The sequence below is a fragment of the Myotis daubentonii genome, chromosome X (assembly GCF_963259705.1).
Source record: "Myotis daubentonii chromosome X, mMyoDau2.1, whole genome shotgun sequence".
Classification (NCBI taxonomy): domain Eukaryota; kingdom Metazoa; phylum Chordata; class Mammalia; order Chiroptera; family Vespertilionidae; genus Myotis; species Myotis daubentonii.
The window spans coordinates 57,608,099-57,678,573 of NC_081861.1; the positions used below are offsets into that span (position 1 = coordinate 57,608,099).

At 52.0% G+C, this 70,475-nt stretch overlaps 1 protein-coding gene across 1 annotated transcript; it reads left to right on the forward strand.

The window, feature by feature from the left end:
- Window positions 1–5,712: 5,712 nt before the first annotated feature.
- On the forward strand, window positions 5,713–13,372 carry LOC132223503 (nuclear RNA export factor 2-like). The gene is given in 18 exon segments (XM_059678655.1): window positions 5,713–5,750; window positions 5,979–6,132; window positions 6,716–6,799; window positions 6,909–7,013; window positions 7,120–7,200; window positions 7,314–7,383; window positions 7,519–7,607; window positions 7,954–8,061; window positions 8,234–8,343; window positions 10,446–10,482; window positions 11,101–11,160; window positions 11,241–11,296; window positions 11,376–11,483; window positions 11,602–11,660; window positions 11,765–11,880; window positions 11,983–12,025; window positions 12,597–12,669; window positions 13,201–13,372. Coding segments are annotated over 18 exon segments (1,563 nt in total).
- The last annotated feature ends 57,103 nt before the right edge of the window (window positions 13,373–70,475 follow it).

The following is a 70,475-nucleotide window of genomic DNA, read 5'->3' on the forward strand; positions in this document are numbered from 1 at the left end:
ACTATGAATTGGCAGAGTTGGCAAATATTTCAATACTCAAACTATATATATATATATATATATATATATATATATATATATATATATATATACATATATATATATATATTGATTTCAGAGAGGGCAGGAGAGAGAGAGAGAGAGAGAGAGAGAGAGAGAGAGAGAGAGAGAAACATCATGATAAGAGAGAATCATTGATCGGCTGCCTTCTGAACACCCTCAACTTGGGATCAGGCCCACACCTGGGCATATGCCTGTCCAGGAATTAAACCTTGACCTCCTGGTTCATTGGTCAGTGTTCAACCACCAGCTGGGCTGTAGACATTCTTATATGCTTTCCTGGTTTGAGCTATAGCAACCTTTGAAGATGGCTTATTGATAAACAGATCCCTTGGATCTTGAAATATCTGAAAATTCTCAAGTGTTGCATTTAGTCAATGTAAAGATAAAATCTACACTAATAAAAGAGAAAAATGGTAATTGGCATATGACGCTACCCTTTTCATTGGCTAATCAGGGCTATATGCAAATTAACTGCCAACTAAGATTGGCAGTTAACTGCCAACAGGATGGCGGTTAACTTGCATATGTAGGCACAATGCAGGGAGGCGAAAGGGAAAGCAGGAAGAAGCCCCCCTGCCACTGACAGTGATCGGAAACCCAGGGGGGAGCTAAGAGCTGGGGGGCAGGGCAAAGGTGGCCCTGGGGCCGCCTTTGCCCTGCCCCCCAGCCATGATCGGAGAATCAGGCGCCTTTGCCGCCCTGGCCAGTGATAGCAGGAAGTAGGGGTGGAGCCAGCGATGGGAGCTGGGCATGGTCGAAGCTGGCAGTCCCGGGAGCTAGGGGTCCCTTGCCTGGGCCTAAAGCGGAGCCCACGATCGCGGGCCGCTGCAGCTGCGGGTCCCCGCTGCCCGAGCCGGACGCCTAGGCCAGAGGCGTTAGGCCTGGGCAGGGGCGGAGCCTGCAACCGCAGGGAGCTGGGGGTCCCCTGCCCAGGCCTGACACCTCTGCAGGAGGCCTCAGGCCTGGTCAAGGGGCCGAACTGGTGATTGGTGATCAGAGGGTGATGAGGGTCAACTCCTCTGGCCGAGGCATCAGGCCTGGGCGGGGGGCGGAGCCGGGGATTGGGGGGATATGATGGTCCCCTTGCCCAGGCCTGAAGCCTGGGTCAGAGGTGTCAGGCTTGGGCGGGGGGTGGAGCAAGCGATCAGAGGGAGATGGGGGTCCCCTGCCTAGGCTTGATTCCTGGGCCAGAGGCCTCAGGCCTGGGCGGGGGTCAGAGCCAGTGATCAGGGGGAGATGGGGGTCCCCTGTCCAAGCCTGACACCTCTGGCAGAGGCGTCAGGCCTGGGCAAGGGGCTGATCAGGCGATCGGAGGGTGATGGGGGTCTACGCCTCTGGCCGAGGCATCAGGCCTGGGCAAGGGGCAGAGCCAGCAATCGGAGGGGTCTGGGGGTCCCCTGCCCAGCCCTGATGCCTGGGCCAGAGGCATCAGGCCTGGGCTGGGGGCAGAACCAGTGACGGGGGGAATGAGGGTCCCCTTCCCAGGCCTGACGCCTCTGTCAGAGGCGTTAGGCCTGGGCAAGGGGCCGATCCTGCGATTGGAGGGTGATGGGGGTCAACGCCTGAGGGCTCCCAGTATGTGAGAGGGAGCAGGCTGGGCTGAGGGACACCCCCCCCCACACACACACCCAGTGCACGAATTTCGTGCACCGGGCCCCTAGTATAATTATAATAAACTATAAGAGAACTGCACACGCACACACACACACACACGCACACTCTAGATCTGGGGACTTGAGCCATCTTGATGGCAAATGATGGTCCTTTACTCAATTCCCACACCTGACCCAGAAAACCATGAACAAATAGACTACTGAGAAAATACCCTACAATGAAGTCACAAGTAACATACATCTTCCTGAGCTACCAGAGTTACTGTGCACTTGCTCGAAGGACACTTGTTCTAAGATAGGGCTGAACAAACTCCTTCTGAAAAGGGCCAGATCATAAATGTTTGAGGGTCATTTGATCTCTGTTGTAACCATTCAACTCTGCTATTGTAGAGTGAAAACCACAATAGAAACAGTATGGCTGTGTTGTAGTAAAACTTGATGTATGAATGCTGACCTCAGAATTTCAAATAATTTTCTCTTCTCAGGAAATATTGAGTTTGCAAACATTCAAATATGTAAAAATTGTTATCTTAAAGGCTCCACAAAATTTTTCCACAAGCCAAGTTTGGCCCATGGGCTGTACTTTGCCAGCCCCTGATCTAAGCTTGTGGAATCACTAGCACCCCAAAACAACATTGAGAAGAAAATCAGTAAAATAAGATGGAAACCATTCCTAGGAACTTATGGCGAGCATACACCAAAAGCTGATATTTTAACACAGTGGTTTTCAACCTCAGTGGCACATTGCAGTCACATGGAGAGTTTAAAAATATATTTGTCTGGATTTCACCCCAATTGTACTTTAAGTGTTGTGGGTGTGGAGTGGTGCTAGCGATTATTTCAATCTCCTTATGCAGCTGAATTGTTTAAACAAGTTTGAGAACCACCTTAAAAATTTCAATGTTGAAGTTGACCTCAAGGGAAGGGAAGTATAGGCCAAAACAAATGAATGGGACTATATCAAACTAAATAGCCTCTGCACAGCAAAAGAAATCAACAACAAAACAAAAAGGCAACCAAAAGAATGGTAGATGATATTTGCAAATAACAACTCTGACAAGGAGTTGATATCTAACATATATAAAGAAATACAACTCAACAGTAAACAAACAAATGATCCTATTAAAAAATGAGCAGAGGAGCTGAATAGACACCTTTCCCCAGAATACAAATGGCCAACATATATATGAAAAGATGTTCAACCACACTATTAGGGAAATGCAAATCAAAACTGCAGTGAGATACCACCTCACACCTGTTAGAAACAGTTCCCATGGAGTGTGAGAAAAAAAGATGTAAGTACAGGGGAACTGTGTGCAATGATGGGTCTCTTCAACAGACAGCTGGAGTTCTAGGCATCTTAGTCTGGGACACTGGACCCATCACTGCCTAACAGCCTTTGAGTGAGTCCCATCCAGGCCTCACTTCAGCCTGAACACAGAGTCACACATTATTGGTTCTGTGCATAGGATTTGAGGTGGCTTGGTCAGGATTTGAATCCTAATAATAAATTATATTATCTGGGTCAAGTATCTTTGACCTCCTGGTGACTCACACAAATTTTTGTCCTTAAACTGAGGATAGTAATAGTCTCTATGTCATGAGGTAATTGCAGGCATTGTGTTAATATATGGAACTACACTGAAAATACCTGGAGAAATGCCTGTGACTTAAACTTCATAAGTGTCTCAGCTTTACTAGGTCAGGAACTTAGCATAATATCTGGTGTTTAGCAAGGGAAGAATGTGTGTTATTTATATTCATTGTTACAAGTCCCCTAAAAAATGAGAAAGAAAATAGATGGGTTTATGGAAGAAGATTCTGGTGTCAGCTGTTAACATTTCACATGAGTCAACAATATCCTTTCATAAGTTATAAAAACACATACCACAAACAAGTAATAGAAGGAAACATCACTAACCAACAGAGAAATGCAAATCAAAATCAAAATGTGTCAACAATAAAAAACATCACAATGTGTGTCCTAGCCAGGTGGCTCATTGGTTGCAGTGTCATACCATGCACCAAAAGTTTGTGTGTTCGATTCCCAGTCAGGTCACATACCTTGGTTGCAGATTTGATCCCAAGTTGGGGTGTGTGTGGAGGCAACAAATCAATGTTTCTCTTTCACATCCATGTTTCTCTTTTTCTCTCATCTTCCTCTTTAAAAAATCAATTAAACACACACACACACACACACACACACACACACACATTTTAAATCAGCAAGTATATAAGAGATCAGAATGTCATAATTTCACTATCAGTGCCACACATGGAAGGTCTAAAAAGGCTGTGAGTTACCGGATTGTACTGACAGTGGGCCACACAGTGACAGCAGTGATTTCCCAGAGGAGCTCATTTGAGGCCTGATTGTCATCAGTATGTCGTGAAATGATCAGCAGTGAATGATTTTTTACTCATAAATGGCCCTGAGGCAATATGGAGTAATGGGTGTACAACACACAAACCTAGAGAACATTAAATATGAGACCCCAAAGGAAGCTGGTTTCTAACAGTCTAATTCTCATAATCTTCCAGTCCCTCCAAACCACCAGTGTTGTCTGCTGGTACAGTTTCAGTTGAATGTGGTAAAAAAAAATTATCATTAATGAATCCACATAGAAGAGAGACAATTGAGAGTACCTTATTTCTGTAGATGCCAAAAAAATACTTCCATATCCTTCCACATGTTGAATTACATATGTTGGTGAGAGTGTTTGTGGGGGGAAGGATGAACAGCAACACAACTCCTAGGAGTGAATACAGAGTGCAATATAAACAACACATATTATGAGCATACCTATGGCTACATTCTACAATAAAATAGAAAATTTACAAGAGACTTAATGGATTGGTTCTTTGATTATTGTGTAATGCCTTCAATACCTCCTCTCAGTAAGTGATTGAATTACTAGAAGGAAAATCAGTACATAGCAGATCTGAATAACACAATAAATTAACAGGATTTACCTGACAAATAAAATACTCTGTCTAAAAGGAACAGTGTACGGTATTTTTCAAGTGTCTATGTAACATTTGCCAAGACAGGCCATCTCCTGTGCCATCAAAAAAAACCTCCACAAGTTTAAAAATGATTGAAATGACACAGAGTATGTTCTCTGACCATAGAGGGATCAAATTAGAAATCAATAATAGGAAGAGAAAAGAAGAATCCCTAGAGATTTGGAAATGGTAGTTGAAACATCATTCCAGTTTGTCATTCAGACTCTTGTTACAGAAGAGCTGAGGTTAGAAAGTACTGTCTCCTGAACTCAAAGGCATTTCAGACTGAGCAAAGAGAAAGCTCACTCTGGATATTTCAAGTAGAGTATTGTTGAGGGCAAGGCAGGATGGAGGAGGCCAGTTTAGAGGCTGGTACCTCCGCTCCATCTGATATGAAAGCTTGTACTACAATGGAAAAAGAAGCACAGCTTGCTGAGTGTTAGTGAAATCAGTGTGGTGGCTGATGGGGTTTGGGAAGCATGAGAGAGTGTGCTTCCCATGTACTGGATGGGTTGTCAGAGAGCTCTGAGAGAGGCAAGATTCACATGCCTTCCTGATGTATGGCTGGCATCTAATCTAACCCATGGACACACCTCTGTTCTTTATAAATCTTGCACCATATTAAAAGGTTCACACAGTTACCTCTTTCTCCTCCTATCTCCTCTCCTCCTGCTCTTGCTCCTCCTTCCTCATCCTGTACCATTTCTCCCCTGATAGCACCATCTGTCAGATATCAGGACAGGCAGAGGTGTTTCCTTTCTGGGATTTGTGGGATTGACCTCTTAGGGCAGGTTGGCATTTTGTTGCCCTGCCTTAGTGTTCGCCCAAGACATGGTACATGGTAATTGGGCACAGATGTGTCTCCACACTTGTATTTTTGTTCCTTGTTTCAGAAGACAATGATGGTGATAGCTCACTTCAAGGAAGAAAGAACCGTAGGGGTTCTTTTCGAGGTAATTTTAACAACAGGAACAGTCGTTGTCAACATGGTGGATATCAGCCTCCACACTTCCTGAAGGATTATGGATACATGGAGAAGAGGGCAGTCCAGAAGTACCAAGTCAGACAGTAAGTGACTGGGCAGCCTGGTTTGCATGTAGAAGCCCATGGGACTGTGCAACTCTCACTGCCTGCAATTTTGTTTTTCTTCTCTCACTGGGAAACTGAAGGATATTAGAAGTGAAACCATGGTTGAGCAATCCTAATTGTAGTCCTGGTGTCAGGGATGAAGGATGCATAGAAGACTTTCTTAGCATTCATGGCCACCCTTTTTCTCTCCATTTTCCCCCACTGCAGCACTCCGTATACCATGGGACATGAGAAGAGGAGAGTGCAATGGCATAATGGAGGCGATCTTCATGTTACTCTGTTGCATAATAGAAAATATTTCAGGAGAGAAATGCGGGAGAATACACAAGATCAAACCACGGGGAGTTGGTTCAAGGTCACAGTGAGTGTTCTGAAAAAAAAAAAAATCGAGTATGCAGGAGAGAAAGGTCAGGTGTACTATGGTGTTCTCATGTAGACACTCGATACTTTGCTGGGGACAGTTTACAATTTGTCCTTTTTATTACTCCATCTAAGGGCAAATTTAGAGAAGCAATATAAGGAAACAGACTGTATGGAAAACAGAGGGGGCTGTCTAAAAGGAAAGGTGGATCTATTGCCAAGGAAATGGAGCAAATCCACACTAGATATCCCAGTTTGGCTCAAGCTGGATGTGGGAAATGGTGGGTAGAGTCTCTGGAAAATGTCTGAGGGGCCAAGCAGTATCCTAGACAGGATCTCCTAGAACTTTATAAAAGGAAGAAAATGTCTAACACCTTAAGTTGACTATGGGGAGGAGAGCTTCAAATGGAGAGATAATGGATTTAAGAACTCCATATTTGTCACAAACAAGAAATCATGCAAGTGGTCTTTACTTTAGAAGCCCTAAAGCTCAGTAGAAGGTAGCAAAAGAACACTGTGTTGAGTCTGTTCTCCAGCCTTCTTTCAAGCCGTCCCTCCTGTCTCCATGCCCTTTTCGCCCTTAGGTTGCCTATGGAAGAAAGTATGACAGGACGTGGCTAATGGATTCAATCCAGAGCCATTGCAGTATCCCCTTCACTCCAGTGGACGTAAGAGGATGGTGAAGCCAGATGAGAGGGCACAGGGAAGGGGGAGAGACCTGACTCAGCTGGGGCCCTTGACTTCTGACACTATTGTTGTTGCCTTCACTCCCTGTAGTTTCACTACGTGAAAAACAAGGCCCAGTTCTTTGTTCAAGATGCTAGCACTGCCTCAGCATTGAAGGATGTCAGCTACAAGATTTGTGACCAGGAGAACCGGAAGGTATGTATTGAGGTCATTATGTGTACTTAGTCCTGGGGCAGGCAGCGCTGGTCATTTTCTGTAGGACTAGAGTTCCTGGTGCTAACCCCACCTCTTCTTCCTGCAGATAGTTATCTTTGTCAATATGTCGGCTGCACCTTACTCAGTGCGGGATAAGTTGGAGCCAGAAGAAATGGAACAACTAAAGGTAATGCAGACTCAAAGGTTCATGTTTGTCCCCAGACCAAGCTCTTTCTCCTCCACCCTGATTTCCCTGTCACCACCACAGCCTCAGACCTCTCTCTCCATCTCACTCGGCAGCTGGCCATGTGCAAACGATATGATGTCTCTCAGAAAGCTCTTGATCTCCAGTTGCTCCGCTTTGACCCAGGTACAGCTGACAGCAGTAATCCTAGGCAGAAGTTTCTGCCCCGGGGGGAGATTTAGGTATGGTTACAAGGGAAGGTTTGGTGCTGGTCCTGGACCTCTCTCAGCCTTTTGATTTCCTACTCTTGGCTTCCTGAAGACTTGGTGGACCATGATGTTGCTATAATCCTGAATAGAAGAAACTGCATGGCTGCCACCCTGCAGATCATCAAAAAGAATTTCCCTGAGGTGAGGCCCTAGACCAGGGGTGGGCAAACTTTTTGACTCAAGGGCCACAATGGGTTCTTAAACTGGACCGGAGGGCCGGAACAAAAGCATGGATGGAGTGTTTGTGTGAACTAATATAAATTCAAAGTAAACATCATTACATAAAAGGGTACGGTCTTTTTTTTTTTTTTTTTTAGTTTTATTCATTTCAAACGGGCCGGATCCGGCCCGCGGGCCGTAGTTTGCCCACGGCTGCCCTAGACCCAGTGCTGGTGTTATGGTAGGGGGTGGAACAGATGGGACAGAGGGCAGATTTGTCTCTGAGGTCCTATATAGTAAGCATCACTCTACCTCTTCTTCCCCAAAGCTGTTGTCCTTGAACTTACACAACAACAGACTGTGTCAGCTGGATGGCCTGTCTGATATTGCACAGATAGCACCCACAGTCAAGATTTTGGACCTTTCCAAAAATGAGGTGAGAAGAGGGACAGATCAAAGATGGGTTGAGAGTGGATGGTAGTGTTCATTAAAGTGATGACAGGAAGTAAGCGAAGGTACCTGTGGGAAAAGGAGTGGGCTGTGGGTTCAGGAGCTGGGATGTCCCTTTTCCCTCAGACTATTTTCAGTTTTTCCCCTATATTTCTCAGCTTAACTCTACCTGGGAGTTGTGCAAGATTAAAAGCCTGAAACTGGAAGAGCTATGGCTGGAAGATAACCCTCTGTGCCACACCTTCTCAGAGAAATGCACTTACATAAGGTCTGTGTGAGCCCCTCTCACCATTCCTAGGGTCCTTTGACTTCTTCAAGCCTGAACTACCCCTGACAGTACCATATCGCAGATGGTGGCAGCCCTGGTCCTCTGGGAGGGCTAGAGGCCCCACCTTCTCTTCTCTATGTCCCTCGTCTGTGCTCAGAGGTCTTATATACTTCCTCTGACCTGTTTACCTGTGCTCATTGTCTCCAGTGTGGTTCTTTACTCTGCATTAGTTTTCTCTGGCATGTCCACCAAAGACATGCTCCAGGATGCAGGGCTCCCTTCCTCCTACCACCAGGACTATGAGTGTTGAGCCTTGAGGTAGATACTGCTGATCTGGACTGAGAAACTTCCTCCACCCAGACTCATGCTGAGACAGTCCTTCCTGCTTCTGAGATGATAGAGTATCCCCAATCTATTCTGGGAGGAACCTTTTTCCCCCTTGCTTCGAAAGGGTCTCCCCTCAAATCCCAGGTTGACACAGGGACTTTCCCACCCCATGCCGAGGACTCAGGCCCAGTTCGTTTCTTCAGTGCAATACTAGGAATGAGCCATCCTTGGTAGAATCCAGAGTTCCCTAGTTAAGGAGCTAGAAGTGAGCTACCACAGCCCTGGCGGGTTTGACTCGGTGGTTGAAGTGTTGGCCAGCGGACCTAAGGGTTTCAATTTTTAGCATGTACCTTGGATGCAAGTTAGATCCCTGGCCCCTGTTGGGGTACATGGTTAGAAGCAACCAGTGGATGTGTTTCTCTCTCCTCCCTCTCCCTCCCTTCCACTCTCTTTCTAATCATCAACTACATTACATTGACAACCTCCACACCTGCCCTCAAAAAATATCCTTGGGTGAGGATTGTAAAAAAAAAAAAAAAAAAGAAGTGAGCCACCAGCAATGAGCAGGGGGCCTCTTGCGGCAGCAGTGGAAGGCAGACAGCAGAGGGGTTTGAAGAGACAGAAGGGCCACTGACCCTTCCTTCACACAACACATCACCTGCCTGATCCTTCAGAGGAGCCCTGGGTAGCCTGACATGGTAGGATTCCTCAGAAAAGAAACCAACTAAGACAGACAAAGATGCACAGGGGCCATGAGGAGAGAAGGTGGTTTTTATATGAGTGGGCCACAGATCCCCAAGGCTAAGCTGAGCTGGGGCCTGGCCCTTTACTCCTTCTGGGAAGGTGTCCTGATGCCGTGGGTGGTATGTTTCCCATGCCCAGATCGCATTGAGCTCCCACAGCTGACAAAGGCTCAACCAACATTCTAACAGGCCAACAGACTCATGCTTTCCATTCCTGCTTGGAGACCCAGGGCCAGCCAGGGGCAGATGAAGGAAAGAGCTGCTGCAGGGGAGCCATATCCCTTTCCCCTTTTCTTCTTCTCTGACCCAACCCCCACTGCCAGGGCAGAACTTTTTTCCCTTCCCTTTAAGTTTCTTTCTGTTTTTCCTTTGTCTCTACACTTCGATGTCTTCCAATCTCGGCTCCTATCTTTACTCTCTTTCTGTCTTCATCCCTCTCCCTTCCGCTCCCTGTCTCCTAATCCCTCTCTCCATCACCCCCTTGCCCCAGAGTACTGAGCCATCCTTGGGGCATGTGCTGTTCATGGCAGGATGCTGGACCCCCAGGGAAGTAGCAGAGCCCTGGGCGCCCACCCCATTCCCTCTTCTCTCTGGAGCCATCAGTGGTGGCCTGGAAGGAGGAAAGGGAGGCAGGGAGGGAGAAGAAGCTCTGGAGTCTGGGATCCAAATGCTGTGGTTTGTGGCACTGGGGAAGGAGTCAGGGCCCTCTAGGCAGGAGTTAACCAGGAGGATGGAGAGGGAGAGAGAGGCAAGGAGGGAAAAGGTGAGGGACGCAGGAAGGAAAGGAGGCAATATGAATGTGAAGGTGTGAAGAGGGGTGAGGAGACTGTGTTTCAGAGATTCCATATGGCAGATGGTCAGTGCTCAGCAGAGAAATGGACCCAGAAGCCTTGAAATCTGAGGCTGAGGAGGGCAAAGGGGATTCTGGGTGGGCAGAACACCTGTTTCTGTTCATTCCATCAATGTTTTAAGTAAATGGAAGCATTGTAACCCAAACTATCAACCACTTTTTCTACTTTTGCATTTGGACAGCGCCATCAGGAAATATTTCCCCAACTTGTTACGCTTGGTAAGTGCTTACAGTTATCATCTCTTACATTGACGACCTCCACACCTGCCCTCAAGCCCTTTATGTCTTGCCTGGATTACATGTTAACATCAAACTCTTATCCATTTGGGGGACGAAATGGATAAGGCTTTCCTCCCTCTCCCTCAAAAAAGGGAGATCTCTGAAAAAGACATGAAGATGATCTTTATGAAAATGAACTCCCCCCCCCCCACACACACACATAGAGATAGAAAGACAGGGAGAGAAGGTGGGAGGGAGGAAGGGAGAGAGAGAAACAGACAGATACACAAAAGTTGCATAAAGTAGTATGCATAGTCTCATGGACACAGACATTTATGTGGCGAAGGAGTGGGTGGGGGTGGAGGGTACTGTTGCAGGGCAGAGAGAGACAAAGGTGGGGGTGGGGGAACACCTGTAATAGAATCAGCCATAAAAATAAACAGTAGAGACTTCCAGGATCTCATGATTCAGATGCCCACTAGAAACTTGCCCATGGAATTTCCTGGGGCTTTTCACTCCTGACCCCTCACCTTCACCATCTTCTGGGCACATCTTTCCCATAGTCATCCAGGACTACTTCCCTGGTCTATACTACTAATTTACCCCTCCCTTCTCCAGGATGGCCAGGATTTACTCCCACGGATTGCTGTTGATATTGATAGACACTACTTAATAAAGGTGAGGAAGAAAGATCAACACTTGGGCTATTGTAAAGGAGGCTTTATCAGCCACATGGTCTCATATGTCTTTGATTCCAGGAAAAATATAAAGGATCTGATGAGATGAAGACTCAAGTCGTGCAATTCCTGCAGCAGTAAGTACTCCTGAAAGTTTTAAAGTCCATTTTGAGACCCAGTCCCTAGAGGTACACTGTCTTCATTGTCCCCTCACAGATATTACTTGACCTATGACACTGGAGACAGACAGAGTCTCCTCAGTGCTTATCATGATGAGGCTTGCTTCTCTTTGACCGTTCCCTTCATACAAGAAAACCCAACCACGTGAGTATCAGTTCAGACTCTCATTTGGGGCATGTGTCTCCCCAGCAGAAATCTGCCAGCTCCTGGAAACACCCCCACTGGCCAGACCACCACACCCTGTTTTGTTTTTTTCTCCTAGAAGCAGCTTGTTTGAGTACTTCAAGGATACCAGGAATATGAAGAACCTCCAGGACTCCAGTGCGTGTGGGATGGGGAAGATTGGGCAGAGAAAGGGGGCATGAAGGGTCAGTCATAGGCCCCAGGATGTGGCAACCCTGACCTTTTCTGTCCTTCCTCCATAGATCTGTGTTTTCAGCTGCTGAAACGTACAAAACATGACATTGTGAGCTCTCTCTGTGTGTTTCCCAAAACACAGCATGATCTCAACTCCTTCCTAGTGGACATGTGGTTGGAGTCGGTGAGCACCCTCTTCTTCCCTGGGACAGGCCCAGAAAGATGCAGCTGGGAGTGAAGTGTATGTGGAGACTGAGCACATGTGGTCTTTCTTTTTGTTGTTCAGGAAAGCCTGCTTGTCTTCTGTGTGAACGGAGTGTTCAAGGAAGGTGAGTGTATGTAGGTCCCCTCCCCAGGTCCCCCACTGCTCCCTCCTCCTGGCTGGGCTCCCTCTCAGAACTCTCACAGCTTCCCTCATTCCTTCCCTTTTCTTACTATTCCCTCCATGTTCTCCTGCCTCCAGACACTGCCCCCAAACTAGCCTGGTCTGACCTGCATCCATGCCTATCAGCCCTGCATAGCTGGGGTGATGGGTACACAGATGTGGGGTTTGATGGCTGTCATCCCAGATCCTGACTGTGCAAACATAGGTCCATTATCTAACCTTTCATGTTCCTCATTTGCAAAATGGGGATAATAAAACACACCCCTTGGGTAGCTTCCAAAAATGAATCAAATGAACTAGTGAAGTGGTTGTCCTAGGGCCCAGGACATGGTAGGTTCCTTCTCAGTGGAAGCAGATTGCTCCTAATGTTGCCCTCCCTATTCCTCGCACCCTGACTCCCAGAAAATAGTTGTCCCCTTGGGCATGAGTATGCAGTCCCACCCTGACTTGGGAATGCTGAGTGAGTGTGCGAAGCATGTGTGACCCTAAGGAGGTATTGTTGTTTGTTGTTGAAGTGGAAGGAAGGTCTCAGGGTTCTGTGCGTGCCTTCACCCGGACCTTCATCACTACCCCTGCCAGCGATTCCAGGTGAGTGCTGTGCTCTGGGTGGGAACACGCAGCCCAACCTGGGCTCAGGGCTGTGGGGTGAGGCAGTGCATGTTCTCAGGGTTTTCTCCGTGTTGTGGGAAGCCAGCATGTTGATCCAAGGAACAGTCCTGCAAAGGGTCTAAGAGCTTGGGCTCTGGAGTTAGAACACTGAAAGTGTTTCAGGTTTCTTTCAGGTTCTCTTCATGATGCCAACACTCACTAGATTTGTACCTGAGTGAAATCACATGACCCTCTCTGTGACCTATGTCTTCCTCTGAAAATGGGATTAGATTGTCTTCTCCCGTGGGCTGTTTCACTGAGTAAATGCAATGGGGTTAGGGGTATAAATCTATTGAAGCTGGTAGACAATTTCTCCAAGGCTGAGGATGTGAAAAGGGAAAAGGAATCTCAGGAGCAGATACAGGTAGGTATGGGAGGAATCTGGTTGCTGAGTGGCAGTGGAAGCAGGATCATTGTTGAGGGTGTGGGGTTGTCCATCCATCAGTTATCTGACATATCATTTTTTTTTAGTATGTTCATCGTGAGTGATGAGTTGTTTGTGAGGGATGCCACCCCAACTGAGACTCAAAGTGCGTTTTCTACCCAAGTGCCCACACCTTCCACCCTCTCTCAGGAACAGCAGGAAATTGCGCAGATTTCCTTCAACCTTTCTCAGATGAGCCTCTAGTGGTCTCAGAAGTGAGTGATGGGTGTGCATGGGATAAGAGGGAGCTGGGAGGATTGAATAGTGGGAACTTGCAGGTAATTATTTTAGATCTTTTTTTTTTTTACAAGAGTTCATGTGAAAAATACCTTAATTTTATGCTAATACATCAAAATATAACATCTAGTTTTCCTACTGGACATGCTGTTTTGAAACTTGTTTATTAATTATTAGCACCATCATAGTTTGCTGTAAGTATATATTAGGCTACCTATTCCTTCTAAGAACTGTACATTAAGCAGTTGAAATCCAGTAGGCCATAAGCTATTATTGATAGACATTTGTCCTTCCACTGCTTTTTCAACATTACATGGAGTGCCACTTGGTCATTCTGGTGCATACATCTTGGTAAATTTGGAGGCTTCGTTCTGTGGCAAGATTTAGCAGTGACATTGTGAGGTCAAAGTGTCTCCACTTTGGTCCTAAGAGAGGTCATCTGTCCTCCCCCACCATAAGTGCTTTTAGTACAGTGAATAGATGATAGCAGCGCATTAAAAAGTGAAGTCTGAGAATTCAGAGATAAAAGGAAACAGGTCCCAGGCTTTTAGCAAGGCCAAGTGGACAGAAGTCAGGTGGCCTGGGGATGAATCTTAGTGCCCCTTGCTCTGCTGTCTTCCCAATGCTCTCTCTTGACTTTCTCTAGATGAAGAGTAAGATCCCAGAGGAGGCCTTCATGCAGTGACCTAGGATCTTGTAAACAAAGCCCAGGAAATGAGCCCTTGGGTGCTCTCATTTTCATCCTTATCGTATTTCTTATATCTCTCTTGCAACCTGAGGCCACATCGATGACTAAGGCTGAAGCTGGACTACCCAGGAATCCATAGTTCACCTTGAAGCCTGCCAGTTGTTCTATACTTTTCCCACTCAAGATCCTTTTTATTTTCATATTAAAGAGTTACATTGCAAATTGTATGTTTTGTGTCTCGGGTTGCTCTTCCCCTGTCCCAGCCATGAGCCAACAGGGCCAAGACCAGAAGGTCCAGTCTTCCCCTTCATTCATGGCAGTCTCTAGCATTTATTTATTTTTTATTTATATTAATTGAATGTATTGGGGTGACATTGGTTAACAAAACTATACAGATTTAAAGTGTATAACTCAACAAAGCATCATCTGCACACTGCATCGTGTGCCCAAAGTAAAGGGACTTTCTGTCTCCATTTATTCCCCCTTTGACCTCTTCCATCTCTCCCTGCCCCCCAACTTTCCTTCTGGCTATCACCATATTTTTGTCTGTGTCTATGTGTGATATATATCTATAGTTACATAGATATAGATATAGATATAGATATAGATATAGATATAGATATAGATATAGATATAGATATATAGATATATAGATATATAGAGATGTATATATATAGTCCCAAAAATGTATACAAACTTTAACAGCTGATAGCTCAACTTTGAAAATGAAGTGTATTTTATTTTATTTTTAATGTATCTTTATTGTTGACAGTATTACAGATGTGCCCTTTATTTCCCCATTGGCCCCTTCTAGCCCACACCCCCCACTTCCCCAGGCCTTCACCACACCATTGTCTGCATCCATGGTCATGCATATAAGTTATTTGGTTAATCTCTTCCCACACACCTACACACTCCCACCTTCCCTCTGAGATTCAACAATCTGTTCCATGCTTCTGTGTCTCTGGATTAATTTTTTTCAGTTCATTTTGTTCTTTAGATTCCACATATGAGTGAGATCATGTGATACTTGTCTTTCTCTGACTGGCTTATTTTGTTTAGCACAATATTCTCCAGTCCCTCAAGGCTGTCTCAAAGAGTAAGAGATCCTTCTTCTGTATTGCTGCATAGTATTCAGTGGTGTAAATGTATCATAGCTTTTTTTCCCCTGAGGCATAGAAGTGTTTTATTGGAGAGGTGATATCTGGTATTGTAATCCCTCCAACTTTGTTCTTCTTTCTCAGGATTGCTGTGGCTATTCGGGTGTTTGTTTGTTTTTATTCCAGATGGTTATTTACTAGTAGAGTATTCTGATTCCCAACCAGTATCCAGGCTGAGTAGTAGCAGTGCAAAATTTTAAGTCCAATGCCTGGGACTTATTTTCCCTCAGAGACTCTTATGAACTGGAGAAGCTGGAGGCTAATAGAAGCCTAACAAACCACACTCTTTCCTGCTGTGTCATTGTTTCTGTCTCTGCTCTCTAGTCTCTTATGATAATGTCATTTTAAATCAGGCATTGCTATTGATTGAATTGTGTCCCTCAAACTTCATATGTTGAAGTCCTAACTCCCAGTGCCTCAGAACATGTCTGTATTTGGTGATAGGGCCCTTAAAGAGGTGATGAATTTAGAGGCTTAATTGTGGTGTACCTTAACCCAATCCAACTATTGTCTTTATAAGAAGAGTTTAGGGACACACAGAGAGGCACCAGGGTTATGCATACACAGAGGAATGACCATATAAAGAATCAATACGAAGGTGGCCATCTTCAAGCCAAGGAGAGAGGCCTCAGAAGAATCCAAACCAGCCAACACCTTGATGTTGGACTTTCAGCTTCCAGAACTATGAGAAATAAAATTCTGTTATTAATACACATAGCCTGTGGTAAGATTGCTTGTTATGGCAGCCCATACAGTCTAATGCAGGCATTATAAACATGCTTCAGCCCTTTGCAGGTCATAAAGCGGATACAGTAGCATGTCACATAATGGATGAAAGTTAAGTGATGGTAAAAAATAGCAGAGTAGTAAAACTAAGATAAAGATAGTTTATTTGTAATATTATCAGGCAAAATAGACATCAAATAAAGAAGGCCACTCCTTAATCATAAAAGAAAATTTATTAAAAATAAAATTTCTGAACTTACATTCACCTGTTGACAACTTCAAAAACATATAAAGCAAGAAGTAACAAGCTTACAAGCAACAGAAAGTAAATGTCACTTTTGTTTTCAAAAGAGGACATACAGAAAGCCAAGAGACATATGAAAACATACTCAAAGTCACTAATCATCTGAGCTATGCAAATCAAAACAACAATGAGGTACCATCATCTCACACCTGCCAGAATGGCTATCATCAACAAATCAACAAACGGTAAGTGCTGGAGAGGATACGGAGAAAAAGGAACCCTCGTGCACTGCTGAAGGAAATGCAGACTGGTGCAGCCTCTGTGGAAAACAGTATAGTGTTTCCTCAAAATAAAATAAAAATAGAACTTCCATTTGACCCAGTAATACCACTTCTAGGACTATATCCCAAGAAACTAGAAACACCAATCAGAAAGGATATATGCACCCATATGTTCATACCAGCACAACTTACAATAGCTAAGATTTGGAAACAGCCTAAATGCCCATCGTCAGATGAATGGATTGGAAAACTGGTACACCTACACAGTGGGATACTAGACTACTATATAAAGAAGGAATTCTTACCATTTGCAACAGCACGAATGTAACTGGAGACCATTATGCTAAGTGAAACAAGCCAGTCAGTGAAAGATAAATATCACATGATCTCACTCATTTGTGGAATATAATGAACATTATAAACTGATGAACAAAAATAGATACAGAGGCGAAGAAGCATCAAACAGACTGTCAAACTACAGCGGGAAGACGGAAGGGTTGAGGGGGTGGTAAGAAACCAATTGAAGGACTTGTATGCATATATATAAGCATAACCAATGGACATAAGACACTGGAGGGGGGGTGAAGGCATGTGCCGGGGGGTAGGGGAGGCCAGGGGGAGGTCAATGGCGGAAAAAAGGAGACATATGTACTACTATTTGTAATACTTTAAACAATAAAAAAAATGTATAAATGTCAAGATAAAAAACATTCAAACCTGTGAAGAATTTTTGTGAGTTTATTTGAGCCAAACTGTCGACAATTGCCAGGAAGCAAAATTTTAATGGATTGAGATAATGCTCTGGAGAATGGCAGTTTTGTGTCTTATTTTATGCATTACAATCAAAAGAGGAGGCATATGTGGGGTACACAAAATCCATTGGTGACAGGTTAGGGAGGCAGGAGAAAGCAAAGTGGGGGAAACCTCTGGGATTGGATATAAAGTAAGTGATAAATACATACTTTTTTTACATAGGTGGGTATAGGATAATTAACAGTCAACAATTAACTCAGTAATTAGAAGGGGATTTTTGGTCTATACAGAATGCTGTGCTTTGAGGGGTCCAAAAAGAGGAAAATTACTTGGACATTCCAAAAATATGTTATCTTAGATGCAAAAAGACAACAGACAGGCTCAGTTCGGATAAAGATGGACCTTTGTCAGAGAAGATGTGGGCCCTGGACATGACTACCCACTATAAACTGCTTTTAGTTAAAAAGTTTTAATTTCAGCCCTAGCCGGTTTGGCTCAGTGGATAGAGCGTCAGCCTGTGGACCAAAGGGTCCCAGGTTTGATTCCGGTCAAGAATATGTACCTTGGTTGCAGGCTACTCCCTGGCCCAGGCCCTGGTCGGGGCTTGTGCAGGAGGCAACCAATGATGTATTTCTCTCACATTGATGTTTCTCTCTGTCTTTCCCTCTCTCTTCCACTCTTCCTAAAAATCAATGGAAAAATATCCTCGGGTGAGGATAAACAAACAAAAAAAACCCACACACACACAAAAAAAGTTTTAATTTCAGACCATTCTTTGTGGTTACTTTAGGTCTCTGAGTTTGCAAGGCCACTGTGCAGGCCTTTCCTGAGGTAGTCAGGTTAGCATGTGGCACCTTTTCCTCCACACATCCCCCTTTTGGTCACAAATCAATCCAAAGGCTGCATTAATGACCAAACTTTTGATTGGATAACAGGGTCCCATTCTGCTAGGAAGCTTATTCCTAGGAGATTTCAGCATTAGTGTTTGTCTTGCTGAATAATGGACCATTGAGGATGGGGAAAGGCCACAACCTTAGATGGCACTCAAGGTCAAATTATTATCTATACTAATAAAAGGGTAATATGCTAATTAGCGTGGACGTCTTCTGGATGTCCATCTGGACATCCATCCAGACAAAGCCACAGTGGCTGTGAGGCCTGGGGCTCAAGCAGCTGTGGGCTCATGGCAGCCGTGGGCTCAGGCAGCTGTGGGCTCATTCAGCTTTAAGGCCTGGGGCTCATAGCGACTGTGAGGCCCGGCAGCTGTGAGACCCAGAGCTCATGGCAGCTGTGGGCTCAGGCAGCTGTGAGCACCAGCAGCTGCGAGCACCAGCAGCTGCAAGGCCAGGCCTCAGGCCTCACAGCCTTCATGGCTGGCAGTGGCAACAGCAATGGTGTGATGGGGCATCACCTTCCCCTGATCAGCCTTCAGAGGGAGGCCAGACTTCGGCTTAAGTCTGCTCCCCATGGACTGTGAGGGGGGCAGACTGGGTTGAGGGACCCCCCTTCCCCCAGTGCATGAATGTTCATGCACCAGGCCTCTAGTCCTATATAATAAAAGGCTAACATGCAAATCGACCAAACAGTGGAACAACAGGTCACTATGATGCGCACTGACCACCAGGGGGCAGACACTCAATGCAGGAGCTTCCCCCTGGTGGTCAGTGCGCTCCCACAGGGGGAGCACCGCTCAGCCAGAAGCCGGGCTCATGGCTGGCAAGTGCAGCGGCGGTGGAGGGAGCCTCTCCCGCCTCCTCAGCAGCACTAAGGATGTCCATGGGCTCCAGAACCCGAGAGGGTGCAGGCCAGGCTAAGGGACCCCTTCTCCAAGTGCACAAATCTCGTGCACCAGGCCTCTAGTTTAAAATAAAAAGGCATGTGAATGGGAGGCAGTCAGATCCTGTATGTCCTTGTTAAAAAATATTCTGGATAATGTCTAATTTTTGAGCTACCATGATCTAAGTCTTTTTACTGCTTGTCTTAAGTTTGTTTTTTTGCATCTACTATAACATTTATATACCAGAAATAAAAACAATAGTATTAAACCAGTAACCAATTAGGAACAGAATATGTCTATTATTAGTTAAGGAAGGGTCTGAGGGGAATAAGCATCCCAGCCAAACAAAAAACCCTTTATATGTATTATAATTTTTATTGAGCTAACTGTATATTCTTTAATTCACTGACACTTGTATTTTATATTTGGCCAGATGAATTAAGACTTTTTATTATTTTATTGTTATAACTGATAATTAGAATATCATTGTCTAGTAGGTATTCAAGTTAAATTTTTCATATTTAATAAGGGAGGGGATCTGGGGAGATAGATATTGTTTCCAATAGGAAACCATAAGGAGGATTATAACAATATAAAAATTATTTTATGGACATTTAATTAATAACAATTAATATAAGAATGAGGTTTGAGTACCAGTAATTTGTGAGCATGCAGACCTAGCTGTTGTCTTGGGTTACCTGTCTGCCTCCGTGGTTGGTGGCTTTTTATCCTTGAAAAGTCTTTGATTTCCTTTGTAGATTAGGTGAGTGTCAGAGACAGGGGCAGATGTCCATTTGCGGTTAGGCATCTGATAAGGTAATGTCCCTTTTAATATGGTTGGAGAGAGTCTTAATTAATGTCTTTTTCAGTGGACAAAAATCTTCTACTTGTAAGTTGTGGTTTTTTAATTCTTTGTTTCCTGGGAGTACTATGAAATGAATGTTTTTAATTTATTAGTTCTTATAACCTTATTAATGAGTCATTGATAATAATGTGGAGTGTCTGTTTTTAGTTTTCCTTATATTTGGAAAACAAAAAGATTTAAAAAACAACAATATTTTAAACAGAGACATAAGAATAATAATTATTTTCAGTTCATTTAGTTCAATTTTTGTTTATTATTTGTCAGTATTTTTATGAATTCAGTTATTTGTTAGAGTTTTATAAATTTTCATCCAGTTTTAAGATATGATTTGCTTAGAAACCTGTAATTTAGAGTAAGTCAGAGTCCTTTTCATGGGTTTTTAAAACGATGTAATCTATAATAATAAATGCATAATATGCAAATCGACCAAATGGCCAAACAGCTGAACAACTGTCCGGACAACCATGCTATGACACCCACTGGCGCCAGGCCAATCAAGGCAGGTATGATGTGATTGGTCAGGGGCCCGGCCATTGCTGCATGATCGTCCCAAAGAGGGAGGCCCAGGCCACCGACCAGGGCTGCGGCAGGTGGATGGGACCTCCCTCTGCGGGGGAGGGGCGATCCATTGCAAAGCCCCAGCTGGGTGGGCAGGGCCTACCTCTTTGGGGCAATGGAGCTCAGAGCCCCATGATTGATCGCCCCAAAGAGGGAGGCCCTGGCTACCCTGCGGTGGTGCTGCAGTGGGTGGGTGGGTGGGTCCTCCTTCTGTGGGGCAATGGATTGGGGAGAAGCTCCCAGACTGTGAGAGGGTGCAGGCCGGGCTGAAGGATAGCCCCCACATCCATGCACGAATTTCGTGCACCGGGCCTCTAGTCTATATAATAAAGAGGGAATATGCTAATTTGTCTTTGACAGAGTCCCGGTCATGACCAGTATGTGGGCAGGGCCAGGGGCGGGAACTTCTGCCCCCAGCACTAAGGTCACACTGCCTGCCTGCGTCCCTGTTTAGCACTGGTATGACGCTGCAGGAAAGTGAGGGGCTGGGCTTGATGGGGGACCTAAAGCTGAGGCCCCCTGCCCCAGTTCTGGGACAGGAAACCTCAGGCCAAGCCCCCGGCCCAGCAGGTCTTGACAGGGGACCTCAGGCCACACCCCCTGCCCAGTAGGTCTTGACCGGGGACCTCAGACTGTGCCCCTCGTCTGGTGGGGCTTGACGGGGGACCTCAGGCCACACACCCCGCCCTGGCACCAGGCTGGGGGACCTGAGGCTGTGCCCCCTGCCCAGAGGGGCTTGATGGGGGTGGGGCTGGCTGGGTCTAGGTTTCACCCAATGGGGGTGGGGCTGGCCAGGTCTGGGTCTCCTGCGTTTTCGAAGCGCTTGAGGGTGGTGGGCAGGGACTTGACTCTAGGTCCCACGGCGCACCCCCAGACTCTGACAGGAGGGAGATTTTATATACATTTTACTAATTTTCTTTCATCTCTGACACTTCTATTATAGAGAAAGGGCAAATAGCAATATTAAAATATTTCTTCTCATTAATTCTCTTTTAATGTGCACGAATTTCATGCACTGGGCCACTAGTATATTTATAAATGTATTAGAGTAAAACAATAACTATCTATAAATAACAAAAATTAAAGTGGTATGTTATAGATTTTATTATAATGTAATTGATTAAAAAACACTTTGCTTTTTTTGTAAGATAAAACATTCCAAGACAAGAATTTTTGGTAAATAATAATTATTGTAAATTATATAAAGAATAATATAAAGTATATGTATATATACACACACACATACTTAGATTCAATACACAATATTAATATATAGAGAACAAATAATATGTAAGATTTTAAAATGTTGAAAATGGTTTATTGGAAATGTGTACTGAGCATTGAAAATAATTCATAAACTTTCAATGTATGGATTACAAATATCCAGAGTAGCATTGCTGGCTGCCCCCAAAGGAACCATCACTTTTGGCTTGCTTGGTGTCACTGACAGGACACCTGTTATCCCTGAGAGTTTCCTGTTTGAACTTGGCTTTGAATCTTTATAAGTTCCTTCCTAGGGCAGGTTGAAATTTGTGCAACATTAATTTTAATAAAAATATATGTATACAAATAGAACAGCTATTGTTTTTTTCTATTTGGCAAGATTTTCATGTAAATTCAAGCATATTAAATAGGCCTAATTTAGTTTTTAAAAATTTTTATAAGGCAAGAAAATAAATTCTTGAGGTATTCCAGGGCCCATTGGAATAGCTCAAAGTCATTTTTTGGTTAAAAAGTCTCTTAAAATTTAAACTTTGGGAAGGTTGTAAAATATACTTAACCAAAAGATAACATCATAAACTCTTTGTAAATCAAGGTAACAACATATTTTATAATAACTCTAAAAGAAAGACATTAATCAAACTTAAAAACAGTTTTATTTCGTCCAGACTACAGAATTCTGCTTAATTTATATATGTATTTAATCTTTTTAGGGCAATAAAAGATTATATCCTAGTAACGCCATTTGGAGGTTGAAAATTCACCACACACAATACACAGACAAATGCGTATTATATAAATACCATACACATAAAGACCATATAAATAATTTCAATTATTAATTTTTGCAAAGAGAACACAAGAATTTTTTTGCCCTCGTTAATTCTTATGAAGACTGGAAAAGGGGAGGGAAGGTCCTAATTACCAAGCAGGAAGACCTGCTGAGACTTTCAAAAGCCTCAAGGGTCCTGAATGAGCAGCGGAAATAAACAAAGTCTTAGCTCTAGTCTAAGGAATTAAGTTAACAGTTGAGAGCTGGGGTGGATTTTTTAAAATAAACTTAAAACTTTTACAAACTTTTATAGCCTTCACAATCTTTCACCAATCTTTTTATAACTTTCACAAACTTTCTTATCCATTCAGAAATAACTACCCTTAGAATAACTTACTTTTTTCTTTTCCCTCAAAAATGAATTTTCATACCTCATGCCTTTTTTTATCATAACCATATAATTTCTTCTAACTGAACTTGAGCTTTTAATTCTTAGAAGACTCAATTTCTAATAATAACCCAAAAGTAAACAACCAGCATTCCTTAGATTGATATCTATAAACACATTTTAAACACACTCCCACCTTCAAGAAACATACCTTCAACAAAGCACAAGGCATTATATCAACAGCTCCAAATCTGCTTTACTTAAGCAGAAGAACTTAAGACTTGTCTAGCAATTAAAGTGTCAGTATTTCATGTTATTTCAAAATATCTAGATATTCAATAACTTTAATTAAAATTCACTAATTTAGAAGTAATAGTTGAAATAAGTTAGAGTAATTTGCTTAGTTGGCTAAGCTTTTTTTCTCTATTTTAAAATAAGATTTACCTTCCAGAGACTTTTTAAAAATTTTATTTTATTTGTATTTCTTATTGATTTCAGAGAGGAAGAGAGAGGGAGAGAGAGATAGAAACAGCAGTGATGAGAGAGAATCATTGATTGACTGCCTCCTGCATGCCCCACACTGGGGATGGAGCCCACAACCCAGGCATGTGCCCTGACCGGGAATTGAACCATGACCTCTTGGTTCATAGGTCAACACTCAACCACTGAGCCACGCCAGCCAGGCTCCCGAGACTTTTAATTGCTGCTTTGTATAAAAGTATCCCATATTTAGTCAGTTTCCAAATATCTTTAATTGTCTCCAGTTTCTTTGTTTCCTGATTGTACATTTCATTTGATTCAAGATCTTTATAAAATTTATAATTTTTAACTGCAAAAGTATTCCATATTAAAAAAAGACACCCTAGACTAGACTAAATTCACATTTCAGGATCTAGTTCTCATCAACTATTGCAATAGTTGTCAGTTTTTAGATAGCATAGGGCATGAAGTGTTTTTCTAAATTTTATGAAAAAATGGCAGAGCATCTTGTACAATTTAGATTAAAATTGGGCCCATATCTATATGAACTAGTTAATTAAGAAATCATCTGGTGAGTGGATTAAAAAACTGTGGTACACCTACACAATGGAATACTATGCTGCTGTAAAAAAGAAAGGACTCTTACCATTTGCAACAGCATGGATGCACCTGGAGAACATTATGCTAAGCAAAATAAGCCAGTCAGAGAAAGATAAATATCACATGATCTCACTCATTTGTGGAATATAATGAACAACATAAACTGATGAACAAAAATAGAACCAGAGTTATAGAAGCAGCTGTCAAACCTCAAAGGGAAGGCAGGGGAGTGGGGTAAGAGATCAACCAAAGGACTTGTATGCATGCATATAAGCATAACCAATGGACACAAACACTGGGAGGATGAGGGCATGTGCTGGAGGGTGGGAGTGGCTGGGGAGAGGTCAATGGGGGGAAAAGGAGACATATGTAATACTTTAAACAATAAAGAGTTTTTATAAAGAAAGAAATCATTTGGTGACTATATGGACATACAAAGTCCATCGATATCACTTAGTCCTGAAAACCTTTTATTTTTCTAAAGGAAATTGACTAAGCTCAGTCATTTATGTCATATGCAAAAGTTTCCACCATCAGTAGATTGAAGTGTAATATTGCAACAAGACTACTTATCTAAAATTTATCTCACAACATTTTTTTCACAATATTTTTAAGGAGAGTAGGTAAAATTATTTTTGGAGTGGCAAATATATTTTTATTGAGTGGAAAACAAGAGCCAAGCTGGGGCCATTTAAATTCTCCCCTTCAAATAATTTTTAAAGTCTTGAACAACACATATTTATTTTATTTTATTATTTAATAATAATCCTCACCCAAGGATTTTCAGAGAGAGAGTGAAAGAGAGAGGAAAAGACAGAGAGAAACACAATGCTTGGGAGTAGCCTGCAACCTAGATATGTGCCCTTAACCGGAATCGAACCCGGGACCCTTTGGTCCACAGGCCGAAGCTCTATCCACTGAGCCAAATCAGCTAGGGCCACTTATTTATTTATTTATTTAATATATTTTATTGATTTTTTACAGAGAGGAAGGGAGAGAGATAGTTAGAACCATCGATGAGAGAGAAACATCGATCAGCTGCCTCCTGCACACTCCCCACTGGGGATGTGCCCGCAACCAAGGTACATGCCCTTGACCAGAATCGAACCTGGTACCCTTGAGTCTGCAGGCTGACGCTCTATCCACTGAGCCAAACCGGCTAGGGCCATATTTATTTTTTAATGATTTTCATATGGATAGGTTTTTCAAATGGTATCAATGAATCATACCATCACAAATGGCACAGCTCATGGTCAAAAACCCTGTAAGGAATCTCTAGCTTCTCACTTCTATCTGTCCTTTGGCTTCAAAGAAATTTTCATTGTGAATGTAATTTTATATTTTTATGCTGTGGCAGTCCTCAAGAATGAGCTCATTAGCTAGAGCTGTGAAGTTTACATTGTGTTGGGGTAGGGGAGCATACTGAGTACTTTGTCAGGGAGCAATCTCTCCAACTGGTTCTCTTCTTTCTTGTTACTTGACACTGACAGTAGTTACTTCTAGTTAATAAATGATTTCTTAAAGGAACAAAGAAAAACATATTTTGATTGTAACTTCTATGAAGACGCAGCCCCATCTGATGAATTCTGAGTATAATGTTGCCAGGTAAGTCAATTCTGCTTTCTGAAAGTAAATCCACATTGGACATATTTGTGTTTGAACAATAGCATTTGGGCTTTTATGCTTAATTTAACAGTATCACAACTGTCTGTTATTAATTCCTCTTTTCCATTTCCCTGTGTTAGGCAAATCCACTCTTCTGAAAGCCACTAGCATTGACCTACAAAACATCCTCCACAAAACAAAAATTGTTCCCAGTATATCATGCCAAATAACATTAAAGAATTGCTTACTGAAAAAGTATTCATAAAACTGCAATCAAGAAAAACTACATGTATATTCTCTTTGCCTCTTCTCTGTCCTTTCCAGGAAGGTGAAGATAAAGTATACAATAATATCTCGTTCAGATTCCACTCACTTCTAATTTTGTAATTCAGGCAAGAGCTGGGTATGTTTAAAGTGTCTAATATTTTCTTTTTGGTGTTTTTGAAAAGAAAAAGATGTTTTCAAATAGCATGCAGCATTTGCTACCACTTTTATATACACAAATATTTCACATATTAATAAGTTTATATTTATACATTAAAATAAATCTGAGGGCCTTAATTATTCCCAACTCTGATTGGTTCTAATTACTGCAAGTACTTGAAGTTATTTAAATGACATTACGAAGGTCCTCCACGATCTCATTTTTTCAGTAGCTGAGGACAGCTTTCCAGTTAGTCTTAATAAGGAAGGCTAAATTAATATTAATTTTCTTTGGATAATCTGGTGGGTGATCAGAACACAAAACCTGGAGCCAGAGTGCCTGGGGACAAATCCTGGCCTACCACCTATAAGTTCTGTGACATTTTAGGCAAGTGAATTAACACATCTGTGCTTCAACTTATTCATATGTAAACACTGGAATAAGAAGAATACCTATGCCATAGAATTGCCACTATTAAATGAGTTAACTTTTTTTAAATTCTATTTTTTAAATTTATCTTTATTGTTGAAAGTATTACAGATGCTCCCTCTTTTGCCCCCTTTGGCCCCTTCACCTCACATCCCCAGGCCTTCACCACACTATTGTTTGTATCCCTGAGTTAACATTTTAAAGTGTTTGTCACATAATAATCATCATACACATTTTTTCCCATCAAATTAACAATTTAAATTCCTTTACTGTGTTTGCTTTAATTTCCTTTAGACTTGCATGAAATTAAGTCAACCCACTGTTTAGGCTTTTAAAATAGTCCCTACCATGTAGTAAATATTATGGTTTTAGGAAGGACCTATTTCATTGCCATATCTTAATTTATGTATAAAATTGCATGTGTTATTAGAAAAAAACCCCATAAAATTAGTACATTAGAAAAATACGTTTATATACGCAAATAATGTACATTAGTACATTATAAAAAAGGGCAGGTGAAGCCCAGCTTGTGTGTTGAGGAAGGGCACCCAGGGGCACCACCATCACTGGGGAGCCCAGGAATGTGGGCAATCTCAGATCCCCAGGTCTCCTGAAGAGAAGTTTCCTGCCCTGACCGGTTTGGCTCAGCGGATAGAGCATCGGCCTGCGGACTCAAGGGTCCCAGGTTCGATTCAGGTCAAGGGCATGTACCTTGGTTGAGGGCACATTCCCAGTAGGGGGCGTGCAAGAGGCAGCTGATCGCTGTTTCTCTCTCATTGATGTTTCTAACTCTATCCCTCTCCCCTCCTCTCAGTAAAAAATCAATAAAATATATTAAAAAAAAGAGAGAAGTTTCCTGAAACAAGCAGGTCAGGGAACCCTACTGTCATGAAGCTGACCCAGCTTGTGAGCACTGTGGGCTCCTAAAGCTGTGGTCACGTGGATGCTGCCATCATGTGGACACTAGTTATGTGGCAGGCCCAGAAGTACTGATCCTGTCAGTACCTGAGCTCACCTGGCCTCTCTAGACCTGGTGCCACTGTGGTCATGAGGTAGATCCAGCTCTTCAAGTCACTAGCAGGGGTGGGCAAACTTTTTGACTCGAGGGCCACAATGGGTTCTTAAACTGGACCGGAGGGCCGGAACAAAAGCATGGATGGAGTGTTTGTGTGAACTAATATAAATTCAAAGTAAACATCATTACATAAAAGGGTACGGTCTTTTTTTTTTTTCTTTTTTTTTTTTTTTAGTTTTATTCATTTCAAACGGGCCGGATCCCGCCCGCAGGCCGTAGTTTGCCCACGGCTGCTAGAGCATCGTGGACTCCTAAAAACCCCACCCACCATGTGGATTCTTCCTGTCATGTGACCCTTACTAGTTAGTGGCATGCGAAGGCGTCAGCTCTCAAAATCACATCAATGAACGGCTTCTTAGGGTCACGTGGATGGTATGGACATGTATGCCCGTATGGTCACATGTCAGCCTCAGCCATCTCTACCATGTGAAGATTGTGGGCTACCACTCTGCAGACTGATGAGTCAGCAGCCACATGGCTTCTACTATCACGTAGCTCCTGATATCACAGGCAGGCAAAGACTGTGCAGTCATGCAAGCACTACTGTTAACTGAATCGCTATTGGCCACATGCATCCTATGATCACGTTCTAGGCTATGATCACGCGACACTGAGAGCTCTCAGCCACACGGGATTTAGAGCTGACCTTGGGTCGTTCCGCCATTTGCTCCGGGCCACGCAAGACACTGGAAGTCAGGTAGGTCCCATAGCTATCGGTTTACGTGGATCCTGCAGTCTTGTGATGTTCCTCCCCCCAATCCCGCGCTATGGTCCATTTCGAGGGTATGCCCTTTAAGTGTGTGGAAACTCTTGAACTGTAGCTCAGTTTAGCTTTCTGAGGCGTCAGACCTGTAGGTTCAGAAAACTTGGAATTGTGGTTGGTGCCTCCGCTCTGGCTGAGGGGGAATTATGAGGAGGCTGGTTCAGATACCACCTATTCGCTTCCTGATGCAGTGAGCTGGGGGCGGCAGTCCGTAGGAGGCGCCACTTCTGAGGAGGGGCGCCACCCACCGGGTAGGAGGGTCCCGAGTGAGTCGGTACTAGAAGTTTTCGCAGAGAACTGGCGGGAGAGGGCGCGGCAGAGGTTTACGGACTTCTCTCAGTGTCCAGGCTCAGGAAAAAGGGTAAGACCCTCTTCTCATTGCCCTTCCCGCTACCACACCAAAGCCCTGCTCTTCGGACAGACAGTTCTGGTGGTGGTAGTTGTGAGGGAGGCGGGTAGTGGTGTTGGAGGTGGGGACGGAGGGATTGAGCAAAAAATAAAAAATGGGAGCGAACTCTTGGACAACCACGTGGTGATTGTGGGGGCGGGGGTGATAGGTGAAGATGGAAGAGGACATAAAGAGGATAAATGGTGATGGAAAAATAGGATTAAGTTTTAAAAAATAAAATAAAATGGGCAGGATGTTCTAGCTGTGTCATGGGTAGCTGCGTCATGGCTCATTATCATTAGCTACTGCCATGGCCCCGTGTATCAATTTGTCAAATTTCTTGAGGGGAGGCCAGTAAACCAGCCGTGTTGCCCCTTTGCCGCTTTTTCTCAGTGGTCGTCCTACACCCTTTTCCTCCTTTCCCCACAGTGACGGGAAGCATTTGGGTAACAAAAAGTAACCGGTTTGGCTCAGTGGATAGAGCGTCGGCCTGCGGACTGAAGGGTCCCAGGTTCGATTCCGGTCAAGGGCATGTACCTGGGTAGCGGGCACATCCCCAGTGGGAGGTGCAGGAGGCAGCTGGTCGATGTTTCTCTCTCATCGATGTTTCCAACTCTCTATCTCTCTCCCTTCCTCTCTGTAAAAAATCAATAAAACATATTTTTAAAAAAAGTAACTGCCCACTGAAGGGAAAAAAATGCTGGGGATACTCTGCGTGGGAGTGCGTATAAAACCGAGAAATGAGGGTTTTTAGAAGTGGAAGGTGGCCATTTTCTCCACCTCCCGTATTTATACAGAAGAAACATGTTCTTGGTGAGGAAGCGTCAGCCGGACCTCGCTCCAGTTGGTTTGGCTCAGGGGATAGAGCGCCAGCCTGCGGACCGAAGGGTCCCGCTTCTACTCCAGCGAGGGCACAGGCCTCGGTTTCCGCTCGATCCCCAGGAGGGGGCGTGTTAAGAGGCAGCCAATCAATGATCCTCTCTCGTTATTGACGTTTCTCTCTCTCTTTCCTTCTCCTTTCCTCTCTGAAATATATATATATAAAATTAGCCAGACCCGAGTTTCAGTTTCCTTGACTCTGCGCCTTACCAGATGTGCAACTTCAGGCAAATGATTTACCTCTTTGTACTCAGTACTCAGTTTCTCATCTGCAAAATGGTACCTACCTTATAAGGTTTTTTTTGTCAAGCTTAAATGAGATAATCTCTGGTTCAAATAAAACTTTTGATTTAAAAAAACAACCTGCTCTTGATTACCATCCTGCCATATTCACTGTCTGTACAGTGTAGTGTGATGGCTTAATCTGTCTCCCTCTGACTATGTGTTATTAAGGACATCAGAGACTTGTCAGATGCCAATTTGTATAGCCATTTCCAAATCTGATTTTCATTTCTGTCCCTTATTTGTCTCTATATATAGAGAAAAAGATAAATATTTTTTAAAAGGAATTTGATTTTTTCAATAAAACTATGAAAGTATCATCATGTGAAGATTCAGGATTTATTTCTTATATTTACTTTGCTGCTTAGTAGTTTCCTTAAAATCCATAAAGGCCCTGGCTGGGTGGCTCAGTTAGTTGAGTGTGGTCCTGTACACCAAAAGGTTCTGTGTTCGATTCCAGGTCAGGGCACATACCTAAGCTGCAGGCCGGATCCCCAATCAGGATGCATATGGGAGGCAACTGATCTATGTTTCTCTCTCTTCCTTCCTCTCTCTCTCAAATCAATTTATTTTTAAAAATAGGGCATATCCTCAGGTGAGGATAAAAAATAAACAAACAGCCCTAGCCAGTTTGGCTCAGTGTACAGAGGGTAGTTTCGATTCCGGTCAAGGGCAGATGCCTGAGGGCCTGGTGGAGGCAGCCTCTCAATGATTCTCTCTCATCATTGGTGTTTCTATCTCTCTCTCCCTCTACCTTCCTCTCTGAAATCAATACAAATATTTAAAAAAATAAATGAAAAATTAATAAGTAAAATGCATGTGGGGTGGGATGCCATAATCTCTTTGTGTTTGGGATCCCTAAATTGTTTAAAATAGTCCAACCAAACACTATTAGCTTTTGCTTTTCTATCTATTGCTTCTTAGACTTCTTGAAGACTCTCTGCTTTTCTTCATGTGGAAAACAATAGTGAATTTATTTATTTTTTAAAAAAACATGTTAAGTAAAATTATAAGGGATATAATTTATAAAAATCATGTAGATGGTACGGAGTACAATTCAGCAAATAAAGGGTTGTGTTTACATCCATGGGTGATTTAAATATAGAGTGTCCAAAAAATGTATACACACACTTTGGACAATTATAAAGGTAGTGTTTATTAAAAATACATTTCATTTTCAAAAATGAAATATCAGCTGTTAAAGTGTGTATAAATTTTGGGGATACTCTGTATTATTTGATAACTGGTTAAAGAGTGTTATCACTTGTGCTGTTTTTATTATAATATATCCACTTCATTTTTCTCTCATTTCAGCACTTGCAAGTTTTTTTCTACAAGACACTATGTCTGAGAGACAGCAACAACGAAAATTTGTTCCTCCATTAGTGAAATATGGGACATACAAAAATGAAGGTAAAAATGATTTCCGTATTATAGTATTTTAAGATAAAATTCTAACATGCAACTTGAATTTCAAAGAGAGTGGCAGGGTCTTAGTTCCTTCAGGCTGCTGTAACAGAACACCAAGGACTGGGTGATATATAGACAACAGATTTATTTCTCACAGTTTTGGGGTCTGTGAAGTCGAAAATCAAGGCATGAGCAGGTTCTTTGCCTGTAAAGATGAACAGATGCAGAATCTCTCATTTTATAATAATATTCCACACTTTTTCAAAATCAGCCTTTTACCATTATTTAATTATTATAGCTGCCATTTTCAGTTCCTATTATATGTCAATCACTGTGATAACCTCATCATATAAGTTATTTCTTAGAAAAAATGTTAAGAAGGTATTATTTTTAATTTATAAGTGAGGTATATGAGACAGAAAAGGCTAGGTTATGCCCTGGTAACAGACAATCCCCAATTGTCAATGGCTTAGTCTTCACTCCTACTACATGAGCATGGCAGGTGCACGTCCATCACAGGATGATAGATATTGGGGGTCTTAGCAATTCTTATTGGAACAACTTGAAGACCCAAAATGACAAAGGAGCCACCACTTAGAAAATTGTCAGTGACTGTGCCTAAGGGGAAGAGGGCCCTTGAGTAGGGGGATCTCAAACCAACAACCATATGTTCTTGCCCCCAAGTAACACATGTTAGTCCCATCTCTTAGAGGCAGAACTAGTCACATAAGCATCCCCACCCATACACACGGGGTCAAACAAGAAGTGAAGTTCTACCAGGTGTCTACAACTGGGGAGAAATGGAAACACTTGGCAAATAGCACCACTGAATACCATATGGTGGAATTGAAGCTTAGGGACAGTAAGTACTCCCTAAAATCACATAGGCAGTAAGTGACAGACCACGTTCCATATATATATGTAAATATTTTCCAAGTCCATGCTTTTTCTACTGCTACTTTCTTCTACATTTACACTATCTTCTTAAATGAAGTTCATATCCTATATAATATCCTATATAATATCCTATATAAGGGGAATATGCAAATAGACTGAATGGCAGAATGAGTGGAACACCTGTGGCCCCTTGCCCCGCCTGGCCCTGCCGCCTCCAGTGGGCACCCTACCCCTACCAGGGGTGGGGCCGACCGGCAAACTGCCGGTGTTGCCGGTCGTCCCCCTTGCTCTGGCCGGCCCCACCCCCGATTGGCCCCCTGCCCCAGTCAGCCTGCCCCCAATGGACCCCACCCATGCACAAATTTGTGCACTGGGCCTCTAGTATATTTATAATAAAACCTAGGGGCCCAGTGCATGAATTTGTGCACTTTGAAAGGAACTGTGGGCCATGAGGCTGCGATGGGCACAGAGGTGGGTCTCGGCCCATTCTCCATGCCCCCGCCTGGCCCATCCCACCACAGCCCCAGTCCACTGTCTGCCAGAAGCCCCACTCCCACTGCCACCTCTCCCACGTGCTGATGGCACCAGCCCTGCATGCACTCACGACTGGGGCCAGCACCAGCCATGGGTGCAAGTGGGGATGGTACCATCAGTGGGTGCGAGTGGTGGCTGCTGCCCCAATTGCCCTTCAGGAGCAGGGGGAGGTGGAGAAGCCGTCAGGGGCGATTGGGGCTGGCAGCTGCCGCTCACACCTACTGACGGTGCCTAGTGATCGGGGCTGGTGCTGGGTGCCGGCAGCAGGTGTGAGCGGGGCTGGTGCTGGCAGCAGGTGCAAGCACTGGATGGGACCGCGGCACGCAGGAGCAAAGAATTTTTGGTAACCATCAGAGGCTTGCCCCAATAACTGTGACTGGTGCCCCACCTTGGTCTGATGCCCCTGCTCACCTGCTACACCATTCTGCCACGGCTGATGCTGATGCTTGCCATGTTCCGTGCTTTGCTTCCTGCTGCCAATGCCCACCACGTTCCATGCGTGCCCCCTGGTGGTCAGCGCACATCATAGTAGCTGGTTGTTCAGTTGTTCCACCGTTCAGTCTATTTGCACATTAGGATTTTATATATATAGATTCCTTTACTTCAGTGCTATAATTCTATCTCCCTTAATCATCCAATCTTCCAATAATGGAATTGAATAGACATGATTGATGGACTTGGTTCAAATTCCCAGGGCTATAAGCCACATGTCTTTTCCAAGTAAATACTAGTAAGTATATTGCATATTTGGATATCCATGTATTCAAGGACAAAAGTTATAAAAGAAAACACAGTGGTAGATGAATGATTGTTCACTTGTCATATACTTAATAAAAATAATTTCATGCCATCCTATATGGTGAAAAGAAATTAACAAAAATATGGGCAAAATTTAATGAAATTAATCACAGATATGAAAAGTTAAATAAAAGTGCTAGATGCTAGTGCTTTCAAATTATAAGAAAATTAACTTCTGGCAAGATGGGTCAAGAAAATTAGAAGAGCCCTAGTCAGTTTTGCTCAGTGGATAGAGCATTGGCCTGCGGACTGAAGGGTCTTGAGTTCGATTCTGGTCAAGGGCACATGTCTGGGCTGTGGGCTCAATCCCCAGTAGGGGCGCATGCAGGAGGCAGCCAGTGAATGATTCTCTCTCTCATCATTGATGAACTGCCTCTCCCTTCCTCTCTGAAATCAATAAGAAAATATGTAAGTATATATATAAAAGAAAATTAGAAGGTACAGATAAGCCACTTTTGAATGGAGAAGGCATCTTGCTTGCACTTACACTAAAAATGTAAAAGAAAAGACAGTAGGCACACCCCCTCCCCCGCAGGACCGAGGGCGGGGCGGGGCGGGGCGGGGCGGGCGGAGCGGGCGGGGCGCGGGGCGGCACGGTACCATGGCGACGCGCGCGGGGGTGACTGCGCGGCGCACTGGGCCCTGGTAGGCTCCCGGGCGGGTAGCGCGGGCCGGCGGGCGGGGGCTGAGGCCACGAGTCGTGGCTTCCACACCGCCGCGGGGAAGATGGACCCGAAGGGGACTCCCGCCCACGGCTCGGCCTCCCAGCGCCTCCGTTGTTCCCAGGCGCTTGCCTTTTGGCGGTTCGCAGATGCCTCTGGTCCCCATGGTGCCTCCGAAAAGAAGGTAAAGGAAACGGACAGCATCTCCCTTTGTGGGGTGAGCGTTCTCCACCGCACTGACTGCGCTCGTTCTGAAAACGCATTTCTGCCTTTCCAGGTCTGCAAGGGAAGCCCATTTGGAGGGGAACTCGGACACAAAAACTTCCATTTGTATTACCGTAGAGAGAGTTTCTGATTTGGCTTCTTGCAAAGCGTGTTCCAAAGTGACGGTAGTATAAATGCGTGATGCAGCGGAATAGGGAAACTAAGTTAAAGAGCCGTCTGCAGCCACCTAGTAAATCCTGTCTTCCCTAAGTCAAGGGCACTGCGCGTCTCCCCAACCAGAGGGTAAATAGCTTAAATCATCCTACTCAGGGGGCACAGATAACAGAATCCAACTAAGTGGCATTTGCCAATTACACCCAAGGACGGACACATTAAGGAGAATCTCATTTTGGAACATCAGCGTAAAGCTGACCCTCCCCTAAGATCTCCCCCAAACACGGAGCCTTTAAAACCCCTGAAAATGAAGGTCCCAGGGCGCTCTCCCTCTAGGCAGCATGCTGGTAACATTCCCTCCCCCCTTAAAAAAAGAAAAAAAAGAAAAAAAGAAAGAAAGACAGTATTGCGAAAAAGATATTCTGACAGTTTGAAAATTTATATTAAATGGATAAATTCTAGGAGAGACATTACTTTTTTATATTGCAGAAATAAAAATATGAATATTAAGTGCATTTTTGAGAAACAATGCATGAGAAGGCAAAATTATTGGTCAATCTTAGTTATTGAAAGGCAAAATAAATAGAAATAAGATAATAGCAAGGTAAATGGAGCAATGGCTAAAACAGAAAATACAGCATGACAAAGTTGTGTTCATCCAGAACTTGTAATGTCTGTTAGGAGATTCATAATGGAATACTGCACATCAATAAGATAAATTAATACTTTAAATAAGAAATAAAATAAGAAAAGGTTGATTATCACAAAGATTCTGGAGCAAAAAAACATACAGTAAAATTCAACAACCAATGAAGATTAAACAAGGGCATCAATAACTCAGTTAACTGGGAATACAAAAATACTTCTTTAAACTGATACCAGGTATTTAAAAAAACAGTACAATGAACACCATACATAGCAGTAAGACATTAAAAACATTCCATTTAACTCAGGAGCAGCAAAGATGACTCATAAATAATCACTTTTGTTCAAGCTCTTACTGTTTCCTATGAATTGAATTAAACTAAAATAAATACATATATACATAAATTAATAAATGTATAAAGTGAAAAGAAAGAAAAGTGTATAATTGTCTTCATATAAAACTCCAAATATACAAAAATTATAAAATAGTGATTAACAAATTTATTGGATGTAAGACTAATATATACAAAAATAATTGCAACAAATAGAAAATAACACTTTCATTATGAATATACCATTAGCAATAGGGGAAAAAAATTGATTCTGTGAACAGTACTCTGCATTGGATAACTTGGCAAGTAGTCCAACACTGGTAAAGACTCATATGATTTCAAATGTTATAGAGATTGTAAAGCTTAAAATGAGAATAGAGACTGTGTGTGTGTGTGTGTGTGTGTGTGTGCACTAAAGCCCCTTGCATGTAGGGTCCCAGTCAGATCTCTGTGTATGAAGCATATGCACCATAGTGAGACTTGGACATCAAACTGAATAATGTAGGAGCCACATGCAGGCTTAGCTATGTATAATGGGAGAGGCCACTGGTATTTATGGGACAGCCATAGCGGGATTTCTAGAATTCAGTGTCTGTCATACATGTCAAGTATCAGAAAAACACCAGTGGTGTTTAAGCTATTAGAGTCCCATAGTGTATGTGTGGGCCTCCCCTAACTGTACGGCATCCAAACATTCTTCTCTGGCCCTCAAAGAGTTTTTGTATACTATCTATATTAATAATCTATACCAATAAAACGGTAATATGCTAATTGGACCAGGAGACCTTCCAGGAAACCGGCCAGGGAGGGCAGTTGGGGGCAAGCAGGCCAGCAAGGGGGGCAGTTGTGAGCAATCAGGCTGGCAGGGGGGCAGGTGGGGGTAAGAAGGCTGGCAGTTGGGGGTGATTAGGCCGACAGGGGGTGCAATTGGGGGCGATCAGGCCAACAGGGGGAGTGCAGTTGGGGGCGATCAGGCCAACAGGGGGGGCAGTTGGGGATGAGCAGGCCAGGAGGGGAGGTAGTTGGAGCCATAAGGCCCGCAAGGGAGGGCAGTTGGGGGCCATGAGGCCGGCAGGGGATGGCAATTGGGGTGAGCAGGCTGGCAGGGGGGACAATTGGGGGCAAGAAGGCTGGCAGTGGGGGCAATTGGAGGCAATCAGGCTGGCAGGGGGGACAGTTGGGGTCAAGAAGGCTGGCAGTGGGGGGCAGTTGGGGGCCATGAGGCTGACAGGGGAGGGCAGTTGGGGACCATGAGGCCAGCTGGGGATGGCAATTGGGGGTGAGAAGGCTGGCAGTGGGGGGCAGTTGGGGGCGATAAGGCCAACAGGGGAGTGCAGTTGGGGGCGCTTAGGCCAACAGGGGGAGTGCAGTTTGGGGCGATTATGCCAGCAACGTGGGCAGTTGGGGACGAGCAGGCCAGCAGGGGAGGTAGTAGGGTGCCATGAGGCTGGCCGGGGAGGGCAGCTGGGGGCGAGCAGGCCGGCAGTGGAGGGCAGTTCGTGGTGATCAGGCGGAGGAGGGGGCAGTTGGGGACGAGCAGGCCAGCAGGGCGGGGCAGTGGGGGGCGTTCAGGCTGGAAGGGAGGCAGTTGGGGGCAAGCAGGCCAGCAGGGGTCGCAGTAGGGGGCAAGCAGGCCGGAAGGGGGGACAGTGAGGGCCATGAGGACTACAGGGGAGGGCAGTTGGAGGCCATGAGGCTGGCAGGGTGTTATGGAGCGCGAGTGACAGAATGACCAGAACTCCAGACTGATTAAAATTTAGAGAGCCTTTATTGACTGGCCAGTGTCCACTCCTCCACTCGGGAAGCCCAAGAGAGAAGCGGCCCCGACCATCTGCAGAGTCCAATATTTAAAGGGGACAACTACATCCGTGTTCAGGTTCCCATAGCAAGCAAAGCCAAGTTACAAAAGCTATTGCGTAGTTTTAGCCAAGCTATTCATCCTCCTCCTGTCACTCATTTCTGGGTAACGTAAAGGCCACGACTGTTCTTAATTGTGACCTGTCTGTGCTTGGTAGGCTGTTGCTCACGAGTGTTGATCTGTTTGTTCATTGTGGGCTGTTGCTCAGGTGTGGGAGCTCAGTTCCTAGAAACTTTGCAGAGGCTATCAAGCTGCTGAGGTGGCTAGGGAATTAAGCAGGCCTAAAAGTTTTCCTACTCTGTAACACAGGGGAGGGCAGTTAGGGGCCATGACCCTGGCCAGGGAGGGCGTTTGTGGTGAGCAGGCTAGCAGGTGAGGGCAGTTGTGGGCGAGCAGGCCAGCAGGGGGACACAGTTGAGGGCATGAAGCCCGGAAGGGGGGACAGTTGGGGGCCATGAGGCCGAAAGGGGAGGGCAGTTAGGGACCGTGAGGCCAGCGGGGGATGGCAATTGGGGGTAAGCATGCTGGCAGGAGGGGCAGTTGGGGTGAGCAGGCCAGCAGGGGGCCTGTTGGAGGTGAGCAGTCTGGCAGGGGAGGCAGTTGGGGGCAAGAAGGATGGCAGTGCGGGGCAGTTGGGGGTGAGCAGGCTGGCAAGGGGGGGAAGTGGTGTCAAGAAGGCTGGCACTGGGGGGCAGTTGGGGGTGATTAGGCCCAGGGAGGGGTGCAATTAAGGGTGATCAGGCCAACAGGGGGACATTTGGGGGTGAGCAGGCCAGCAAAGGGGCAGTTGGTGGCGAGCAGGCCAGCGGGGGGGCGGGGGCAGTTAGGGGCGATCATGTTGGCTGGGGGGGCAGTTTGGGGCCATCAGGCTGGTAGGGGGGTCAGTTGGGGGCCCTATGGCCGGCAGGGGGGGCAGTTGGGGGCCTTGAGGCCAAAAGTGGAGGGCAGTTAAGGGCCATGAGGTCAGCTGGGGATGGCAATTGGGGGTGAGCAGGCTGGTTGGCGGAACAGTTGGAGGTGAGCAGGCCGGCAGGGGATGCAATTAAGGGCAATCAGACCAAAGGGGGGCATGTAGTTGGGGGCAATCATGCCAACAGGGGGACATTTGGGGAAGAGCAGGTCTGCAGGGGAGGTATTTGGGGGCCATGATGCCGGCTGGGGAGGGCAGTTGGGGGTGAGCAGGCAGGAATTGGGGGGCAGTTGGGGGCGAGCAGGCCAGCATGGTGGCAGTTGTTGGTGATCAGGACGAAAGGGGGTGCAATTGGGTGCTAGAAGGCTGGCAGTGGGGGACATTTGGGCGTGATTAGGCCGACAGAATGGGTGCAATTGGGGGCAATCAGGCCAACAGGGGGAGTGCAGTTTTGGGCGATCAGGCTGGCAGTGGGCTCAGTTGGGGGCTCTAAGGCTGGCATGGGAGGGCAGTTGGGGTCCATGAGGCCAGTCGGGAAGGGCAGTTGGGGCCATGAGGCCGGTCTGGAAGGGCAGTTGGGAGCCATGAGACTGGCCGGGGAGTGTAGTTTGGGGCTTGCAGGCCAGCAGGGGAGGGCAGTTGTGGGTGATCAGGTTGCAAGGGGGGCAGTTGGGAGCTAGCAGGCTATCAGGCGGGTGCCACTGGGGGCAAGAAGGCTGGGAGGGGGGACATTTGGGGGCCATAAGGCCAAAATGGGAGGGCAGTTAGGGTCACGAGGCTTGCTGTGGATGGCAATTGGGGGTGAGCAGGCTTGCAGGGTGGGCAGTTGGGGGTGAGCAGGGGGGCAGTTGGGGGCAAGCAGTCTGGCAGGGGGGGTGAAATGTGGGCAAGAGGGCTGGCAGTGGGGGGCAGTTGGGGGTGATTAGGCCGATAGTGGGGGTGCAATTGGGGGTGATCAAGCCAACAGTTGGAGTGTAGTTGTGAGCAATCAGGCCATTAGGGGGCACAGTTGGGGATGAACAGGCCATCAGGAGAGGGCAGTTGTGGTCATGAGGCCGGCAGAGGAGGGCAGTTCGTGGTGATCAGGCGGAGGAGGGGGCAGTTGGGGACGAGCAGGCCAGCAGGGCGGGGCAGTGGGGGGCGTTCAGGCTGGAAGGGAGGCAGTTGGGGGCAAGCAGGCCAGCAGGGGTCGCAGTAGGGGGCAAGCAGGCCGGAAGGGGGGACAGTGAGGGCCATGAGGACTACAGGGGAGGGCATTTGGAGGCCATGAGGCTGGCAGGGTGTTATGGAGCGCGAGTGACAGAATGACCAGAATTCCAGACTGATTAAAATTTAGAGAGCCTTTATTGACTGGCCAGTGTCCACTCCTCCACTCGGGAAGCCCAAGAGAGAAGCGGCCCCGACCATCTGCAGAGTCCAATATTTAAAGGGGACAACTACATCCGTGTTCAGGTTCCCATAGCAAGCAAAGCCAAGTTACAAAAGCTCATTGCGTAGTTTTAGCCAAGCTATTCATCCTCCTCCTGTCACTCATTTCTGGGTAACGTAAAGGCCACGACTGTTCTTAATTGTGACCTGTCTGTGCTTGGTAGGCTGTTGCTCACGAGTGTTGATCCTTTTGTTCTTTGTGGGCCGTTGCTCAGGTGTGGGAGCTCAGTTCCTAGAAACTTTGCAGAGGCTGTCAAGCTGCTGAGGTGGCTAGGGAATTAAGCAGGCCTAAAAGTTTTCCTACTCTGTAACACAGGGGAGGGCAGTTAGGGGCCATGACCCTGGCCAGGGAGGGCGTTTGTGGTGAGCAGGCTAGCAGGTGAGGGCAGTTGTGGGCGAGCAGGCCAGCAGGGGGACACAGTTGAAACGGGCATGAAGCCCGGAAGGGGGGACAGTTGGGGGCCATGAGGCCGAAAGGGGAGGGCAGTTAGGGACCGTGAGGCCAGCGGGGGATGGCAATTGGGGGTAAGCATGCTGGCAGGAGGGGCAGTTGGGGTGAGCAGGCCAGCAGGGGGCCTGTTGGAGGTGAGCAGTCTGGCAGGGGAGGCAGTTGGGGGCAAGAAGGATGGCAGTGGGGGGCAGTTGGGGGTGAGCAGGCTGGCAAGGGGGGGAAGTGGGGTCAAGAAGGCTGGCACTGGGGGGCAGTTGGGGGTGATTAGGCCCAGGGAGGGGTGCAATTAAGGGTGATCAGGCCAACAGGGGGACATTTGGGGGTGAGCAGGCCAGCAAAGGGGCAGTTGGTGGTGAGCAGGCCAGCGGGGGGGCGGGGGCAGTTAGGGGCGATCATGTTGGCTGGGGGGGGGCAGTTTGGGGCCATCAGGCTGGTAGGGGGGTCAGTTGGGGGCCCTAAGGCCGGCAGGGGGGGCAGTTGGGGGCCTTGAGGCCAAAAGTGGAGGGCAGTTAAGGGCCATGAGGTCAGCTGGGGATGGCAATTGGGGGTGAGCAGGCTGGTTGGCGGAACAGTTGGAGGTGAGCAGGCCGGCAGGGGATGCAATTAAGGGCAATCAGACCAAAGGGGGGCATGTAGTTGGGGGCAATCATGCCAACAGGGGGACATTTGGGGAAGAGCAGGTCTGCAGGGGAGGTATTTGGGGGCCATGATGCCGGCTGGGGAGGGCAGTTGGGGGTGAGCAGGCAGGAATTGGGGGGCAGTTGGGGGCGAGCAGGCCAGCATGGTGGCAGTTGTTGGTGATCAGGACGAAAGGGGGTGCAATTGGGTGCTAGAAGGCTGGCAGTGGGGGACATTTGGGCGTGATTAGGCCGACAGAATGGGTGCAATTGGGGGCAATCAGGCCAACAGGGGGAGTGCAGTTTTGGGCGATCAGGCTGGCAGTGGGCTCAGTTGGGGGCTCTAAGGCTGGCATGGGAGGGCAGTTGGGGTCCATGAGGCCAGTCGGGAAGGGCAGTTGGGGCCATGAGGCCGGTCTGGAAGGGCAGTTGGGAGCCATGAGACTGGCCGGGGAGGGTAGTTTGGGGCTTGCAGGCCAGCAGGGGAGGGCAGTTGTGGGTGATCAGGTTGCAAGGGGGGCAGTTGGGAGCTAGCAGGCTATCAGGCGGGTGCCACTGGGGGCAAGAAGGCTGGGAGGGGGGACATTTGGGGGCCATAAGGCCAAAATGGGAGGGCAGTTAGGGTCACGAGGCTTGCTGTGGATGGCAATTGGGGGTGAGCAGGCTTGCAGGGTGGGCAGTTGGGGGTGAGCAGGGGGGCAGTTGGGGGCAAGCAGTCTGGCAGGGGGGGTGAAATGTGGGCAAGAGGGCTGGCAGTGGGGGGCAGTTGGGGGTGATTAGGCCGATAGTGGGGGTGCAATTGGGGGTGATCAAGCCAACAGTTGGAGTGTAGTTGTGAGCAATCAGGCCATTAGGGGGCACAGTTGGGGATGAACAGGCCATCAGGAGAGGGCAGTTGTGGTCATGAGGCCGGCAGAGGAGGGCAGTTCGTGGTGATCGGGCGGAGGAGGGGGCAGTTGGGGACGAGCAGGCCAGCAGGGCGGGGCAGTGGGGGGCGTTCAGGCTGGAAGGGAGGCAGTTGGGGGCAAGCAGGCCAGCAGGGGTCGCAGTAGGGGGCAAGCAGGCCGGAAGGGGGGACAGTGAGGGCCATGAGGACTACAGGGGAGGGCAGTTGGAGGCCATGAGGCTGGCAGGGTGTTATGGAGCGCGAGTGACAGAATGACCAGAACTCCAGACTGATTAAAATTTAGAGAGCCTTTATTGACTGGCCAATGTCCACTCCTCCACTCGGGAAGCCCAAGAGAGAAGCGGCCCCGACCATCTGCAGAGTCCAATATTTAAAGGGGACAACTACATCCGTGTTCAGGTTCCCATAGCAAGCAAAGCCAAGTTACAAAAGCTCATTGCGTAGTTTTAGCCAAGCTATTCATCCTCCTCCTGTCACTCATTTCTGGGTAACGTAAAGGCCACGACTGTTCTTAATTGTGACCTGTCTGTGCTTGGTAGGCTGTTGCTCACGAGTGTTGATCTGTTTGTTCTTTGTGGGCCGTTGCTCAGGTGTGGGAGCTCAGTTCCTAGAAACTTTGCACAGGCTGTCAAGCTGCTGAGGTGGCTAGGGAATTAAGCAGGCCTAAAAGTTTTCCTACTCTGTAACACAGGGGAGGGCAGTTAGGGGCCATGACCCTGGCCAGGGAGGGCGTTTGTGGTGAGCAGGCTAGCAGGTGAGGGCAGTTGTGGGCGAGCAGGCCAGCAGGGGGACACAGTTGAGGGCATGAAGCCCGGAAGGGGGGACAGTTGGGGGCCATGAGGCCGAAAGGGGAGGGCAGTTAGGGACCGTGAGGCCAGCGGGGGATGGCAATTGGGGGTAAGCATGTTGGCAGGAGGGGCAGTTGGGGTGAGCAGGCCAGCAGGGGGCCTGTTGGAGGTGAGCAGTCTGGCAGGGGAGGCAGTTGGGGGCAAGAAGGATGGCAGTGGGGGGCAGTTGGGGGTGAGCAGGCTGGCAAGGGGGGGAAGTGGGGTCAAGAAGGCTGGCACTGGGGGGCAGTTGGGGGTGATTAGGCCCAGGGAGGGGTGCAATTAAGGGTGATCAGGCCAACAGGGGGACATTTGGGGGTGAGCAGGCCAGCAAAGGGGCAGTTGGTGGCGAGCAGGCCAGCGGGGGGGCGGGGGCAGTTAGGGGCGATCATGTTGGCTGGGGGGGGCAGTTTGGGGCCATCAGGCTGGTAGGGGGGTCAGTTGGGGTCCTAAAGCCGGCAGGGGGAGCAGTTGGGGGCCTTGAGGCCAAAAGTGGAGGGCAGTTAAGGGCCATGAGGTCAGCTGGGGATGGCAATTGGGGGTGAGCAGGCTGGTTGGCGGAACAGTTGGAGGTGAGCAGGCCGGCAGGGGATGCAATTAAGGGCAATCAGACCAAAGGGGGGCATGTAGTTGGGGGCAATCATGCCAACAGGGGGACATTTGGGGAAGAGCAGGTCTGCAGGGGAGGTATTTGGGGGCCATGATGCCGGCTGGGGAGGGCAGTTGGGGGTGAGCAGGCAGGAATTGGGGGACAGTTGGGGGCGAGCAGGCCAGCATGGTGGCAGTTGTTGGTGATCAGGACGAAAGGGGGTGCAATTGGGTGCTAGAAGGCTGGCAGTGGGGGACATTTGGGCGTGATTAGGCCGATAGAATGGGTGCAATTGGGGGCAATCAGGCCAACAGGGGGAGTGCAGTTTTGGGCGATCAGGCTGGCAGTGGGCTCAGTTGGGGGCTCTAAGGCTGGCATGGGAGGGCAGTTGGGGTCCATGAGGCCAGTCGGGAAGGGCAGTTGGGGCCATGAGGCCGGTCTGGAAGGGCAGTTGGGAGCCATGAGACTGGCCGGGGAGGGTAGTTTGGGGCTTGCAGGCCAGCAGGGGAGGGCAGTTGTGGGTGATCAGGTTGCAAGGGGGGCAGTTGGGAGCTAGCAGGCTATCAGGCGGGTGCCACTGGGGGCAAGAAGGCTGGGAGGGGGGACATTTGGGGGCCATAAGGCCAAAATGGGAGGGCAGTTAGGGTCACGAGGCTTGCTGTGGATGGCAATTGGGGGTGAGCAGGCTTGCAGGGTGGGCAGTTGGGGGTGAGCGGGGGGCAGTTGGGGGCAAGCAGTCTGGCAGGGGGGGTGAAATGTGGGCAAGAGGGCTGGCAGTGGGGGGCAGTTGGGGGTGATTAGGCCGATAGTGGGGGTGCAATTGGGGGTGATCAAGCCAACAGTTGGAGTGTAGTTGTGAGCAATCAGGCCATTAGGGGGCACAGTTGGGGATGAACAGGCCATCAGGAGAGGGCAGTTGTGGTCATGAGGCCGGCAGAGGAGGGCAGTTCGTGGTGATCGGGCGGAGGAGGGGGCAGTTGGGGACGAGCAGGCCAGCAGGGCGGGGCAGTGGGGGGCGTTCAGGCTGGAAGGGAGGCAGTTGGGGGCAAGCAGGCCAGCAGGGGTCGCAGTAGGGGGCAAGCAGGCCGGAAGGGGGGACAGTGAGGGCCATGAGGACTACAGGGGAGGGCAGTTGGAGGCCATGAGGCTGGCAGGGTGTTATGGAGCGCGAGTGACAGAATGACCAGAACTCCAGACTGATTAAAATTTAGAGAGCCTTTATTGACTGGCCAGTGTCCACTCCTCCACTCGGGAAGCCCAAGAGAGAAGCGGCCCCGACCATCTGCAGAGTCCAATATTTAAAGGGGACAACTACATCCGTGTTCAGGTTCCCATAGCAAGCAAAGCCAAGTTACAAAAGCTATTGCGTAGTTTTAGCCAAGCTATTCATCCTCCTCCTGTCACTCATTTCTGGGTAACGTAAAGGCCACGACTGTTCTTAATTGTGACCTGTCTGTGCTTGGTAGGCTGTTGCTCACGAGTGTTGATCTGTTTGTTCATTGTGGGCTGTTGCTCAGGTGTGGGAGCTCAGTTCCTAGAAACTTTGCAGAGGCTGTCAAGCTGCTGAGGTGGCTAGGGAATTAAGCAGGCCTAAAAGTTTTCCTACTCTGTAACACAGGGGAGGGCAGTTAGGGGCCATGACCCTGGCCAGGGAGGGCGTTTGTGGTGAGCAGGCTAGCAGGTGAGGGCAGTTGTGGGCGAGCAGGCCAGCAGGGGGACACAGTTGAAACGGGCATGAAGCCCGGAAGGGGGGACAGTTGGGGGCCATGAGGCCGAAAGGGGAGGGCAGTTAGGGACCGTGAGGCCAGCGGGGGATGGCAATTGGGGGTAAGCATGCTGGCAGGAGGGGCAGTTGGGGTGAGCAGGCCAGCAGGGGGCCTGTTGGAGGTGAGCAGTCTGGCAGGGGAGGCAGTTGGGGGCAAGAAGGATGGCAGTGGGGGGCAGTTGGGGGTGAGCAGGCTGGCAAGGGGGGGAAGTGGTGTCAAGAAGGCTGGCACTGGGGGGCAGTTGGGGGTGATTAGGCCCAGGGAGGGGTGCAATTAAGGGTGATCAGGCCAACAGGGGGACATTTGGGGGTGAGCAGGCCAGCAAAGGGGCAGTTGGTGGTGAGCAGGCCAGCGGGGGGGCGGGGGCAGTTAGGGGCGATCATGTTGGCTGGGGGGGGGCAGTTTGGGGCCATCAGGCTGGTAGGGGGGTCAGTTGGGGGCCCTAAGGCCGGCAGGGGGGGCAGTTGGGGGCCTTGAGGCCAAAAGTGGAGGGCAGTTAAGGGCCATGAGGTCAGCTGGGGATGGCAATTGGGGGTGAGCAGGCTGGTTGGCGGAACAGTTGGAGGTGAGCAGGCCGGCAGGGGATGCAATTAAGGGCAATCAGACCAAAGGGGGGCATGTAGTTGGGGGCAATCATGCCAACAGGGGGACATTTGGGGAAGAGCAGGTCTGCAGGGGAGGTATTTGGGGGCCATGATGCCGGCTGGGGAGGGCAGTTGGGGGTGAGCAGGCAGGAATTGGGGGGCAGTTGGGGGCGAGCAGGCCAGCATGGTGGCAGTTGTTGGTGATCAGGACGAAAGGGGGTGCAATTGGGTGCTAGAAGGCTGGCAGTGGGGGACATTTGGGCGTGATTAGGCCGACAGAATGGGTGCAATTGGGGGCAATCAGGCCAACAGGGGGAGTGCAGTTTTGGGCGATCAGGCTGGCAGTGGGCTCAGTTGGGGGCTCTAAGGCTGGCATGGGAGGGCAGTTGGGGTCCATGAGGCCAGTCGGGAAGGGCAGTTGGGGCCATGAGGCCGGTCTGGAAGGGCAGTTGGGAGCCATGAGACTGGCCGGGGAGGGTAGTTTGGGGCTTGCAGGCCAGCAGGGGAGGGCAGTTGTGGGTGATCAGGTTGCAAGGGGGGCAGTTGGGAGCTAGCAGGCTATCAGGCGGGTGCCACTGGGGGCAAGAAGGCTGGGAGGGGGGACATTTGGGGGCCATAAGGCCAAAATGGGAGGGCAGTTAGGGTCACGAGGCTTGCTGTGGATGGCAATTGGGGGTGAGCAGGCTTGCAGGGTGGGCAGTTGGGGGTGAGCAGGGGGGCAGTTGGGGGCAAGCAGTCTGGCAGGGGGGGTGAAATGTGGGCAAGAGGGCTGGCAGTGGGGGGCAGTTGGGGGTGATTAGGCCGATAGTGGGGGTGCAATTGGGGGTGATCAAGCCAACAGTTGGAGTGTAGTTGTGAGCAATCAGGCCATTAGGGGGCACAGTTGGGGATGAACAGGCCATCAGGAGAGGGCAGTTGTGGTCATGAGGCCGGCAGAGGAGGGCAGTTCGTGGTGATCGGGCGGAGGAGGGGGCAGTTGGGGACGAGCAGGCCAGCAGGGCGGGGCAGTGGGGGGCGTTCAGGCTGGAAGGGAGGCAGTTGGGGGCAAGCAGGCCAGCAGGGGTCGCAGTAGGGGGCAAGCAGGCCGGAAGGGGGGACAGTGAGGGCCATGAGGACTACAGGGGAGGGCAGTTGGAGGCCATGAGGCTGGCAGGGTGTTATGGAGCGCGAGTGACAGAATGACCAGAACTCCAGACTGATTAAAATTTAGAGAGCCTTTATTGACTGGCCAGTGTCCACTCCTCCACTCGGGAAGCCCAAGAGAGAAGCGGCCCCGACCATCTGCAGAGTCCAATATTTAAAGGGGACAACTACATCCGTGTTCAGGTTCCCATAGCAAGCAAAGCCAAGTTACAAAAGCTCATTGCGTAGTTTTAGCCAAGCTATTCATCCTCCTCCTGTCACTCATTTCTGGGTAACGTAAAGGCCACGACTGTTCTTAATTGTGACCTGTCTGTGCTTGGTAGGCTGTTGCTCACGAGTGTTGATCTGTTTGTTCTTTGTGGGCCGTTGCTCAGGTGTGGGAGCTCAGTTCCTAGAAACTTTGCACAGGCTGTCAAGCTGCTGAGGTGGCTAGGGAATTAAGCAGGCCTAAAAGTTTTCCTACTCTGTAACACAGGGGAGGGCAGTTAGGGGCCATGACCCTGGCCAGGGAGGGCGTTTGTGGTGAGCAGGCTAGCAGGTGAGGGCAGTTGTGGGCGAGCAGGCCAGCAGGGGGACACAGTTGAGGGCATGAAGCCCGGAAGGGGGGACAGTTGGGGGCCATGAGGCCGAAAGGGGAGGGCAGTTAGGGACCGTGAGGCCAGCGGGGGATGGCAATTGGGGGTAAGCATGTTGGCAGGAGGGGCAGTTGGGGTGAGCAGGCCAGCAGGGGGCCTGTTGGAGGTGAGCAGTCTGGCAGGGGAGGCAGTTGGGGGCAAGAAGGATGGCAGTGGGGGGCAGTTGGGGGTGAGCAGGCTGGCAAGGGGGGGAAGTGGGGTCAAGAAGGCTGGCACTGGGGGGCAGTTGGGGGTGATTAGGCCCAGGGAGGGGTGCAATTAAGGGTGATCAGGCCAACAGGGGGACATTTGGGGGTGAGCAGGCCAGCAAAGGGGCAGTTGGTGGCGAGCAGGCCAGCGGGGGGGCGGGGGCAGTTAGGGGCGATCATGTTGGCTGGGGGGGGCAGTTTGGGGCCATCAGGCTGGTAGGGGGGTCAGTTGGGGTCCTAAAGCCGGCAGGGGGAGCAGTTGGGGGCCTTGAGGCCAAAAGTGGAGGGCAGTTAAGGGCCATGAGGTCAGCTGGGGATGGCAATTGGGGGTGAGCAGGCTGGTTGGCGGAACAGTTGGAGGTGAGCAGGCCGGCAGGGGATGCAATTAAGGGCAATCAGACCAAAGGGGGGCATGTAGTTGGGGGCAATCATGCCAACAGGGGGACATTTGGGGAAGAGCAGGTCTGCAGGGGAGGTATTTGGGGGCCATGATGCCGGCTGGGGAGGGCAGTTGGGGGTGAGCAGGCAGGAATTGGGGGACAGTTGGGGGCGAGCAGGCCAGCATGGTGGCAGTTGTTGGTGATCAGGACGAAAGGGGGTGCAATTGGGTGCTAGAAGGCTTGCAGTGGGGGACATTTGGGCGTGATTAGGCCGACAGAATGGGTGCAATTGGGGGCAATCAGGCCAACAGGGGGAGTGCAGTTTTGGGCGATCAGGCTGGCAGTGGGCTCAGTTGGGGGCTCTAAGGCTGGCATGGGAGGGCAGTTGGGGTCCATGAGGCCAGTCGGGAAGGGCAGTTGGGGCCATGAGGCCGGTCTGGAAGGGCAGTTGGGAGCCATGAGACTGGCCGGGGAGGGTAGTTTGGGGCTTGCAGGCCAGCAGGGGAGGGCAGTTGTGGGTGATCAGGTTGCAAGGGGGGCAGTTGGGAGCTAGCAGGCTATCAGGCGGGTGCCACTGGGGGCAAGAAGGCTGGGAGGGGGGACATTTGGGGGCCATAAGGCCAAAATGGGAGGGCAGTTAGGGTCACGAGGCTTGCTGTGGATGGCAATTGGGGGTGAGCAGGCTTGCAGGGTGGGCAGTTGGGGGTGAGCAGGGGGGCAGTTGGGGGCAAGCAGTCTGGCAGGGGGGGTGAAATGTGGGCAAGAGGGCTGGCAGTGGGGGGCAGTTGGGGGTGATTAGGCCGATAGTGGGGGTGCAATTGGGGGTGATCAAGCCAACAGTTGGAGTGTAGTTGTGAGCAATCAGGCCATTAGGGGGCACAGTTGGGGATGAACAGGCCATCAGGAGAGGGCAGTTGTGGTCATGAGGCCGGCAGAGGAGGGCAGTTCGTGGTGATCGGGCGGAGGAGGGGGCAGTTGGGGACGAGCAGGCCAGCAGGGCGGGGCAGTGGGGGGCGTTCAGGCTGGAAGGGAGGCAGTTGGGGGCAAGCAGGCCAGCAGGGGTCGCAGTAGGGGGCAAGCAGGCCGGAAGGGGGGACAGTGAGGGCCATGAGGACTACAGGGGAGGGCAGTTGGAGGCCATGAGGCTGGCAGGGTGTTATGGAGCGCGAGTGACAGAATGACCAGAACTCCAGACTGATTAAAATTTAGAGAGCCTTTATTGACTGGCCAGTGTCCACTCCTCCACTCGGGAAGCCCAAGAGAGAAGCGGCCCCGACCATCTGCAGAGTCCAATATTTAAAGGGGACAACTACATCCGTGTTCAGGTTCCCATAGCAAGCAAAGCCAAGTTACAAAAGCTATTGCGTAGTTTTAGCCAAGCTATTCATCCTCCTCCTGTCACTCATTTCTGGGTAACGTAAAGGCCACGACTGTTCTTAATTGTGACCTGTCTGTGCTTGGTAGGCTGTTGCTCACGAGTGTTGATCTGTTTGTTCATTGTGGGCTGTTGCTCAGGTGTGGGAGCTCAGTTCCTAGAAACTTTGCAGAGGCTGTCAAGCTGCTGAGGTGGCTAGGGAATTAAGCAGGCCTAAAAGTTTTCCTACTCTGTAACACAGGGGAGGGCAGTTAGGGGCCATGACCCTGGCCAGGGAGGGCGTTTGTGGTGAGCAGGCTAGCAGGTGAGGGCAGTTGTGGGCGAGCAGGCCAGCAGGGGGACACAGTTGAAACGGGCATGAAGCCCGGAAGGGGGGACAGTTGGGGGCCATGAGGCCGAAAGGGGAGGGCAGTTAGGGACCGTGAGGCCAGCGGGGGATGGCAATTGGGGGTAAGCATGCTGGCAGGAGGGGCAGTTGGGGTGAGCAGGCCAGCAGGGGGCCTGTTGGAGGTGAGCAGTCTGGCAGGGGAGGCAGTTGGGGGCAAGAAGGATGGCAGTGGGGGGCAGTTGGGGGTGAGCAGGCTGGCAAGGGGGGGAAGTGGGGTCAAGAAGGCTGGCACTGGGGGGCAGTTGGGGGTGATTAGGCCCAGGGAGGGGTGCAATTAAGGGTGATCAGGCCAACAGGGGGACATTTGGGGGTGAGCAGGCCAGCAAAGGGGCAGTTGGTGGTGAGCAGGCCAGCGGGGGGGCGGGGGCAGTTAGGGGCGATCATGTTGGCTGGGGGGGGGCAGTTTGGGGCCATCAGGCTGGTAGGGGGGTCAGTTGGGGGCCCTAAGGCCGGCAGGGGGGGCAGTTGGGGGCCTTGAGGCCAAAAGTGGAGGGCAGTTAAGGGCCATGAGGTCAGCTGGGGATGGCAATTGGGGGTGAGCAGGCTGGTTGGCGGAACAGTTGGAGGTGAGCAGGCCGGCAGGGGATGCAATTAAGGGCAATCAGACCAAAGGGGGGCATGTAGTTGGGGGCAATCATGCCAACAGGGGGACATTTGGGGAAGAGCAGGTCTGCAGGGGAGGTATTTGGGGGCCATGATGCCGGCTGGGGAGGGCAGTTGGGGGTGAGCAGGCAGGAATTGGGGGGCAGTTGGGGGCGAGCAGGCCAGCATGGTGGCAGTTGTTGGTGATCAGGACGAAAGGGGGTGCAATTGGGTGCTAGAAGGCTGGCAGTGGGGGACATTTGGGCGTGATTAGGCCGACAGAATGGGTGCAATTGGGGGCAATCAGGCCAACAGGGGGAGTGCAGTTTTGGGCGATCAGGCTGGCAGTGGGCTCAGTTGGGGGCTCTAAGGCTGGCATGGGAGGGCAGTTGGGGTCCATGAGGCCAGTCGGGAAGGGCAGTTGGGGCCATGAGGCCGGTCTGGAAGGGCAGTTGGGAGCCATGAGACTGGCCGGGGAGGGTAGTTTGGGGCTTGCAGGCCAGCAGGGGAGGGCAGTTGTGGGTGATCAGGTTGCAAGGGGGGCAGTTGGGAGCTAGCAGGCTATCAGGCGGGTGCCACTGGGGGCAAGAAGGCTGGGAGGGGGGACATTTGGGGGCCATAAGGCCAAAATGGGAGGGCAGTTAGGGTCACGAGGCTTGCTGTGGATGGCAATTGGGGGTGAGCAGGCTTGCAGGGTGGGCAGTTGGGGGTGAGCAGGGGGGCAGTTGGGGGCAAGCAGTCTGGCAGGGGGGGTGAAATGTGGGCAAGAGGGCTGGCAGTGGGGGGCAGTTGGGGGTGATTAGGCCGATAGTGGGGGTGCAATTGGGGGTGATCAAGCCAACAGTTGGAGTGTAGTTGTGAGCAATCAGGCCATTAGGGGGCACAGTTGGGGATGAACAGGCCATCAGGAGAGGGCAGTTGTGGTCATGAGGCCGGCAGAGGAGGGCAGTTCGTGGTGATCGGGCGGAGGAGGGGGCAGTTGGGGACGAGCAGGCCAGCAGGGCGGGGCAGTGGGGGGCGTTCAGGCTGGAAGGGAGGCAGTTGGGGGCAAGCAGGCCAGCAGGGGTCGCAGTAGGGGGCAAGCAGGCCGGAAGGGGGGACAGTGAGGGCCATGAGGACTACAGGGGAGGGCAGTTGGAGGCCATGAGGCTGGCAGGGTGTTATGGAGCGCGAGTGACAGAATGACCAGAACTCCAGACTGATTAAAATTTAGAGAGCCTTTATTGACTGGCCAATGTCCACTCCTCCACTCGGGAAGCCCAAGAGAGAAGCGGCCCCGACCATCTGCAGAGTCCAATATTTAAAGGGGACAACTACATCCGTGTTCAGGTTCCCATAGCAAGCAAAGCCAAGTTACAAAAGCTCATTGCGTAGTTTTAGCCAAGCTATTCATCCTCCTCCTGTCACTCATTTCTGGGTAACGTAAAGGCCACGACTGTTCTTAATTGTGACCTGTCTGTGCTTGGTAGGCTGTTGCTCACGAGTGTTGATCTGTTTGTTCTTTGTGGGCCGTTGCTCAGGTGTGGGAGCTCAGTTCCTAGAAACTTTGCACAGGCTGTCAAGCTGCTGAGGTGGCTAGGGAATTAAGCAGGCCTAAAAGTTTTCCTACTCTGTAACACAGGGGAGGGCAGTTAGGGGCCATGACCCTGGCCAGGGAGGGCGTTTGTGGTGAGCAGGCTAGCAGGTGAGGGCAGTTGTGGGCGAGCAGGCCAGCAGGGGGACACAGTTGAGGGCATGAAGCCCGGAAGGGGGGACAGTTGGGGGCCATGAGGCCGAAAGGGGAGGGCAGTTAGGGACCGTGAGGCCAGCGGGGGATGGCAATTGGGGGTAAGCATGTTGGCAGGAGGGGCAGTTGGGGTGAGCAGGCCAGCAGGGGGCCTGTTGGAGGTGAGCAGTCTGGCAGGGGAGGCAGTTGGGGGCAAGAAGGATGGCAGTGGGGGGCAGTTGGGGGTGAGCAGGCTGGCAAGGGGGGGAAGTGGGGTCAAGAAGGCTGGCACTGGGGGGCAGTTGGGGGTGATTAGGCCCAGGGAGGGGTGCAATTAAGGGTGATCAGGCCAACAGGGGGACATTTGGGGGTGAGCAGGCCAGCAAAGGGGCAGTTGGTGGCGAGCAGGCCAGCGGGGGGGCGGGGGCAGTTAGGGGCGATCATGTTGGCTGGGGGGGGCAGTTTGGGGCCATCAGGCTGGTAGGGGGGTCAGTTGGGGTCCTAAAGCCGGCAGGGGGAGCAGTTGGGGGCCTTGAGGCCAAAAGTGGAGGGCAGTTAAGGGCCATGAGGTCAGCTGGGGATGGCAATTGGGGGTGAGCAGGCTGGTTGGCGGAACAGTTGGAGGTGAGCAGGCCGGCAGGGGATGCAATTAAGGGCAATCAGACCAAAGGGGGGCATGTAGTTGGGGGCAATCATGCCAACAGGGGGACATTTGGGGAAGAGCAGGTCTGCAGGGGAGGTATTTGGGGGCCATGATGCCGGCTGGGGAGGGCAGTTGGGGGTGAGCAGGCAGGAATTGGGGGACAGTTGGGGGCGAGCAGGCCAGCATGGTGGCAGTTGTTGGTGATCAGGACGAAAGGGGGTGCAATTGGGTGCTAGAAGGCTGGCAGTGGGGGACATTTGGGCGTGATTAGGCGGATAGAATGGGTGCAATTGGGGGCAATCAGGCCAACAGGGGGAGTGCAGTTTTGGGCGATCAGGCTGGCAGTGGGCTCAGTTGGGGGCTCTAAGGCTGGCATGGGAGGGCAGTTGGGGTCCATGAGGCCAGTCGGGAAGGGCAGTTGGGGCCATGAGGCCGGTCTGGAAGGGCAGTTGGGAGCCATGAGACTGGCCGGGGAGGGTAGTTTGGGGCTTGCAGGCCAGCAGGGGAGGGCAGTTGTGGGTGATCAGGTTGCAAGGGGGGCAGTTGGGAGCTAGCAGGCTATCAGGCGGGTGCCACTGGGGGCAAGAAGGCTGGGAGGGGGGACATTTGGGGGCCATAAGGCCAAAATGGGAGGGCAGTTAGGGTCACGAGGCTTGCTGTGGATGGCAATTGGGGGTGAGCAGGCTTGCAGGGTGGGCAGTTGGGGGTGAGCAGGGGGGCAGTTGGGGGCAAGCAGTCTGGCAGGGGGGGTGAAATGTGGGCAAGAGGGCTGGCAGTGGGGGGCAGTTGGGGGTGATTAGGCCGATAGTGGGGGTGCAATTGGGGGTGATCAAGCCAACAGTTGGAGTGTAGTTGTGAGCAATCAGGCCATTAGGGGGCACAGTTGGGGATGAACAGGCCATCAGGAGAGGGCAGTTGTGGTCATGAGGCCGGCAGAGGAGGGCAGTTCGTGGTGATCGGGCGGAGGAGGGGGCAGTTGGGGACGAGCAGGCCAGCAGGGCGGGGCAGTGGGGGGCGTTCAGGCTGGAAGGGAGGCAGTTGGGGGCAAGCAGGCCAGCAGGGGTCGCAGTAGGGGGCAAGCAGGCCGGAAGGGGGGACAGTGAGGGCCATGAGGACTACAGGGGAGGGCAGTTGGAGGCCATGAGGCTGGCAGGGTGTTATGGAGCGCGAGTGACAGAATGACCAGAACTCCAGACTGATTAAAATTTAGAGAGCCTTTATTGACTGGCCAGTGTCCACTCCTCCACTCGGGAAGCCCAAGAGAGAAGCGGCCCCGACCATCTGCAGAGTCCAATATTTAAAGGGGACAACTACATCCGTGTTCAGGTTCCCATAGCAAGCAAAGCCAAGTTACAAAAGCTATTGCGTAGTTTTAGCCAAGCTATTCATCCTCCTCCTGTCACTCATTTCTGGGTAACGTAAAGGCCACGACTGTTCTTAATTGTGACCTGTCTGTGCTTGGTAGGCTGTTGCTCACGAGTGTTGATCTGTTTGTTCATTGTGGGCTGTTGCTCAGGTGTGGGAGCTCAGTTCCTAGAAACTTTGCAGAGGCTGTCAAGCTGCTGAGGTGGCTAGGGAATTAAGCAGGCCTAAAAGTTTTCCTACTCTGTAACACAGGGGAGGGCAGTTAGGGGCCATGACCCTGGCCAGGGAGGGCGTTTGTGGTGAGCAGGCTAGCAGGTGAGGGCAGTTGTGGGCGAGCAGGCCAGCAGGGGGACACAGTTGAGGGCATGAAGCCCGGAAGGGGGGACAGTTGGGGGCCATGAGGCCGAAAGGGGAGGGCAGTTAGGGACCGTGAGGCCAGCGGGGGATGGCAATTGGGGGTAAGCATGCTGGCAGGAGGGGCAGTTGGGGTGAGCAGGCCAGCAGGGGGCCTGTTGGAGGTGAGCAGTCTGGCAGGGGAGGCAGTTGGGGGCAAGAAGGATGGCAGTGCGGGGCAGTTGGGGGTGAGCAGGCTGGCAAGGGGGGGAAGTGGTGTCAAGAAGGCTGGCACTGGGGGGCAGTTGGGGGTGATTAGGCCCAGGGAGGGGTGCAATTAAGGGTGATCAGGCCAACAGGGGGACATTTGGGGGTGAGCAGGCCAGCAAAGGGGCAGTTGGTGGCGAGCAGGCCAGCGGGGGGGCGGGGGCAGTTAGGGGCGATCATGTTGGCTGGGGGGGCAGTTTGGGGCCATCAGGCTGGTAGGGGGGTCAGTTGGGGGCCCTATGGCCGGCAGGGGGGGCAGTTGGGGGCCTTGAGGCCAAAAGTGGAGGGCAGTTAAGGGCCATGAGGTCAGCTGGGGATGGCAATTGGGGGTGAGCAGGCTGGTTGGCGGAACAGTTGGAGGTGAGCAGGCCGGCAGGGGATGCAATTAAGGGCAATCAGACCAAAGGGGGGCATGTAGTTGGGGGCAATCATGCCAACAGGGGGACATTTGGGGAAGAGCAGGTCTGCAGGGGAGGTATTTGGGGGCCATGATGCCGGCTGGGGAGGGCAGTTGGGGGTGAGCAGGCAGGAATTGGGGGGCAGTTGGGGGCGAGCAGGCCAGCATGGTGGCAGTTGTTGGTGATCAGGACGAAAGGGGGTGCAATTGGGTGCTAGAAGGCTGGCAGTGGGGGACATTTGGGCGTGATTAGGCCGACAGAATGGGTGCAATTGGGGGCAATCAGGCCAACAGGGGGAGTGCAGTTTTGGGCGATCAGGCTGGCAGTGGGCTCAGTTGGGGGCTCTAAGGCTGGCATGGGAGGGCAGTTGGGGTCCATGAGGCCAGTCGGGAAGGGCAGTTGGGGCCATGAGGCCGGTCTGGAAGGGCAGTTGGGAGCCATGAGACTGGCCGGGGAGTGTAGTTTGGGGCTTGCAGGCCAGCAGGGGAGGGCAGTTGTGGGTGATCAGGTTGCAAGGGGGGCAGTTGGGAGCTAGCAGGCTATCAGGCGGGTGCCACTGGGGGCAAGAAGGCTGGGAGGGGGGACATTTGGGGGCCATAAGGCCAAAATGGGAGGGCAGTTAGGGTCACGAGGCTTGCTGTGGATGGCAATTGGGGGTGAGCAGGCTTGCAGGGTGGGCAGTTGGGGGTGAGCAGGGGGGCAGTTGGGGGCAAGCAGTCTGGCAGGGGGGGTGAAATGTGGGCAAGAGGGCTGGCAGTGGGGGGCAGTTGGGGGTGATTAGGCCGATAGTGGGGGTGCAATTGGGGGTGATCAAGCCAACAGTTGGAGTGTAGTTGTGAGCAATCAGGCCATTAGGGGGCACAGTTGGGGATGAACAGGCCATCAGGAGAGGGCAGTTGTGGTCATGAGGCCGGCAGAGGAGGGCAGTTCGTGGTGATCAGGCGGAGGAGGGGGCAGTTGGGGACGAGCAGGCCAGCAGGGCGGGGCAGTGGGGGGCGTTCAGGCTGGAAGGGAGGCAGTTGGGGGCAAGCAGGCCAGCAGGGGTCGCAGTAGGGGGCAAGCAGGCCGGAAGGGGGGACAGTGAGGGCCATGAGGACTACAGGGGAGGGCATTTGGAGGCCATGAGGCTGGCAGGGTGTTATGGAGCGCGAGTGACAGAATGACCAGAATTCCAGACTGATTAAAATTTAGAGAGCCTTTATTGACTGGCCAGTGTCCACTCCTCCACTCGGGAAGCCCAAGAGAGAAGCGGCCCCGACCATCTGCAGAGTCCAATATTTAAAGGGGACAACTACATCCGTGTTCAGGTTCCCATAGCAAGCAAAGCCAAGTTACAAAAGCTCATTGCGTAGTTTTAGCCAAGCTATTCATCCTCCTCCTGTCACTCATTTCTGGGTAACGTAAAGGCCACGACTGTTCTTAATTGTGACCTGTCTGTGCTTGGTAGGCTGTTGCTCACGAGTGTTGATCTGTTTGTTCTTTGTGGGCCGTTGCTCAGGTGTGGGAGCTCAGTTCCTAGAAACTTTGCAGAGGCTGTCAAGCTGCTGAGGTGGCTAGGGAATTAAGCAGGCCTAAAAGTTTTCCTACTCTGTAACACAGGGGAGGGCAGTTAGGGGCCATGACCCTGGCCAGGGAGGGCGTTTGTGGTGAGCAGGCTAGCAGGTGAGGGCAGTTGTGGGCGAGCAGGCCAGCAGGGGGACACAGTTGAAACGGGCATGAAGCCCGGAAGGGGGGACAGTTGGGGGCCATGAGGCCGAAAGGGGAGGGCAGTTAGGGACCGTGAGGCCAGCGGGGGATGGCAATTGGGGGTAAGCATGCTGGCAGGAGGGGCAGTTGGGGTGAGCAGGCCAGCAGGGGGCCTGTTGGAGGTGAGCAGTCTGGCAGGGGAGGCAGTTGGGGGCAAGAAGGATGGCAGTGGGGGGCAGTTGGGGGTGAGCAGGCTGGCAAGGGGGGGAAGTGGGGTCAAGAAGGCTGGCACTGGGGGGCAGTTGGGGGTGATTAGGCCCAGGGAGGGGTGCAATTAAGGGTGATCAGGCCAACAGGGGGACATTTGGGGGTGAGCAGGCCAGCAAAGGGGCAGTTGGTGGTGAGCAGGCCAGCGGGGGGGCGGGGGCAGTTAGGGGCGATCATGTTGGCTGGGGGGGGCAGTTTGGGGCCATCAGGCTGGTAGGGGGGTCAGTTGGGGGCCCTAAGGCCGGCAGGGGGGGCAGTTGGGGGCCTTGAGGCCAAAAGTGGAGGGCAGTTAAGGGCCATGAGGTCAGCTGGGGATGGCAATTGGGGGTGAGCAGGCTGGTTGGCGGAACAGTTGGAGGTGAGCAGGCCGGCAGGGGATGCAATTAAGGGCAATCAGACCAAAGGGGGGCATGTAGTTGGGGGCAATCATGCCAACAGGGGGACATTTGGGGAAGAGCAGGTCTGCAGGGGAGGTATTTGGGGGCCATGATGCCGGCTGGGGAGGGCAGTTGGGGGTGAGGAGGCAGGAATTGGGGGGCAGTTGGGGGCGAGCAGGCCAGCATGGTGGCAGTTGTTGGTGATCAGGACGAAAGGGGGTGCAATTGGGTGCTAGAAGGCTGGCAGTGGGGGACATTTGGGCGTGATTAGGCCGACAGAATGGGTGCAATTGGGGGCAATCAGGCCAACAGGGGGAGTGCAGTTTTGGGCGATCAGGCTGGCAGTGGGCTCAGTTGGGGGCTCTAAGGCTGGCATGGGAGGGCAGTTGGGGTCCATGAGGCCAGTCGGGAAGGGCAGTTGGGGCCATGAGGCCGGTCTGGAAGGGCAGTTGGGAGCCATGAGACTGGCCGGGGAGGGTAGTTTGGGGATTGCAGGCCAGCAGGGGAGGGCAGTTGTGGGTGATCAGGTTGCAAGGGGGGCAGTTGGGAGCTAGCAGGCTATCAGGCGGGTGCCACTGGGGGCAAGAAGGCTGGGAGGGGGGACATTTGGGGGCCATAAGGCCAAAATGGGAGGGCAGTTAGGGTCACGAGGCTTGCTGTGGATGGCAATTGGGGGTGAGCAGGCTTGCAGGGTGGGCAGTTGGGGGTGAGCAGGGGGGCAGTTGGGGGCAAGCAGTCTGGCAGGGGGGGTGAAATGTGGGCAAGAGGGCTGGCAGTGGGGGGCAGTTGGGGGTGATTAGGCCGATAGTGGGGGTGCAATTGGGGGTGATCAAGCCAACAGTTGGAGTGTAGTTGTGAGCAATCAGGCCATTAGGGGGCACAGTTGGGGATGAACAGGCCATCAGGAGAGGGCAGTTGTGGTCATGAGGCCGGCAGAGGAGGGCAGTTCGTGGTGATCGGGCGGAGGAGGGGGCAGTTGGGGACGAGCAGGCCAGCAGGGCGGGGCAGTGGGGGGCGTTCAGGCTGGAAGGGAGGCAGTTGGGGGCAAGCAGGCCAGCAGGGGTCGCAGTAGGGGGCAAGCAGGCCGGAAGGGGGGACAGTGAGGGCCATGAGGACTACAGGGGAGGGCAGTTGGAGGCCATGAGGCTGGCAGGGTGTTATGGAGCGCGAGTGACAGAATGACCAGAACTCCAGACTGATTAAAATTTAGAGAGCCTTTATTGACTGGCCAATGTCCACTCCTCCACTCGGGAAGCCCAAGAGAGAAGCGGCCCCGACCATCTGCAGAGTCCAATATTTAAAGGGGACAACTACATCCGTGTTCAGGTTCCCATAGCAAGCAAAGCCAAGTTACAAAAGCTCATTGCGTAGTTTTAGCCAAGCTATTCATCCTCCTCCTGTCACTCATTTCTGGGTAACGTAAAGGCCACGACTGTTCTTAATTGTGACCTGTCTGTGCTTGGTAGGCTGTTGCTCACGAGTGTTGATCTGTTTGTTCTTTGTGGGCCGTTGCTCAGGTGTGGGAGCTCAGTACCTAGAAACTTTGCACAGGCTGTCAAGCTGCTGAGGTGGCTAGGGAATTAAGCAGGCCTAAAAGTTTTCCTACTCTGTAACACAGGGGAGGGCAGTTAGGGGCCATGACCCTGGCCAGGGAGGGCGTTTGTGGTGAGCAGGCTAGCAGGTGAGGGCAGTTGTGGGCGAGCAGGCCAGCAGGGGGACACAGTTGAGGGCATGAAGCCCGGAAGGGGGGACAGTTGGGGGCCATGAGGCCGAAAGGGGAGGGCAGTTAGGGACCGTGAGGCCAGCGGGGGATGGCAATTGGGGGTAAGCATGTTGGCAGGAGGGGCAGTTGGGGTGAGCAGGCCAGCAGGGGGCCTGTTGGAGGTGAGCAGTCTGGCAGGGGAGGCAGTTGGGGGCAAGAAGGATGGCAGTGGGGGGCAGTTGGGGGTGAGCAGGCTGGCAAGGGGGGGAAGTGGGGTCAAGAAGGCTGGCACTGGGGGGCAGTTGGGGGTGATTAGGCCCAGGGAGGGGTGCAATTAAGGGTGATCAGGCCAACAGGGGGACATTTGGGGGTGAGCAGGCCAGCAAAGGGGCAGTTGGTGGCGAGCAGGCCAGCGGGGGGGCGGGGGCAGTTAGGGGCGATCATGTTGGCTGGGGGGGGCAGTTTGGGGCCATCAGGCTGGTAGGGGGGTCAGTTGGGGTCCTAAAGCCGGCAGGGGGGGCAGTTGGGGGCCTTGAGGCCAAAAGTGGAGGGCAGTTAAGGGCCATGAGGTCAGCTGGGGATGGCAATTGGGGGTGAGCAGGCTGGTTGGCGGAACAGTTGGAGGTGAGCAGGCCGGCAGGGGATGCAATTAAGGGCAATCAGACCAAAGGGGGGCATGTAGTTGGGGGCAATCATGCCAACAGGGGGACATTTGGGGAAGAGCAGGTCTGCAGGGGAGGTATTTGGGGGCCATGATGCCGGCTGGGGAGGGCAGTTGGGGGTGAGCAGGCAGGAATTGGGGGACAGTTGGGGGCGAGCAGGCCAGCATGGTGGCAGTTGTTGGTGATCAGGACGAAAGGGGGTGCAATTGGGTGCTAGAAGGCTGGCAGTGGGGGACATTTGGGCGTGATTAGGCCGACAGAATGGGGCGATCAGGCTGGCAGTGGGCTCAGTTGGGGGCTCTAAGGCTGGCATGGGAGGGCAGTTGGGGTCCATGAGGCCAGTCGGGAAGGGCAGTTGGGGCCATGAGGCCGGTCTGGAAGGGCAGTTGGGAGCCATGAGACTGGCCGGGGAGGGTAGTTTGGGGCTTGCAGGCCAGCAGGGGAGGGCAGTTGTGGGTGATCAGGTTGCAAGGGGGGCAGTTGGGAGCTAGCAGGCTATCAGGCGGGTGCCACTGGGGGCAAGAAGGCTGGGAGGGGGGACATTTGGGGGCCATAAGGCCAAAATGGGAGGGCAGTTAGGGTCACGAGGCTTGCTGTGGATGGCAATTGGGGGTGAGCAGGCTTGCAGGGTGGGCAGTTGGGGGTGAGCAGGGGGGCAGTTGGGGGCAAGCAGTCTGGCAGGGGGGGTGAAATGTGGGCAAGAGGGCTGGCAGTGGGGGGCAGTTGGGGGTGATTAGGCCGATAGTGGGGGTGCAATTGGGGGTGATCAAGCCAACAGTTGGAGTGTAGTTGTGAGCAATCAGGCCATTAGGGGGCACAGTTGGGGATGAACAGGCCATCAGGAGAGGGCAGTTGTGGTCATGAGGCCGGCAGAGGAGGGCAGTTCGTGGTGATCGGGCGGAGGAGGGGGCAGTTGGGGACGAGCAGGCCAGCAGGGCGGGGCAGTGGGGGGCGTTCAGGCTGGAAGGGAGGCAGTTGGGGGCAAGCAGGCCAGCAGGGGTCGCAGTAGGGGGCAAGCAGGCCGGAAGGGGGGACAGTGAGGGCCATGAGGACTACAGGGGAGGGCAGTTGGAGGCCATGAGGCTGGCAGGGTGTTATGGAGCGCGAGTGACAGAATGACCAGAACTCCAGACTGATTAAAATTTAGAGAGCCTTTATTGACTGGCCAGTGTCCACTCCTCCACTCGGGAAGCCCAAGAGAGAAGCGGCCCCGACCATCTGCAGAGTCCAATATTTAAAGGGGACAACTACATCCGTGTTCAGGTTCCCATAGCAAGCAAAGCCAAGTTACAAAAGCTCATTGCGTAGTTTTAGCCAAGCTATTCATCCTCCTCCTGTCACTCATTTCTGGGTAACGTAAAGGCCACGACTGTTCTTAATTGTGACCTGTCTGTGCTTGGTAGGCTGTTGCTCACGAGTGTTGATCTGTTTGTTCTTTGTGGGCCGTTGCTCAGGTGTGGGAGCTCAGTTCCTAGAAACTTTGCACAGGCTGTCAAGCTGCTGAGGTGGCTAGGGAATTAAGCAGGCCTAAAAGTTTTCCTACTCTGTAACACAGGGGAGGGCAGTTAGGGGCCATGACCCTGGCCAGGGAGGGCGTTTGTGGTGAGCAGGCTAGCAGGTGAGGGCAGTTGTGGGCGAGCAGGCCAGCAGGGGGACACAGTTGAAACGGGCATGAAGCCCGGAAGGGGGGACAGTTGGGGGCCATGAGGCCGAAAGGGGAGGGCAGTTAGGGACCGTGAGGCCAGCGGGGGATGGCAATTGGGGGTAAGCATGCTGGCAGGAGGGGCAGTTGGGGTGAGCAGGCCAGCAGGGGGCCTGTTGGAGGTGAGCAGTCTGGCAGGGGAGGCAGTTGGGGGCAAGAAGGATGGCAGTGGGGGGCAGTTGGGGGTGAGCAGGCTGGCAAGGGGGGGAAGTGGGGTCAAGAAGGCTGGCACTGGGGGGCAGTTGGGGGTGATTAGGCCCAGGGAGGGGTGCAATTAAGGGTGATCAGGCCAACAGGGGGACATTTGGGGGTGAGCAGGCCAGCAAAGGGGCAGTTGGTGGTGAGCAGGCCAGCGGGGGGGCGGGGGCAGTTAGGGGCGATCATGTTGGCTGGGGGGGGCAGTTTGGGGCCATCAGGCTGGTAGGGGGGTCAGTTGGGGGCCCTAAGGCCGGCAGGGGGGGCAGTTGGGGGCCTTGAGGCCAAAAGTGGAGGGCAGTTAAGGGCCATGAGGTCAGCTGGGGATGGCAATTGGGGGTGAGCAGGCTGGTTGGCGGAACAGTTGGAGGTGAGCAGGCCGGCAGGGGATGCAATTAAGGGCAATCAGACCAAAGGGGGGCATGTAGTTGGGGGCAATCATGCCAACAGGGGGACATTTGGGGAAGAGCAGGTCTGCAGGGGAGGTATTTGGGGGCCATGATGCCGGCTGGGGAGGGCAGTTGGGGGTGAGGAGGCAGGAATTGGGGGGCAGTTGGGGGCGAGCAGGCCAGCATGGTGGCAGTTGTTGGTGATCAGGACGAAAGGGGGTGCAATTGGGTGCTAGAAGGCTGGCAGTGGGGGACATTTGGGCGTGATTAGGCCGACAGAATGGGTGCAATTGGGGGCAATCAGGCCAACAGGGGGAGTGCAGTTTTGGGCGATCAGGCTGGCAGTGGGCTCAGTTGGGGGCTCTAAGGCTGGCATGGGAGGGCAGTTGGGGTCCATGAGGCCAGTCGGGAAGGGCAGTTGGGGCCATGAGGCCGGTCTGGAAGGGCAGTTGGGAGCCATGAGACTGGCCGGGGAGGGTAGTTTGGGGATTGCAGGCCAGCAGGGGAGGGCAGTTGTGGGTGATCAGGTTGCAAGGGGGGCAGTTGGGAGCTAGCAGGCTATCAGGCGGGTGCCACTGGGGGCAAGAAGGCTGGGAGGGGGGACATTTGGGGGCCATAAGGCCAAAATGGGAGGGCAGTTAGGGTCACGAGGCTTGCTGTGGATGGCAATTGGGGGTGAGCAGGCTTGCAGGGTGGGCAGTTGGGGGTGAGCAGGGGGGCAGTTGGGGGCAAGCAGTCTGGCAGGGGGGGTGAAATGTGGGCAAGAGGGCTGGCAGTGGGGGGCAGTTGGGGGTGATTAGGCCGATAGTGGGGGTGCAATTGGGGGTGATCAAGCCAACAGTTGGAGTGTAGTTGTGAGCAATCAGGCCATTAGGGGGCACAGTTGGGGATGAACAGGCCATCAGGAGAGGGCAGTTGTGGTCATGAGGCCGGCAGAGGAGGGCAGTTCGTGGTGATCGGGCGGAGGAGGGGGCAGTTGGGGACGAGCAGGCCAGCAGGGCGGGGCAGTGGGGGGCGTTCAGGCTGGAAGGGAGGCAGTTGGGGGCAAGCAGGCCAGCAGGGGTCGCAGTAGGGGGCAAGCAGGCCGGAAGGGGGGACAGTGAGGGCCATGAGGACTACAGGGGAGGGCAGTTGGAGGCCATGAGGCTGGCAGGGTGTTATGGAGCGCGAGTGACAGAATGACCAGAACTCCAGACTGATTAAAATTTAGAGAGCCTTTATTGACTGGCCAATGTCCACTCCTCCACTCGGGAAGCCCAAGAGAGAAGCGGCCCCGACCATCTGCAGAGTCCAATATTTAAAGGGGACAACTACATCCGTGTTCAGGTTCCCATAGCAAGCAAAGCCAAGTTACAAAAGCTCATTGCGTAGTTTTAGCCAAGCTATTCATCCTCCTCCTGTCACTCATTTCTGGGTAACGTAAAGGCCACGACTGTTCTTAATTGTGACCTGTCTGTGCTTGGTAGGCTGTTGCTCACGAGTGTTGATCTGTTTGTTCTTTGTGGGCCGTTGCTCAGGTGTGGGAGCTCAGTACCTAGAAACTTTGCACAGGCTGTCAAGCTGCTGAGGTGGCTAGGGAATTAAGCAGGCCTAAAAGTTTTCCTACTCTGTAACACAGGGGAGGGCAGTTAGGGGCCATGACCCTGGCCAGGGAGGGCGTTTGTGGTGAGCAGGCTAGCAGGTGAGGGCAGTTGTGGGCGAGCAGGCCAGCAGGGGGACACAGTTGAGGGCATGAAGCCCGGAAGGGGGGACAGTTGGGGGCCATGAGGCCGAAAGGGGAGGGCAGTTAGGGACCGTGAGGCCAGCGGGGGATGGCAATTGGGGGTAAGCATGTTGGCAGGAGGGGCAGTTGGGGTGAGCAGGCCAGCAGGGGGCCTGTTGGAGGTGAGCAGTCTGGCAGGGGAGGCAGTTGGGGGCAAGAAGGATGGCAGTGGGGGGCAGTTGGGGGTGAGCAGGCTGGCAAGGGGGGGAAGTGGGGTCAAGAAGGCTGGCACTGGGGGGCAGTTGGGGGTGATTAGGCCCAGGGAGGGGTGCAATTAAGGGTGATCAGGCCAACAGGGGGACATTTGGGGGTGAGCAGGCCAGCAAAGGGGCAGTTGGTGGCGAGCAGGCCAGCGGGGGGGCGGGGGCAGTTAGGGGCGATCATGTTGGCTGGGGGGGGCAGTTTGGGGCCATCAGGCTGGTAGGGGGGTCAGTTGGGGTCCTAAAGCCGGCAGGGGGGGCAGTTGGGGGCCTTGAGGCCAAAAGTGGAGGGCAGTTAAGGGCCATGAGGTCAGCTGGGGATGGCAATTGGGGGTGAGCAGGCTGGTTGGCGGAACAGTTGGAGGTGAGCAGGCCGGCAGGGGATGCAATTAAGGGCAATCAGACCAAAGGGGGGCATGTAGTTGGGGGCAATCATGCCAACAGGGGGACATTTGGGGAAGAGCAGGTCTGCAGGGGAGGTATTTGGGGGCCATGATGCCGGCTGGGGAGGGCAGTTGGGGGTGAGCAGGCAGGAATTGGGGGACAGTTGGGGGCGAGCAGGCCAGCATGGTGGCAGTTGTTGGTGATCAGGACGAAAGGGGGTGCAATTGGGTGCTAGAAGGCTGGCAGTGGGGGACATTTGGGCGTGATTAGGCCGACAGAATGGGGCGATCAGGCTGGCAGTGGGCTCAGTTGGGGGCTCTAAGGCTGGCATGGGAGGGCAGTTGGGGTCCATGAGGCCAGTCGGGAAGGGCAGTTGGGGCCATGAGGCCGGTCTGGAAGGGCAGTTGGGAGCCATGAGACTGGCCGGGGAGGGTAGTTTGGGGCTTGCAGGCCAGCAGGGGAGGGCAGTTGTGGGTGATCAGGTTGCAAGGGGGGCAGTTGGGAGCTAGCAGGCTATCAGGCGGGTGCCACTGGGGGCAAGAAGGCTGGGAGGGGGGACATTTGGGGGCCATAAGGCCAAAATGGGAGGGCAGTTAGGGTCACGAGGCTTGCTGTGGATGGCAATTGGGGGTGAGCAGGCTTGCAGGGTGGGCAGTTGGGGGTGAGCAGGGGGGCAGTTGGGGGCAAGCAGTCTGGCAGGGGGGGTGAAATGTGGGCAAGAGGGCTGGCAGTGGGGGGCAGTTGGGGGTGATTAGGCCGATAGTGGGGGTGCAATTGGGGGTGATCAAGCCAACAGTTGGAGTGTAGTTGTGAGCAATCAGGCCATTAGGGGGCACAGTTGGGGATGAACAGGCCATCAGGAGAGGGCAGTTGTGGTCATGAGGCCGGCAGAGGAGGGCAGTTCGTGGTGATCGGGCGGAGGAGGGGGCAGCTGGGGACGAGCAGGCCAGCAGGGCGGGGCAGTGGGGGGCGTTCAGGCTGGAAGGGAGGCAGTTGGGGGCAAGCAGGCCAGCAGGGGTCGCAGTAGGGGGCAAGCAGGCTGGAAGGGGGGACAGTGAGGGCCATGAGGACTACAGGGGAGGGCAGTTGGAGGCCATGAGGCTGGCAGGGTGTTATGGAGCGCGAGTGACAGAATGAACAGAACTCCAGACTGATTAAAATTTAGAGAGCCTTTATTGACTGGCCAGTGTCCACTCCTCCACTCGGGAAGCCCAAGAGAGAAGCGGCCCCGACCATCTGCAGAGTCCAATATTTAAAGGGGACAACTACATCCGTGTTCAGGTTCCCATAGCAAGCAAAGCCAAGTTACAAAAGCTCATTGCGTAGTTTTAGCCAAGCTATTCATCCTCCTCCTGTCACTCATTTCTGGGTAACGTAAAGGCCACGATTGTTCTTAATTGTGACCTGTCTGTGCTTGGTAGGCTGTTGCTCACGAGTGTTGATCTGTTTGTTCTTTGTGGGCCGTTGCTCAGGTGTGGGAGCTCAGTTCCTAGAAACTTTGCACAGGCTGTCAAGCTGCTGAGGTGGCTAGGGAATTAAGCAGGCCTAAAAGTTTTCCTACTCTGTACCACAGGGGAGGGCAGTTAGGGGCAATGACCCTGGCCAGGGAGGGCGTTTGTGGTGAGCAGGCTAGCAGGTGAGGGCAGTTGTGGGCGAGCAGGCCAGCAGGGGGACACAGTTGAGGGCATGAAGCCCGGAAGGGGGGACAGTTGGGGGCCATGAGGCCGAAAGGGGAGGGCAGTTAGGGACCGTGAGGCCAGCGGGGGATGGCAATTGGGGGTAAGCATGCTGGCAGGAGGGGCAGTTGGGGTGAGCAGGCCAGCAGGGGGCCTGTTGGAGGTGAGCAGTCTGGCAGGGGAGGCAGTTGGGGGCAAGAAGGATGGCAGTGGGGGGCAGTTGGGGGTGAGCAGGCTGGCAAGGGGGGGAAGTGGGGTCAAGAAGGCTGGCACTGGGGGGCAGTTGGGGGTGATTAGGCCCAGGGAGGGGTGCAATTAAGGGTGATCAGGCCAACAGGGGGACATTTGGGGGTGAGCAGGCCAGCAAAGGGGCAGTTGGTGGCGAGCAGGCCAGCGGGGGGGCGGGGGCAGTTAGGGGCTATCATGTTGGCTGGGGGGGGGCAGTTTGGGGCCATCAGGCTGGTAGGGGGGTCAGTTGGGGGCCCTAAGGCCGGCAGGGGGGGCAGTTGGGGGCCTTGAGGCCAAAAGTGGAGGGCAGTTAAGGGCCATGAGGTCAGCTGGGGATGGCAATTGGGGGTGAGCAGGCTGGTTGGCGGAACAGTTGGAGGTGAGCAGGCCGGCAGGGGATGCAATTAAGGGCAATCAGACCAAAGGGGGGCATGTAGTTGGGGGCAATCATGCCAACAGGGGGACATTTGGGGAAGAGCAGGTCTGCAGGGGAGGTATTTGGGGGCCATGATGCCGGCTGGGGAGGGCAGTTGGGGGTGAGCAGGCAGGAATTGGGGGACAGTTGGGGGCGAGCAGGCCAGCATGGTGGCAGTTGTTGGTGATCAGGACGAAAGGGGGTGCAATTGGGTGCTAGAAGGCTGGCAGTGGGGGACATTTGGGCGTGATTAGGCCAACAGAATGGGTGCAATTGGGGGCAATCAGGCCAACAGGGGGAGTGCAGTTTTGGGCGAACAGGCTGACAGTGGGCTCAGTTGGGGGCTCTAAGGCTGGCATGGGAGGGCATTTGGGGTCCATGAGGCCAGTCGGGAAGGGCAGTTGGGGCCTTGAGGCCGGTCTGGAAGGGCAGTTGGGAGCCATGAGACTGGCCGGGGAGGGTAGTTTGGGGCTTGCAGGCCAGCAGGGGAGGGCAGTTGTGGGTGATCCGGTTGCAAGGGGGGCAGTTGGGAGCTAGCAGGCTATCAGGCGGGTGCCACTGGGGGCAAGAAGGCTGGGAAGGGGGACATTTGGGGGCCATAAGGCCAAAATGGGAGGGCAGTTAGGGTCACGAGGCTTGCTGTGGATGGCAATTGGGGGTGAGCAGGCTTGCAGGGTGGGCAGTTGGGGGTGAGCAGGGGGGCAGTTGGGGGCAAGCAGTCTGGCAGGGGGGGTGAAATGTGGGCAAGAGGGCTGGCAGTGGGGGGCAGTTGGGGGTGATTAGGCCGATAGTGGGGGTGCAATTGGGGGTGATCAAGCCAACAGTTGGAGTGTAGTTGTGAGCAATCAGGCCATTAGGGGGCACAGTTGGGGATGAACAGGCCATCAGGAGAGGGCAGTTGTGGTCATGAGGCCGGCAGAGGAGGGCAGTTCGTGGTGATCGGGCGGAGGAGGGGGCAGCTGGGGACGAGCAGGCCAGCAGGGCGGGGCAGTGGGGGGCGTTCAGGCTGGAAGGGAGGCAGTTGGGGGCAAGCAGGCCAGCAGGGGTCGCAGTAGGGGGCAAGCAGGCCGGAAGGGGGGACAGTGAGGGCCATGAGGACTACAGGGGAGGGCAGTTGGAGGCCATGAGGCTGGCAGGGTGTTATGGAGCGCGAGTGACAGAATGAACAGAACTCCAGACTGATTAAAATTTAGAGAGCCTTTATTGACTGGCCAGTGTCCACTCCTCCACTCGGGAAGCCCAAGAGAGAAGCGGCCCCGACCATCTGCAGAGTCCAATATTTAAAGGGGACAACTACATCCGTGTTCAGGTTCCCATAGCAAGCAAAGCCAAGTTACAAAAGCTCATTGCGTAGTTTTAGCCAAGCTATTCATCCTCCTCCTGTCACTCATTTCTGGGTAACGTAAAGGCCACGATTGTTCTTAATTGTGACCTGTCTGTGCTTGGTAGGCTGTTGCTCACGAGTGTTGATCTGTTTGTTCTTTGTGGGCCGTTGCTCAGGTGTGGGAGCTCAGTTCCTAGAAACTTTGCACAGGCTGTCAAGCTGCTGAGGTGGCTAGGGAATTAAGCAGGCCTAAAAGTTTTCCTACTCTGTACCACAGGGGAGGGCAGTTAGGGGCAATGACCCTGGCCAGGGAGGGCGTTTGTGGTGAGCAGGCTAGCAGGTGAGGGCAGTTGTGGGCGAGCAGGCCAGCAGGGGGACACAGTTGAGGGCATGAAGCCCGGAAGGGGGGACAGTTGGGGGCCATGAGGCCGAAAGGGGAGGGCAGTTAGGGACCGTGAGGCCAGCGGGGGATGGCAATTGGGGGTAAGCATGCTGGCAGGAGGGGCAGTTGGGGTGAGCAGGCCAGCAGGGGGCCTGTTGGAGGTGAGCAGTCTGGCAGGGGAGGCAGTTGGGGGCAAGAAGGATGGCAGTGGGGGGCAGTTGGGGGTGAGCAGGCTGGCAAGGGGGGGAAGTGGGGTCAAGAAGGCTGGCACTGGGGGGCAGTTGGGGGTGATTAGGCCCAGGGAGGGGTGCAATTAAGGGTGATCAGGCCAACAGGGGGACATTTGGGGGTGAGCAGGCCAGCAAAGGGGCAGTTGGTGGCGAGCAGGCCAGCGGGGGGGCGGGGGCAGTTAGGGGCTATCATGTTGGCTGGGGGGCGCAGTTTGGGGCCATCAGGCTGGTAGGGGGGTCAGTTGGGGGCCCTAAGGCCGGCAGGGGGGGCAGTTGGGGGCCTTGAGGCCAAAAGTGGAGGGCAGTTAAGGGCCATGAGGTCAGCTGGGGATGGCAATTGGGGGTGAGCAGGCTGGTTGGCGGAACAGTTGGAGGTGAGCAGGCCGGCAGGGGATGCAATTAAGGGCAATCAGACCAAAGGGGGGCATGTAGTTGGGGGCAATCATGCCAACAGGGGGACATTTGGGGAAGAGCAGGTCTGCAGGGGAGGTATTTGGGGGCCATGATGCCGGCTGGGGAGGGCAGTTGGGGGTGAGCAGGCAGGAATTGGGGGACAGTTGGGGGCGAGCAGGCCAGCATGGTGGCAGTTGTTGGTGATCAGGACGAAAGGGGGTGCAATTGGGTGCTAGAAGGCTGGCAGTGGGGGACATTTGGGCGTGATTAGGCCAACAGAATGGGTGCAATTGGGGGCAATCAGGCCAACAGGGGGAGTGCAGTTTTGGGCGAACAGGCTGACAGTGGGCTCAGTTGGGGGCTCTAAGGCTGGCATGGGAGGGCATTTGGGGTCCATGAGGCCAGTCGGGAAGGGCAGTTGGGGCCTTGAGGCCGGTCTGGAAGGGCAGTTGGGAGCCATGAGACTGGCCGGGGAGGGTAGTTTGGGGCTTGCAGGCCAGCAGGGGAGGGCAGTTGTGGGTGATCCGGTTGCAAGGGGGGCAGTTGGGAGCTAGCAGGCTATCAGGCGGGTGCCACTGGGGGCAAGAAGGCTGGGAGGGGGGACATTTGGGGGCCATAAGGCCAAAATGGGAGGGCAGTTAGGGTCACGAGGCTTGCTGTGGATGGCAATTGGGGGTGAGCAGGCTTGCAGGGTGGGCAGTTGGGGGTGAGCAGGGGGGCAGTTGGGGGCAAGCAGTCTGGCAGGGGGGGTGAAATGTGGGCAAGAGGGCTGGCAGTGGGGGGCAGTTGGGGGTGATTAGGCCGATAGTGGGGGTGCAATTGGGGGTGATCAAGCCAACAGTTGGAGTGTAGTTGTGAGCAATCAGGCCATTAGGGGGCACAGTTGGGGATGAACAGGCCATCAGGAGAGGGCAGTTGTGGTCATGAGGCCGGCAGAGGAGGGCAGTTCGTGGTGATCGGGCGGAGGAGGGGGCAGTTGGGGACGAGCAGGCCAGCAGGGCGGGGCAGTGGGGGGCGTTCAGGCTGGAAGGGAGGCAGTTGGGGGCAAGCAGGCCAGCAGGGGTCGCAGTAGGGGGCAAGCAGGCCGGAAGGGGGGACAGTGAGGGCCATGAGGACTACAGGGGAGGGCAGTTGGAGGCCATGAGGCTGGCAGGGTGTTATGGAGCGCGAGTGACAGAATGACCAGAACTCCAGACTGATTAAAATTTAGAGAGCCTTTATTGACTGGCCAGTGTCCACTCCTCCACTCGGGAAGCCCAAGAGAGAAGCGGCCCCGACCATCTGCAGAGTCCAATATTTAAAGGGGACAACTACATCCGTGTTCAGGTTCCCATAGCAAGCAAAGCCAAGTTACAAAAGCTCATTGCGTAGTTTTAGCCAAGCTATTCATCCTCCTCCTGTCACTCATTTCTGGGTAACGTAAAGGCCACGACTGTTCTTAATTGTGACCTGTCTGTGCTTGGTAGGGTGTTGCTCACAGGTGTTGATCTGTTTGTTCTTTGTGGGCCATTGCTCAGGTGTGGGAGCTCAGTTCCTAGAAACTTTGCACAGGCTGTCAAGCTGCTGAGGTGGCTAGGGAATTAAGCAGGCCTAAAAGTTTTCCTACTCTGTAACACAGGGGAGGGCAGTTAGGGGCCATGACCCTGGCCAGGGAGGGCGTTTGTGGTGAGCAGGCTAGCAGGTGAGGGCAGTTGTGGGCGAGCAGGCCAGCAGGGGGACACAGTTGAGGGCATGAAGCCCGGAAGGGGGGACAGTTGG